Here is a 72,089-nt window from a genome sequence, read left to right as displayed (position 1 = left end):
AGCCGTCTCCTTTAGCTGCTCGGCATCATACACCTCGGTGGCACACTGGTACAGCAGGTTGAAGAACTCTTAGTCGGCGTTAGGGTGGATCAAATCCCAAGCCAGCTTCAGGCAGGCCTCAGTATCCCTCTCGTTCTCCGCCACCAGCCGGTTTTTCTCCTTAGAGATTTATTCTTGATGTGCGTTCCTCATTTGAACGATGTCAAGCTTGAGCCGACTGTTTTCGCCCCTGAGTTAGGTGTTCTCCTAGTCCGCCCCTTCCAAAGCCTTCAGATTAAATAGAGCATTTTTAAGTGCTAACTCTAAGTTGGTGGCTTTGGTGTTGGCCTCATCTACTACAGTCATCAAGGTCTTGATCAGCTCCTCTTGTTTCAACTCTGCAGCTTTAATCTAAATTTCACTCGTGGTATTTTGGTATTGAGCATAGTTGAGAGCATTATGGCCCTTTGTTTAGCATCATTTACCTCCTCCTATTTTCTCCTAAACGGAGTCTTCAGCCCGTCAACCCTTAACATCGCCTATAGAATACAGACGGTAAAAAGGGGGGTTAGTAGATAAGCCTAAAGATTAAAAATATGCTTCGAGTTAAGCCTAGTTACCTCAGCCAGCAGGGCTATGATTTGGTCAAAATTAACCGACTGCACTCTTGGCACCAGGTCTTTCTCAGACCTAGTAATTATCCTCAACATCCGTTTAGAGAATTTCTAAACATCAGGCCGGCTGGAGGAGACATCTGCACCATAAGAAGGATGTGGTGAGAAAGCTGCATAGGCGGCACCCATATTGCGCCGGCTGCTGAAGAGTTCTCCTAATGAGCTTGCTTGGGTTTTGACTCGCATAAAGTCAAGCGGCCATGGGAGTTCAAAGCAATCTTCCTTAACTTGGTCCCTGGGTTGCGAGGTCCCACCCTTTCCAACCGTTGTAGTGTAGTTTGCAGTATTAGGTGGCATGCCACCCTTCGACGCTGTAGAGGCGTCCAACATTTTTCTTGCCCGTTCTGAGCTTTCGCTCAGAGCCTTCAGTACAGCCGAGCTCTTGCCTTCGATTGTAGGCCTTGGTTGGTCGGGTGTAGTAGCCAAGATAGACTGGGAAGGATTCTTCCTTTCTACCTTGGCCAGGGACTTTCCTAGTTCACCCCCAGGCGGGGGCCGTTTGAACATTTTGGAAAGATAGCGAGGGTTAGTCTTGCTCCAACTCTCCAGATGAGGTAAAAGGGTTACAATCGGCACAACATAAAAAAGAAAGATAAGCTAGCCTTCAAATGGCAGGCGCACTTACCCCATCATCTTTGGCATTCACTGCTTTCTTCTTCTTCTCCAGTTGCTCCTTTCTGAGAAAAGCAGCCGACTTAGCCGGTGTTTTGTCCGGATTCACCATTTTCAAAGCGTCCTCTGCAAAAGAAAATCGGATGGTAAAAAAAAAATAAGACAAGTATTTAGATGTTTGCAATACACGACTACATACATTTTTAAAACATAGTGCTCAAGCCGTAAGCGGAAAGAAACACCTCATCTTTCAGGAAGTCCAGATGGGGTACACAGTTCTTGGGTACTATTATTTGGGTTCCAACGTCTAAGGGTTCAATGGTGGGTTTGAAGAACTCCGACTCCATTATTTGTTCCCTAGCTTTGGGTGGAATGTGAGGGAAGGCGCACTTCTTTCTTAGCAATGTCGGATCCTTATTGTACCGGCGTAAGACCCAGTTCATTGCCAAAGTAGGGGAAGAGATGAGATAAAACCTATCTTTCCGATTGGTCGAATTAGACGGCTTATCCAGAGTCATCATGTACTCCGGATGGGTGGGTAAAGTATACCACGCTCCCCAGCCGCATGAAGCCCAGCTCATGTAATGCATATGAGCGAAGGCCTCGAAGCTTGGCTCAATGTTCTAGATCACGTAGGTGGCTATGTAACTCAAGATATTTATCCATGAGTTAGGGGTAAGCTGCCAGACGCCTAGCTCATACCCCTTTAAGATCCTTCTTATTCCTTTGTGAAGGGAGAAGCGGAGTCCTGCTTTGATTGCCGACTCATAGAAGCCGAAATAATTTTCGGCATACAAATGTCATCCTCCTAAACCACAGTTGCCTCTACAGGCGGGACTCTTATTTCCCAATTCTATTCAATGGGATATTTATCCTAAAATCCCTTCAAACTTGTTTTTACGGCAGCTACATCCCTGGTGGTCATATGTGTTTCGGTGGGGTTGGTCGTAGACGGCGACTTAGCCGGCTGCTCAAATTCGTAGCCGGCCTCCGCCTGACCAGACCCAGAATCTTCGACCCCTGATCTTTGGGAGGCCTTGTCATCGTCCCCTTAATCAGGATCACTATGACTGGAGGCAGAAACGGACCCTTCACTATCTGACTCCCTTAATATCCCAACACTGGGAATGGATAGGGTACCCCTAGGCGAAGAACCTGCCTACTCATCTGATTCCCCATATTCCCCGTCTAGGGTAACTTCATCAGCCGGCACTTCCAAAGTGCGCCTTCTCCTTCTTGGCTTTGTAGCCGTCTGTTTAACTCTTGTCATTGTGTCCTGCGCAGACAAAGAGACAGTGGGATTTGGGGATAAGAAAAGCTGGTCCATGCACCCAAAGACGGCACCCCCAGTCCTTTACTCAGCTATACTAGGAGAGCGGTTGACTATTGTCCTAGGCTGTGCCGTGTGTGTTGATGGTGAATCCATTTTATTTGAAAAACTATATATAAACGGAAAAAGCTTGAAAGAGCTAAGAAGGGGAGAGACGGTTACTTTTGTGGGACTCTGAAAAAATTGTATTAAGTGATGACTGGCTATGTCCACGCGAATTACAGACGGAAAGTTTCTAGAAATCTGCTACATGCGTTAATAGAGCGTCTCTCTCTAGAAAATTCTCTATTTTTCTCTCTCTAGAGTTTTTAGAAGTTAAAGACAAGAGAGAAGAAGGGGGGGAAGTTGCTATTTATAGAAGGTTAAAACAGGGGCACCCCCGTAATTTCCCTCAAAGTAAAACGGTAATAACCGTTAGCTAATCAGCAAGTGACATCTGTCACAGGTGCCACGTGGCTTGCCACGTCACCCTTGTGAGGGGCAAATGTTTAGGGTAAAAATACCCTAGACACGTGGCCAAATCAGAGAGGGACATGTGTCACTCTAATATGGGTCCAACGTGGACCATTCCTCGGCCGACACGTGTCAGCCTAAGATGACAAATGGAATAGCGACCTTCAGAGCCCAATTCCCAAGAACGCCGCAAAACGGCGCAGCCTATTAGGTCATCCCAACCTAATGGAGGGCACATTTTCCAACGACCCTATAAATAGGGAGATTTCCCTTATGTTGGGGACACCTTCAAATATTACAACCACCCTACATTCTCTCACATCAGAGAAAACACCTGATCTCAAAATCCGAGAAGATCTCACCTTTACCTTTTCCACAACTTTTCATCTTCTACGATCAATACTAACTTGATCGTCGAAGGCGGAGCTCCTACCAACCGGAGTCTCCTTGTTTTGCAGGTACAGACCGCGCCGGACTAGTCTTGGTGACGTAACTCTCCCGAGGGACCAAAAAACACCCAAAAAAACCGTGCCTTAGGTTCATGAATGAGTCCTACTTTCATCTTACGTGCTTTCTCCATACATATCATTCCCCTCGTACTCCATATTCTTTCCCCATCTATGCATGTTGAATCGAGTTTGAGTCAAATAATTAACAATAAGTATCCATGACTGAAAGGAATGGTGTCCTTCGAACAAGTGTATTATTCTGATAGCGGGTTCAGAATTATTAGAAAGCTAATATATTCAGTAAAGTCAAGTGATCGGAATGCCTGGGTGGAGGCCGCTTCCGATCAGTAATATTAATTATATTAATATTACAGCTTAATCTTGACTGAACCCTTCGGGTCACACCCAAGCAAATATATGCGAACCAACTCGACGAATTAATTCAGAAGAAATTAATTCGTCGCCTGAGTGTTAAATATTTGGACGTCGGTAATTCGAGCTTAGAGCGTCGAAATCGATCGTCGGAAGTCGAGTCTAAAATGATAAAAGACGAGACGCACAAAATAATAATAAATCGACCATATTCCCGAAAATACCCCTAGCATCGGTGTGCCCCGAGCATCCGAATGCTAGGGGCAAGACGAGCTAGCACACCGTACAGCAGCACCAAACCGCAGCAGCAACCGCACAGCAGCAGCTGGTACGGGCTAGGCTCGGGTCAGGTGCGGGTTGGGCTCGGGCTGGCTGCGGGCCAGGTGCGGGCTGGTGCGGGCCGGGCTCGGGCTTGGCTTGTGGCTTGGCTCGGGTCATAGGGCCATGAATAAGGGGAAGCTTGGAATATGGGAGTAAGTGGGAGAGGACATGTGGCACAAGGAGAGTATTGAGTGGGGAGCAAGTATGGTCCCCTACTCTTCATGTGGTCCTCACCAACCCATCTCACATGGTAATGCCACTTGTAGATTTATTATTAGTTTGCAATTTTAATTTAATTTAGCTTTAAATTAATTTGTGGAATTTCATGATCCCACATTGATGGGATAGAAATTCCCACTCATACTTTCCTCTATAAATACCAACTTTGGGATTTAGAGTAAAGTGCTTGAGTGGGAGTTAAAAAGAGCATTCCATAATTTTTGGGAAAACTCTTAAACTCACATAACACTCGGGTTTGGGTCGGACCTTGCTAACCCCAAGGTAGTAGACCTTAAAGTTGTGTTCGCCCATTTGTGGGTGGATACCGTCGGAGGCGCGGCGCTTGACGTGCTAGTAGCTTTCAAGTAAGAGCCCCAGGTTTTGGGCGAAGCTCGCTTCGAGGGTAAGATTCGTTATCTTTTCTTTGTGAATATTTATGCTTTGTGATTTTAATTATTGCGAGTGGTTCCTCGGGAGGGGTTGTTTCCGCGGTGAGTCGGACTCACCAAACCCCAACAGCGGTATCGGAGCCCCGCTCGTTTATTTTTGTAATCATGTTTTTCAAGGTTTATTTTTGGCTTGATTTTCTGGTTTATGTTGCTAATTAGATTAGTAGGTCGGTTTTATTTATTTAATCCCGTTTTTAATGTCGAATTTGGCCTAGAACCCAGATTTTCGCCCCAAGACTAGTGAATTTTGGGTGGAAAACGTGTTCTGGAAATGGTTTTACCCCGCTAGGACTGTGATTTTAGCCAAATTCTGACCAGAAATGCCTTTTTCGAGGGGTTTTTCGTTTTTGACGAAAATTTTTAAGTCTTTTCTAACCTTAAAATTAATGGCATGAATTGTTGATTATATGGTTGATTATTTGCATAATTTTCTGCACTTTTATGTCCCCTTAAAGAACACTTACTTGGTAGTATTTGATGCTTAAAGGTTGATTTATTTTCACATAATTGCGAACTAATTGCCTTTTAGTTTGAAAAATTTATTTTTGAGGCTTCCTAAGTGTTAAAGATTCAATCTTTATTTATCATAAGTGATTGAAACTTTGAAAACCACTAAATTCCATGTTATTTTGAGTTGAACTTTGTTGTTTTAATCATTTTGAGTTGATTAGAAACATAAAGTTTCGATTTTTTGTGATAGAAATTTTGTTATCTTCATGTTGGAAGATATAATTTTCAAGGATTCACAAATTTTAGATGTTGGAATTTTCATTTGAACATTAAAGTTCATATTTTTCCAACTTCCCTTTACTTTGTCAAATTCTCAAGTTTAATTTAAATTGATTAAATTGAAAGTGAGAAATTGCCTCAATTTTATTTTGCACCAAGCTAAACCAATTTAATTAAAGATGGTTCTTGGAATTATTTTGGTTATTGCACTATGAAAATTTTATTAAGTTAGACTTGTTTAAAATTTTATTTTGCTCACTAAATTAGTTCTAAAATTAATTTAGAATTAATTATTTTTGTCTCGCGGAAAAAGGGATCAAATCCCAAGGTAGTGGCACGCAAAACGAGGCAATGCACCACCATGGCGAGCCGGGCTGCACAGCAGCCCGCATGTGGCTGCCACGGTGGTTGCGCCGCCTCGATGGTGGGCCACACGCGCGGCAGCAGCCACGCACAGCAGCAGCTCACGCGCGGCTGTGCTGTGGCAGCGGCTTGCGGCCGTGTGCCGTGGGCCGTATGTTCGTGGTCTTGGCGTGTGCGTATGCTTGATGCGGTGAGGTGACTAGCCGTAGTAGGCTTGATGTTAATTATTTTGCCTTTTATTTATTTTAATTAATTTTGTTCATTTTAATTAAAATTTTGGGAGGCTAGGCCTCGGGTTTTGAGCGACATTGGCAAAATTTCATTTTGACAAGTTTGGGTGCTACCGACTTAATTAATTGGATTAATTAAGGAAATGCGGAATTTAGTGGGAGCTTCAATTATTAATGACATTATTTATATAATCGGTTAAACAACTTTGACTAGTTTTAATTAGGCGTGTTAATCGGATTAACCACCTAGATTAGTTACTAGTGCGCGCGTTGTTTGAATGCATTTTACTTGTTGTTAATTTTGTAAATTGCATGGGCCATTCACAAATAGTGAATGGATGAATGGAATATATATTTTCTCTCTCTCTCACAGGTTTTATGAAATGGCAACTAGTGGGACCCGACTAGGATTGAAAATACGGACTACGTGCCGTTATGTATTTTTGTAAATCTAAATACGGTCTACGCACCGTTAAGTATTTTTGTACTTTAATATTTAGATTATTCCTAGTTGTAGACACTAGTTTTTGCATAGTTTGGTTAAGTCTTGAAGACGGCGTATCTTGGAAGACAAAGCCTTGAAATGCAAATGAAGACCTTTTGAAGATATGAAGATTTCAAGGGGTCATGCTAGTTGCCAATATGCATCTATTATTTCGCTTTATATTTTATGGTTATATACATGTGTGAGAAATATTCGTTAGATGCATGTTTAGGTTTTCTTGATGTTGCGATGATTAGTTAAGTTCACTTAAATCAACCAACATAGAAAACCTAGGTCCCTAATAATATTGAGTAAAACTTGCCTTTCCAAAACAACACTTACTAACCGGACGATGGTGATGGTAGGCTACTCCAAAGCGAGGTGCCATCACTCCTCTAAGGGGCATAAGGCACCCCGGGTGTGCACGTTGGTTTTGGTTTAACTCATCGGTATGAGTGAGGAGTCCTCACATACCGTGGCAAAAGAGACACATCGTCAAAGATGCATTAGATGCGACGATTGTCTAACCAAGAGTGGCTTAGAGCCATTAGCAAGGCAATGCTTACCGAGAAAATTGAGTGTTTAAGACAAGCCAAAGCATGCTTAACCACTCTTTGTTTCTTCGGATCTTGGAATCGCCTTATTTTCGCCAAATAGGGACAATGTTTATGCGTAAATAAGACGTTTAATAAGATTGAAGTTTTCATGAATGCTATTAAATTTCAAACTTATTATGTTCTTGATAAATGGTTATACTTTGCACTTATATTCATAGTACTCTAAATCAAATAATATTGTTTCCATGATTGGTAAAGGAAATCCTTGAGAATAGTTCTCAAAGACAGGAAAAGCATTTCTAAAATACAATTCTCATAAATGACTTTTATAACTAAGTCCGAAAGGACGGTTGGACATCATGTAATCAAAATACTAGGTAGTTTTGATAAAACATGAGGTATTGAGTTGAAAACTCAAGATTGTCAATGTTTGACAACCAACGTATCTTTTCGCATCATACATAATTGAGTAGGACTCATTGATGTAGTAATTCGAGTAAGAATTAATGGAAAAGATGGAACTTTGTTTTACGGCACACTAGGTGCTTGATTATGCCTAACAAAGTATAAGAGTCAAGGTACTTAAAGAAATGATTCTTAAAGTAAGATTATGAGATATTGTATGATAAGAAATATAGGAAAGAAGGAACGAAGAAAAGGAATTAGATTTCATTTCAACTCACGAGTTCATGTCATTGTAGTTTACTTAGCAATTCGTTATCTTCACAAGTATAGGATACTGCTTGAGTGTTCCACTATGATAGTGACCTCAAACTATTGAAGTTAAGCTAAGTTATCGACTTACAAGCTTAGAATGAAGCAAGAAGAGCTACATCAGTTGTAAGGTCGTATGTTTTGTTTAAAGACCTTTTAAGCCAAAGGCTGGAACAAGTAATGGTTATTATGTTCCATAATCAGCAATTGATCCGTTTACACACGGAAAGACTCACATTCAAAATAATGAGCAATAGTTGCGATATTTATTTGAATGGCATGGCTATCCAAGCGTTGAGTCAAGAATGCTTGATTATAAACAAACATTTCCCTAACATGATAAACTCACTAAGCTCAAGTTATGGGCTTGATTTGCGTTCCAAACATCTTTAGAAATGTCACATCGACAAGAACGTACTCAAGGCTCTATTAGATAGGCTCTTGATAGTTGCTCGAATTGGAATCGTTCTAAGATAAGAAAGTCTTACTTGTTGAAACAGACAAAGCAGAGAGCTATTGTTCTCGGTATAGACAATTGACTCCGAAGGCTAAAGAGGATTCAATTACTTCAACGTTTCACAAAGAATTTGAATGGATATGGCTATATTCATCAAATGTGAACAAACTTGACTTGAGTAGCTCAAGAGTTCAGTGAAGTACAGAATCGACTTGGCAAGATATCAAAACGTCTAGATTAGATCGAGCGATGTTTGCTTGAGCCAAGCGTGACTATCTCAAAGTTATGAATGGAAAATTTCATAAATAACTCCACAAAGAACATGGTGTGTCTTCACGGAGACCTCGGTGTCATTTGAAAATGACTCGAACGATGATGGTTCACAACCCTTCCTATAAAGTTCTTAAAGATTTGCACAAATGACTAATGTTACACTAAACAAAATGTCGAAGCTAAGAAAGGACGCCATATTTAGTTATGGATAGAAATAACTTCTAAAAGTCTTTTCAAGTATATGTCTAAGGCTCTTAGTCTCAGTGGGAGTTCACTAGCTCAGTGGGAGCTAGGTGACTCAGTGGGAGCTGAATGGCTCAATAAAGACTAAGATAGCTCAAGTAGGAGCTAACTGTTTGTTTCACAACGAACTTTTACCCAAAGACAATATATATGTCTCTTTGTAAGCATTCAAGTGAGACTACGGGTATTACCTCCACATCCTAATTGAGGACAAAAAAATTTTGTTGCTCCGAGTAGTGTCTTTCTGGAAAGTAACACGTTTCCAAAACGACAAGTGGGAGGAAAATGAACTCGATGACCATCGAGCTTAGCAACAAACTAGAACTGAGAATCTCGGAAGACCTTAAAGGACTTCGTGATAATGCTTGATCAAGAATACTCAAAAGGACTTTATAAGTGCCTTAAAAGAGAATTCATTACTCACAAAACATTAAAGATGTTGGAGTAAGATCAACATAATAAAAGGGCTTTGAAAGCGCCTTAAAACTCAGTGTTTGATGCAATTACCCCGTATAGGTATAGAATTCACCAAAGGCTTGGATTGAATCCTATAAATTTTCTATTAAGTTAGAAACAAACCTAAGACTTACAAGCATACTATTTACTATTAGATAGTAAAGGAATAATGTCTTGTAAGATAGCTACGACAAATCCAAATTCCGAATAATGGTTAAAAGCCATGAAAATCCGAAACAGACTCCATGTTTGAAAATCATGTTTGAAACTTGATTAATCTGCATGAAAGGTGAAAGACCCATCGATTGCAAATAAGTTTTCAAGGAGAAAACTAACAAATGTGGAAATGTATATGCATACATAGCTAGATTGGTTGTAAAGGATATAATTAATTTCAAGGAGTTGATTTTAATAAAATCCCATTCACCAATCGGAATGCTCAAGTCTTTTCGTGATTGATCTAGCAAAATTGCGCATATGAAATATGGAAAAATAGATACCAAAACCGCCTTCCCAAAATGGAATTTTGGAATTGACTATGGAATAGTCTAAGGGTTTTGAAAATCTAAATAATGCTAGATTTGAAAGCAAGCACATGGAATCCGTCATGGGATTAAAGAAAGCATTGCATGAAGAAATTGGAACGTGTTTTCTCATAAAGTTAATAAGAGGATTGACTTATGGAGAAACATAGAAATTCTGATAAACAAGAAGTTTAGTGGGAGCAAAAGTAATGGTCCAACAAGATGTTTACGAACTCTATTGTGAAACAACTATCAAATGCTAAATGCTTAGATTTGAAAGTATTTTCGACAATGGACCGAGCTAAAGACGATACTTAGTACATGTTGGGAATTAAGTTCTATGGTATAGACTTAATTAAAATGTTTAAATGAGTAAAGGAAATTACCATGTTAAACATGAAGGACTTTGAAAGGCTTTCGACCCATATGTATGAAGCTAAGTAAATGTTTGAACTAAGTATAAGCTAGGCTAAGTACTAAATCAAACAAGAAAGACTCTAGTAAGAGACTTTCAGTCATATCATATAGCGAACAATTTGGCAAGACTCAGTGTAACTGTATGAGCTAAATGTCACATGGATGGAATAAAATTGAAAATAATTCTAGAATTAAATCCATCATGTAAAGCTATGATATGGAATCGTCAAATGACTTACATGCTTAGAGCATGTGAAGTACGTATATAATACCAATCGACATTAATCTAAGTATTAGATCATTAGATTATAGTCAAGAAAATCCAAAGAACTTAGATAAGTAGTTGGATGAGTTCTTGACGCATGGAAACAAATATAGATTGAGTTTTGATGTTGCAAGCACAAACCTTAACAAGGATTAGTTCCTTAGCAAGGAAGCCATTTATAAGCACGAGGCAAGAAGTATCGTGGCTTGAGAATGGTAACATGGATGTGCATCCATGTATAATGTGCGGGAATTTAAGGAAAATTTCCATGATCACAAGTGATTAGGGTATCCCAAATCGTTGTGAGTCGCTTGGAGTAAAACCCAAGCAAGGCATCATCGGGGAGTCTACTAAAATATATGTTGAGAATATTGTTGCCTTAAAGGCAATAATAAGATAGATGTTAAATAGAAAGGTTCGTTGTTGAACATTAATGATTGTAGGTTGTCAAGTAGAAGGTCTCAAATCATGAAAATGAGTGGGAGCCATTGCTTGGACAATAAATCCTGAATCACATGTAATCCATTAACACTCTCAAAATTTTATCATCTTATTATGGAAATGGTGGATAATGAAGATGCTAAGGTTTGCAAAGTAATTATAACTAAACTTATGCAATAAGTGAACGACAACATTTATAATTGCATGAAAGAAATCAAGCATATCAAATATGAGTGTGATTTCTATGAATGTTTTATGAAGAGTACTACTCTTAAAACATTTGGGAAAAACCATTTATCATAAGATGAAACATTGTGAAGTTTCATAGTGGAATAAAATATTTCTAAATATTCCACAAAACTATTTAGTTGTGGTTTAGAATTAAATAATGAGTCCATTCGATTTTAATAAATATTCAAAATAGGGTATCAAGTCAATGGCTTGGATAAAGAAACAACTATTAAGTGAACGTTGAATATTTTAATCGAAAATTATCCCTAATCAAGGTCGTATTTTGTGGACGAATAATGACCATCAGAGATTAGTGTGTAGTATGATTTGTAGCACCGTTTCTTGTGCTATGAGGATACAAATCATTTGCACAAGTATTGGTTTAGAACCATACTGGATAGACCTATGAGGATACTTTAAGAGATTTAAAAATCGTCATAAGTATTTTCTCATTATTACTATCGGAACTCTTTTCCTTTGACCATGAGTAGTGGGAGATCTCTTGTTTGAGTACTGGTCCGCTTTGGTATCCGCCAAACGTCTGCCGTAATTGGGGATTATAAAGACGGATATCGGGCGGGTGAGTCCTCTTAGTAAGAGAAGCTACATTACAAGACTGGAAATGTTCCCCTACTAACAATAGGGAACATGTCTTGTTGTTTACAAGGCCACTCGAAGAGCGAGACTGTGAAAAATGCATGGCCGTGCTCAGATGGATTTTAGAAATCATCTGCTTATTGACAGTCAAACTCGGATTTCGAGAAACACTTCTGGACGTAACAGAGATGACTAGTAATCTTACTCTGTAGTTCATGAAGAGCATAGGATAAGGGCTATACACTAAATGCACACTTGTCCGGAAGGACAAGTGGGAGATTGAAAGGAATGGTGTCCTTCGAACAAGTGTATTATTCTGATAGCGGGTTCAGAATTATTAGAAAGCTAATATATTCAGTAAGGTCAAGTGATCGGAATGCCTGGGTGGAGGCCGCTTCCGATCAGTAATATTAATATAATTAATATTACAGCTTAATCTTGACTGAACCCTTCGGGTCACACCCAAGCAAATATATGCGAACCAACTCGACGAATTAATTCGGAAGAAATTAATTCGTCGTCTGAGTGTTAAATATTTAGACGTCGGTAATTTGAGCTTAGAGCGTCGAAACCGATCGTCGGAAGTCGAGTCTAAAATGATAAAAGACGAGACGCGCAAAATAATAATAAATCGACCATATTCCCGAAAATACCCCTAGCATCGGTGTGCCCCGAGCATCCGAATGCTAGGGGCAAGACGAGCTAGCACACCGTGCTAGCAGCCTCGGCCAGCCGCGGCTAGGAACAGCAGCAGCCGCACCGTGCCACGGCAGCAGCCGCAGCCGCACCAAACCGCAGCAGCAACTGCACAGCAGCAGCTAGTACGGGCTGGGCTCGGGTCAGGTGCGGGCTGGGCTCGGGCTGGCTGTGGGCCAGGTGCGGGCCGGGCTCGGGCTTGGCTCGTGGCTTGGCTCGGGTCATAGGGCCATGAATAAGGGGAAGCTTGGAATATGGGAGTAAGTGGGAGAGGACATGTGGCACAAGGAGAGTATTGAGTGGGGAGCAAGTATGGTCCCCTACTCTTCATGTGGTCCTCACCAACCCATCTCACATGGTAATGCCACTTGTAGATTTATTATTAGTTTGCAATTTTAATTTAATTTAGCTTTAAATTAATTTGTGGAATTTCATGATCCCACATTGATGGGATAGAAATTCCCACTCATACTTTCCTCTATAAATACCAACTTTGGGATTTAGAGTAAAGTGCTTGAGTGGGAGTTAAAAAGAGCATTCCATAATTTTTGGGAAAACTCTTAAACTCACATAACACTCGGGTTTGGGTCGGACCTTGCTAACCCCAAGGTAGTAGACCTTAAAGTTGTGTTCGCCCATTTGTGGGTGGATACCGTCGGAGGCGCGGCGCTTGACGTGCTAGTAGCTTTCAAGTAAGAGCCCTGGGTTTTGGGCGAAGCTCGCTTCGAGGGTAAGATTCGTTATCTTTTCTTTGTGAATATTTATGCTTTGTGATTTTAATTATTGCGAGTGGTTCCTCGGGAGGGGTTGTTTCCGCGGTGAGTCGGACTCACCAAACCCCAACAATGACTTCCCTTTCCACAACACTTGGTCAAGGAGAGAAGGCCATCTAATCAAGGACAACACTTTTGTTCAAGTATCACTCTTTGATAAACCGATTCGACAAAGAAAAAGGTTTGTAATAATGGCCAGTGAAGAAGAAGTTTTCTTAGGTGATACCAAGGAAAATTCGTTAAGTCTGAAAGAGGACGTTCATAAACTTCGAAATGTTGTTCCCATGCTTATGAGTGCGGTAGAAGGACTAGCGAGTTGGATGATGGTTATTGAACAAAACTCTCATTGTCAGTGTCGAAAGAATGAAAAGAACGAGTATCCTCCTTTTTCTTCTTCCAATCAAGGATTTAAGGAAAAACTCAATACTCCTAAGCCACGGGCAAAACAGACCATTGATGAATGCACACCAATAGGAATGACTTATAATGAAGCTTTCGACTACCTCTAGGGCTAAGGTTTCATTCACCCCATTGGTCCAATCCCAGATCCAATACCTGAGAAACGGTCTCCAAATTTGGATCCAAGCTCCTATTGCAAATATCATAGAGGCCATGGTCACACCATTAAAAGTGCTTAGCTATTAAAGATCGTATTCAAGACCTCATTGATTCAAATCGCTTTCATGTTCCTCCGAGCAACAAGAAGGCCAAGATTAATTACTAGTGGAAAAAATCTTATTTGTAACAAGCTATTCGTAACGGACATATGATTTTCCGTTACAATTAAGTCATTCATAACGGGCAAATTCAATGTCCGTTACAAAAAAGTTATGAAATGGGCAGGAAAAGGGTTATTCGTAACGGACAAATTGGTGCTCGTTACGAAAAAGTTGTTATTCGTAACGGACATATTGGTGCCCGTTACGAATAAGTTGTTATTTGTAACAGGCATTATTCTGCCGTTACGATTAAGTAACTAATCGTAACCAACAAATATTGCCCGTTACAAATAGAAAAGTCAACAGAATTTTGACCTTGTTATTTGTAACTAACATAGGGTGTCCGTTACGAATAAAGTAAGCCCTAAATTTTCACTTTCCCCTTTCTCACTCCCTCTGTCAAAAAAATTCCTCTTTCTCTCTCCAATATTGAAGCAGCTCCCGCGCGTTTTGCTCCTCTCATTCTCACTCTTCTCCTCCATTGAAGCGCACTTTGATTTCTCCATTATTGAAGCGCACTCCGAGTTCTCCATTATTGAAGCGCACTCCGAGTTCTCCATTGAAGCGCACTCCGAGTTCTCCATTATTGAAGCGCACTCCGAATTCTCCATTGAAGCGCACTCTGCGTTCTCCATTGAAGCGCAGTCCGAGTTCTCCATTGAAGCGCACTCCGAGTTCTCCATTGAATGAAGCGCACTCCGAATTCTCCATTAACAAAGCGCACTCCGAGTTCTCCATTGAAGCGCTGTATGAGTTCTCCATTGAAGCGCTGTCTGAGTTCTCCATTGAAGCGCTCATAGTTCTCCATTAAAGCGTACTCTTTCTCTGTCCTGCCCCAATTTCGTAACCCTTGTTTCAGTTTGCTTAATTGCAATTACTGAATTATAGGTTTTATTTTTTTTTCCCCCAAATTAATTGATTGATTTTACTATTTTCCATTTGTTTTGGGTTTTATTATGTTTTAGTTTAAAAGCCTTTGAATTTTGAGCTAAGTATGAATTATGTTTTTGTCTGACTTGTTTTTGGAGAAAGTTACCTGCTATCTGAGAATATATGCTGTAATGCTACATTTTCTATGATAAATTCAGTTTATATGAAAAATTATAGAGTGGAAATTGCAACCAAGTCAAGGATGAGGCTGCCTACTATATTGATTCAACAATTATTGAGGTGCACAAGTGAAAAGGAAGTTTTGAAAAAAAATAAATAATAATAAAAGATATTTCCTTCAATGGTGTGCTTTTTAGATCATATTTCTCTGTAACTGTAATGAGGATGTGTGGATTATTAGATATATAAAAAATATTGGGGAATAATGCCAGCCTTTGTAGTGCTTATGAGTATGTGTGTGTTTTTACAGGAAGGAACTTATGTGTTTGAACTAATTGTTACTTGAATCAATATGTTGCATCTTTAGGATTTCGGAATTGAATTGACATTGCTTAGACATATCGTGATGGAAACACTTTTATTGCATTATGTGACTGCAAGACCTTGTTTTGTACAATCATAGAGTTGGCAAAAAATCGCTTTATTGAGCTAGGTGCTGAGCTATGGCATTGTTGTCACCAATTTTTCCCTCGTGTTTTATCCTCAAATTAAAATGGTGTTAAGTTGCTGAAATATCTGTGTTTGCTTCTTGCCGACTAACTGTTATGTCTTATATAGCACTTTGTGCATTCCTGCCCTTTCCTACTGAGATAGTACAGCTTCCATAAGATAGCACAGGGCGTGCCAACTTTCCATGATAGCCTGTACACATTATCTTGTTTGTATCAGAACGCCCAATTAGCAAAATAGTTTGCCTTTTTCTGTTGAGATAGTGGTGATAGGAAATTTTGTGCCCTGTTGTAACATTTTATGATTGCTACATTCTGCTGTTTCTTGTGTAATCACTCTCAGGATGTGCAAGAAGCATGAAATTGGTTTAGGACCTCCATTTTCTATCATGATGAAATTAGTGTTCTCTTTGGTTATTGATTGTGTTTATGTTTGTTGATGTTCAGGTTTCATCATATCTGGTTACCGTAATTCCCAGCAATAATAAGCATCGCCAATTGATTATGACATAAGTTTTCATTCGTGGTATAAATTTGACATTTCTACAACACAAGGGCTCTTTTCAATCACTATAAGAGGAACAAAAGTTTAAAAGTTCATATTTCAAATAACTTTTGAATGTTATCAAAATAAAAACCTTTACAAAATTGTTATCTGACCCTAAGTTTAAAAGTCTTACTACAGTGATATTCCTGGCCATTTGTTTGGAAATGGAAACTTACTTCTATTTAATTTGATATTTTGATTTTGGTGGGAAATGGGAGTGACTTGAATCTGATGTTTCAGGACCAGCTCGGTCCTTAGCTCCCTCAACTCCATTAAAGAAGCTCCGTCCTCATTTCAAGATGGTGTTTTGATTCGGCTTAAATCTGACAATTTGGTATGAGTAATTAATTGTTTTGTAGCTTGTTTTTTTTGTTTAATTAGTACATTGCATTGAGAGTTTCTTTCTTATGATTTTTGTTTAATTTTCTTCCAATTTTATGCCAATTCAAATGTGTTAATATTTATTATGCTTTATATAAGGTTGTCAATTGTTATTGATTTCAATTCATAAAAACCAAAATATAAGGTAATTAAGGATGTTTAGTGTTATATTGTATTAATTTGAAACAATACATGAAAGATAAGAAAGGTAGAACTCCCTTAGGCAATTTTCAAGCCTTTTTGGCTCTATACGCTCCTAAAAGTGAGTAATTGGTCAATTCTCATTGATTTCAATTCATAGAAACCAAAATATAAGGTAATTAAGGATGTTATGTGTTATATTGTGTTAATTTGAACAAATACTTGAAAGATGGGAAAGGTAGAAGTCCCTTAGACAATTTTGAAGCGTTTTTGGCTCTATAAGCTCCCAAGAGTGAGATAATGGTCAATTTTCATTGATTTCAATTCATAAAAACCAAAATATAAGGTAATTAAGGATGTTTAGTATTATATTGTGTTAATTTGAACCAATACATGAAAGATGGGAAAGGTAGAAATCCCTTAGGCAATTTTGAAGCCTTTTTGGCTCTATACGCTCCTAGAAGTGAGTAAATGGTTACTTTTCATTGATTTCAATTCACAGAAACCGAAATATAAGGTAATTAAGGATGTTTAGTATTATATTGTGTTAATTTGAACAAATACTTGAAAGATGGGAAAGGTAGAAGTCCCTTAGACAATTTTGAAGCGTTTTTGGCTCTATAAGCTCCCAAGAGTGAGATAATGGTCTATTTTCATTGATTTCAATTCATAAAAACCAAAATATAAGTTAATTAAGGATGTTTAGTATTATATTGTGTTAATTTGAACCAATACATGAAAGATGGGAAAAGTAGAAGTCTCTTAGGCAATTTTGAAGCCTTTTTGGCTCTATACGCTCCTAGAAGTGAGTAAATGGTTACTTTTCATTGATTTCAATTCATAGAAACCGAAATATAAGGTAATTAAGGATGTTTTGTATTATATTGTGTTAATTTGAACAAATACTTGAAAGATGGGAAAGGTAAAAGGCCCTTAGGCAATTTTGAAGTGTTTTGGGCTCTATACGCTCCCAAGAGTGAGATAGTGGTCAATTATCATTGATTTCAATTCATAGAAACCAAAAAATAATATAATTAAGGATGTTATGTGTTACATTGTGTTAATTTGAACCAATATTTGAAAGATGGGAAAGATAGAAGTCCTTTAGCACAATTTTGAAGCCTTTTTGGCTCTATACGCTCCCAAAAGTGAGTAAATGTTAACTTTTTATTGATTTCAACTCATAGAAATCAAAATATAAGTCAATTAAGGATGTTATGTGTTTTGTTTCTATATTATGAGTTTCATTTCTATAATTTGGTTCATCACATTTATTCTAATGATTGTTTTTATTATGGATTGTTTTTATTTTGTAACCACTTTCATATGGTTTTTTTTTCAATAGGATTTTAGTCCAAGGACCGCCCCGTATGATGTTGGCGAGTTGAATTTGGTTCGAGAACAATGGGCGCAATACTTTAGAAGTAAATATTTATTGAATGCTTAACTATTAGCTTAGGTAGAACAACGTAATATTTTTAGTGTTGTTGTATATGTTGGATAAATTTATACAAGTTTTTATTTGTAATGTGTTACTACTTCAGTTTTTATATTACGTCGTATTAATTTTTACGAAAGATTGATCGGTATAATTGCTTTTTACAGGAACAGGTATATTATAACAGGTTTTAATTAATATATATTAATTATATATAAATACATGCTGTCGAAATTAAATAAAATGAAAATTTAATTTAATAATTATTTGTAACGGGCAGCAAAATTGTCAGTTACAAATAACCAGTTATTCGTAACGGGCACTTTTGTTGCCCTTTACAAATAAGTGTTAAATTATATACAATAAAACTCTATTCGTAACGGACATTTAAAATGTCAGTTACGAATAAGGGTTATTCGTAACGGACATCTAAAATGTCAGTTACGAATAATGGGTTATTCGTAACGGACATCTGAAATGTCAGTTACGAATAATGGGTTATTCGTAACGGACATCTGAAATGTCAGTTACGAATAATGGGTTATTCGTAACGGACATTTCAGATGCCCGTTACGAATAACCCATTATTCGTAACGGACAGTGCCCGTTACGAATAACAATGGCCATCTGTAACGGCCGCATACGTAACGGACGCTGCCCGTTACGGATGGCCCTTTTTTGCCCGGTACGGATGAGGATTTTTCCACTAGTGAATAACAATGGCGGCAATGGAAAGAGCTGAAAGAGAGATGACTCTTCTTCCGCTTCTTCCCATCAAAACGACATTTACAGCGACGAAATTTGGGCTCTTGAAAAAGGTATTTTAAAGACCAAAGAAATGGAAAGAAAGTTCACCCCAATTGAAATAAGCTACAATATCATCTTTGATCGACTCTATGCTAAAAGGCTCATCAGTTCTATTGAACCTATGAAAGGTCCTCCTCCTGAAAAGAGAACACCCGAGTGGACTCCCAACTCCTATTGCAGGTACCATCGAGGAAATAGTCATACTACAAATGAATGTCATAAGTTTAAAAACCTCATCCATGATCTCATCGATGCAAACAAGATTCCATGCTCTCCAACTAGCAAGCAGACCGAGTGGTGATAAGCATGAGGCATGCTTCAATGACAAGATTTAATGTTTCTTTTTCTTATTTTTTGTTTCCCCTTCCCCAATAAGTGTAGCATAGGCACCCTTCATTTTCATTAGATTTATTAAAGTTTGATTTTATCCTTTTTATAAAGTGAGCATTTCTTTTCTTACATATGTGTAGGAGTTTATAGGTACGATTGTGGAAAAACATGAATCATATTCATATAGCACCTAATCCCAAGATCATGCATAACACATAAATAATTAGAATTAATACCTTTGTAGCGTGATTCTACGTGTGATCGAACAAGAACAAGGGAGACAAAGAACCTCAAACGTGATTCCTCTAATTAGTCCACGGGCATAGATTAAGACCTCCACTAATGCTAGTTAGTTGCAATTGAACCCTTCAATTAACCTTCTATGGAGAAGAACGAGCAACGAACCAACCACGAACCACCACACACGCCACTAGGGGTGGCCGGCCGTGAGTCCAAGGGAAGGAGAGAGAGAGTCGTGGGTTAGAGAGAGAGTGAGAGGGTCTTGGGATTTGGATTTGGTTGCCTTGATTCACAATCAACTGTTAATTGTATTTCAATTGTTATGTCGTACAACCCTAGGCATGGATCTTATTTATAGATCTCATCTCTAAATAAGAGTCGATGACAAAGCCCAAAACCTAACTCCAATCTAACTATGCTAGCCCAATCCAATACATGATTAGTTACTTGCTCATGAGGCCCATAAATGGGCCTCTAACTTGCTTAACCCAATACCCTTTTGTGTGACCTCATAGGATCCATTCTAGCGGGCTTTGGACTATTTGACTAGCCCAAAGATCATTGATCATAGTCTAGCAACAGATAATGACAACCCAAAATAACGAACTTATTATCTCCATAATAGTGATCCTTGATATATCTAGTAATTGCACTTATCGAAAACATAACTCCTTCAATCTCCCACTTGTCTGAGATAAGTGCGCAATATTCAAATTCCTTAAGTCAATGTGTGTCGATTTGATGATATGATTGCATCTCATGTCGTGATCAAATTAATCTACAAATCTTTTCTTGAAAACTGAGTTAGAATTACAAAATAAATGATTACTATGTAATCCATTTGAGCACGGCCATGCATTTTCTGAATTCTCCCTCTTCAAGGGGCCAAGACACATTCCTAATTAAATAGGTAGACTCGATCCAATCTTGTGGCAACCAAGGCTCCCACTCAAATCATGAAGTAACCAGGAAACACCCTTATAATCTCCAGTTACGGGAAGACGTTTGAGTGTACACAGTTACATCAATCAATGAATGGAATCAATGTTCCACTCATGTCAAAGGAATCCACTAATATATCTAGAAGCTCTATACTTGAGCTTCAAGGTAGGCCTATAGTTCGATCATGCATCATTCATGCATATCTATGTGATTGACCGAGCTTCACTACGCTCCTATAGCCCATGAAACTGCGCTATCCAATCAATCTTACATGCTAGTCCATTTATTGAAATCATTTATGTCCAATTTAATGATTTCGAACTAGGAACTTGAATAATGTATGGATTTTATTCACCTGTGGGGTTTCATTCACCAGGTCATCAACCTGATGAGCCCATCAATCCATAATTATTTTGGACATTTTATTTAATATCATAAAACCATAATTAAATAAGAGAAATGATGAATTTATAATTAAACAGAATTCTGCCAATGAATGTATTACATATGTAATAAGTTTTTCTCAAAAAAAATTATAACTTAAATTACATCATTAGCCTCAAGCCAGTTGCATTAGCATGTTTCTCATGCTTAGGCAATGGAAGGGGTTTAGTAAGTGGATCAGCGATATTCTCATCCGTATGAACTTTGCACATCTTGACATCTCCTCTGCCAACGATTTCTCGAATGAGATGATACTTCCTCTCAACATGTTTGGATTTGAAGTGTGACCTAGGCTCCTTTGATTGAGCAATGGTGCCATTGTTGTCACAATACAACTCAATCCCTTTTTGAGCACTTGGTACAATGTCCATCTCAATAAGGAATTTCTTAATCCAAACTGCTTCCTTAGCTGCTTCAACCGCAGCTAAATACTCTGATTCTGTTGTAGAGTCTGCGACAGTTCTTTGCTTCGAACTCTTCCAGCTCACTGCTCCTCCATTCAGACAGAAGATCTATCCAGACTGGTTTTTAAAATCATCTCTGTCTGTTTGGAAACTCGCATCCGTATAACCTTTGACAACCAACTCATCTTCGCCGCCATATACTAGAAACATTCCTTTAGTCCTTCTCAAGTACTTAAGGATGTTCTTGGCAGCTGTCCAGTGTGCATCACCTGGATTTGCCTGAAATCTGCTACACATGATTAAAGCATATGAAATATCCGGCCTTGAAGCATAAGGTATAATAGTTATACGTCTCATCTCGTCTGGCATAACCTGACATTGAGATTTACTGAGCGTAATGCCATGGGACATGGGGATAAATCCTCTCTTGGAGTTTGCCATCTCGAATCTATCAAGAATCTTATCAATATAAGTCTCTTGACTCAGTCCAATCATCCTTCGAGACCTGTCCCGATGGATCTTGATTCCCTAGATGTACTCGGCGTCACCCAAGTCTTTCATAGAGAAACAACTCTTCAACCACTCCTTGACTGACTCAAGCATTGGTATGTCGTTCCCCATGAGTAGTATGTCATCTACATACAAGACTAAGAAAACTATGCTGCTTTCATTGGACTTCTTGTATACACAAGGTTCCTCTTCGCTTTTAAGAAAACCAAACTTTTTGATTGATTCATCAAAACGAAGGTTCTAACTCCTTGATGCTTGCTTCAATCCATAAATGGATTTCTGAAGTTTGCATACCTTTCCAGGATTTTCTGGATCTTCAAAACCCTCAGGTTGTGTCATATACACTTCCTCCATCAAGAACCCATTCAAGAAGGCAGTTTTGACATCCATCTGCCAAATTTCGTAATCAAAAAATGCAGCAATCGCTAAAATAATCCGAATGAACTTAAGCATTGCTACTGGGGAAAAGGTTTCATCATAGTCAATACCATGAATCTGTTTGTACCCTTTCGCAACCAGTCTTGCTTTATAGATGTAGGCATTTCCATCCCTGTCTGTTTTAATCTTGTAAACCCACTTGAAACCAATAGGTTTTACCCTATTAGGCAAGTCCACCAGGGTCTACACAGCATTTTAAGACATCGATTCCATTTTGGATTTCATGGCCTCAAGCCATTCATTTGAGTTGGGGCTCGCCAAAGCTTGCTTGTAGGTTGTAGGTTCCTCATTCTCCAATAAGAAGATTTCAGAATCCTCAGTTAATAGAACTTCAACAAACTGCTTGTTTCTGATTCTGGCAGACCTACGTGGGGTAGGAGCAACAATAGAAATGTTCTCTTCAACTCTTTGAAGATTTTCGCAAGAATTAGATTCAAGTGGGACGATAGGAGTCTCGCTAGTCGAATTAGCTTTCTCCGACGCATGATTATGCGCCCTTGCCTCTGATGTGGTGTTATCCACATCCATTTGTTGCTTGTCTCGAATTTCTTTGAGAAATACTTTACTCCCACTTGGCTTTCTAGAGAGGAATTCCTTTTCTAGAAAGACACCATCGCGAGCAACAAACACTTTGTTATCTTCGCGATTGTAGAAGTAATACCCTTTTATTTCTTTGGGATAACCCACAAAGAAACATTTGTCTAATTTAGGGCCGAGTTTGTCGCTTTGTAAACGTTTTACATAGACCTCACAACCCCAAACCTTGAGATAAGACAACTTTGGAACTTTTCCAATCCATAACTCATATGGTGTCTTCTCAACTGCTTTGGACGGGCTTCTGTTTAGTATGTTAGCAACTGCTTCTAATGCATATCCCCAGAATGATATGTGAAGATCAGTAAATCTCATCATGGACTGAACCATATCTAGTAAGGTCCTATTCCTCCTTTCTGACACACCATTTAACTGTGGTGTTCCCGGAGGGGTTAACTGTGAAAGTATTCCACAATTGATCAGATGTTCATCAAATTCTTGGGTTAAATATTCACCACCACGATCAGATCGTAATGCCTTAATTGTTCTCCCAAGTTGGTTTTGTACCTCATTCTGGAATTCCTTGAACTTTTCAAAGGATTCCAACTTGTGTTTTATTAAATAGATATAACCATACTTACTCAAATCATCAGTGAAGGTAATGAAGTAGTTATAACCACCTCTAGCTTTTGAACTCATTGGTCCACACACATCTGTATGTATGAGGCCCAAAAGGTCACTAGCTCTTTCACCTTTTCCAGTAAAAGGCGATTTGGTCATTTTACCTAACAGGCATGACTCGCAATTCTCAAATGATTCATAATCAAATGAAGTTAGGAGTCCATCCTTATGTAATTTCTGGATGCGCGATTGGTTTATATGACCTAACCTACAATGCCATAAATAGGTTTGGTTTGATTTATCTGTTTTACGCTTTTTCTGATCAATGTTGTAAACATGAGTTGTATAATCTAAGACATACAAACCATTAATCAATTTGGCGTTAGCATATAACATATTTCCTTTAGAAATAAAACAACACTTGTCTCTTATTTCAAAAGAAAAACCTTCAGTATCTAAAACAGGAACTGAAATAATGTTCTTGGTAATTGTTGGGACATAATAACAGTTATTAAGCACCAAAATAAGACTAGACGGAAGTCTCAAATGATAGTTTCCAATAGCAAGTGCAGCAACTTTTTCTCCATTTCCTACTCGAAGTGTGACTTCCCTTTTTGCTAACTTCTTACTCCCTTTTAGGCTCTGCATGTTATTAACAATGTGAGCACCACAACCGGTATCGAATACCCAAGTTGAAGAAGAAGTAAGATTAATTTCTACAACAAAAACGTTAGATAACTCTTTACCTTCCATTCTCACTGGTGTATAATTGGGACACCCAAGTATGTGGCAAGACCACCTACCACAATAGAAGCACTGGCTTCCCTCCTTCTTCAAGTACTCCTCTGAGTGGTTGATCAAAAGGTTGACTAGTGTCACTGTCGAGCATTCATCATCATGAATAAGCTTGACTAGATCAAATCCATCATGGAGCGAGAACAGGATAGTATCATGTGCAGAGTCATCATCGAACGGCCTCCCTAGGACATCCATCAGATTAAATAATCCAATCATTTCATTGACATGGGTCCTAACTGACTGACCAGGCATGAGTTTCTTAGCCATAATCTTACAATGGATATGGTAAGTCTCAAACCTTACACTGTCAGTCCAGGAGTAGTAAATCTGAGGTATCGAATTAACGACATCTCTTACATTATAGTCGTTGAAGCCTCCACTTCCTAACCTTCCAATGCCACCTCGGCAGATGGCACGAAGATATTCATGCAGATTGGTCAACTCATAGTGCCTGAACCTTTCTTTCCAACAAGTTGGAATAGATTCTAAAATGAGATTCCTGATTTTCTCTGCATCCGAAACATCTTTCGCATGCCTTTCAGGAGTAAAACCAACAGTATATCTGCTCTCAATAGGTATATATAACCGAGCTTCGAGCTTTTGTCTTTTGAGAACATTTCTCAGCTCGTTCTCCCATTCCCTGAAGTTTCTGAGATTTAACCTTAAATTCAGGGAACAAAGCACATCACAAGAAGGCATGGTAAATAATGAAGACAATTGAAACACACCGTTAGCATCAACTTGAGCATGCGCCTCGTCATCATGAGCAAAAGAGGAAATATAGTTGAAATCATTTGTTCTAGGTTCACTAATGGGATCATGTGACAAATCATGAGAATTCATGCTAATGTTAGAAGAATCAACACATTGCACATCAACATTAGAATCATGATTACCCCTATTATAGACATCCTTAGCAAACCAAACATAGAAATCCCAAGCATCATCAATTGACAATGCTCTAAATTCACCACTATGCATGCTTTCAACTTCATCCCTAGTTTTCTCATTCAAACCAAAATAACAAATCTCACAAGCCTCCCAAAGACTATAACAATTATAGTTCAAAAACCCTATAAGTCTATGGAAGTAGACATTAAAAGACTCACCATCATATTAAGGAAAAGAAAAACATGCCATTTTTTTTTATACAAAACAAACAAAAATCAAATAAAACAAATGTATATACAAAGACCTAGACTCAAGCAATCAAAAACACTCAAACATAGACACCGTTCCCCAGCAACGGCACAATTTTGACAAGGGGAAAACTGGGTCATTGACTAATCTTCCCTAAGCCAAACTAAATTTATAATCACTTAACAAACCTAAATACAAGTGTAGAGGTAAGTCAAGGCTCGACCCTTTAGCAACGGTTATGTTTAAGGGCTCTCAATTATGCCCTAAGCTAGGTCGAAGTCAAGGTAAGAGGTAACACTAACAACTAACAAAACAAACAACCAAACAAATAAAACACTAGGAATGGTGATCAACAAGTAATCATGACAATTGCAACAACTTGGGAAGATCACGCCAATCAAAGGTTGTGAAGACTAATGATAAGAGCTATCAATTGGAATCAAAGAGCTATCTCCTAATTGTTAAGCTAGGGTTCACTATGAATAATGAACTAAAAGAATCACAATCCAAACCAATCGATAATTGCAATTCCTAAATCAATTGGTCGTCTCATTAGCAATTACAATGCAAACTAACATAATTCTCAAGGCTTAATCGAATTACACACATGCAAACCTTCATTAATCACTTTAATCTCAACAATCAATCAACACAATTCCCAAATTAATCACAATCAATTAATCATACAAGTTTCACCCAATTCCTAGCCAAACAACTACTCAAGAATCAACATCTATCAACACACAACCAAAGAAATCAAGAATCAACAAAATATCAAGAACAATTACACTAATCAAGAATTAATCATCAAAATTAAACCAAACAAACATGAAATTAAATAAAGCAATAAAGAGAAGAGAGAGTGAGAAATCCTTATTGATTGATAATGGAGATCTTCAATACAAATGTCATCTTGAATATTCAATCTCTCAAATAACCATTGAAATCCCTCACTTTCTCCCTCTAAAACTACTCCTAAACTAACCCTAGATCTAGAGAGAGAAGCTCTCAACCTAAGCTAAGAAAATATGAGATCTAAAATTGGATTCTAATTGTCCTAAAATTGTTCTCTAGGTTGTTATTCATGAACTGGGGAAGCAAGGGTTGTGCGTGAGTGAGTGTTGGAGGTTGTTGCGGTGCGGCTCGTCTGCGCTCTCGAGCATCAAGCTCGTGTGATGCTCACGAGCAAGGCAGCCCCTAAATGTGCAAATTGACTTGTTCATCACCAAAAACGATGAGAGCACAATCACGAGAGCGCGGCCACTTGAACTTTGATTATTCACCTACAAAACACAAATAAAACTAAGAGAGAAAACAAAATAAAATAAACTGAAACTAAAACTACAAATTAAGAACTAAAAATATGAAAAACTCGTAAAAAACTAATCGAAAATCAAAATGAGTTATTAAAAAGGAAAATCAAAGAAAACTAAGAAAATTAAATGAAAATAGAAAAAGAAAATATAGAAAAAGGACCATAATCTTTTTCTTTTGAGCGCCATAAATGACGCTCATTAGGGACATGATTTGGTGCCTACAAAAACCCTCAGGGTTTGATCAACCGTTCATGCCTAGGACCGCCGACAGAGCTTCAAGCCTTCAAGTATAGTATCGACGTGTAGGATTACTTGGAGGAGGAATTGTGAAAGATTATTATCAATTAGAAATATAAAAGACTAAGATAATAGAGAAAATTAGAATATAAATGTCGGAAAATGGCATTCAACTCTACCCATAACCCTTGACATACTACGGAATATATAGAGTAAAAGTTGAAAATAAGATATGAATTGCTAAAAAAATTAGCACGTGTGAAATAGGTTGGTGCGTCACGAAGGAAACTGTCGCGACGCGACGCACCCCAACGTGATGCGACATGTAGTAGCTTGCATGCACATACCTAGGATTCTTAGGGAATATGCGATTTTATGCTTTACACGTTATTGTGATGATTTTATCTATTTGAGCGGCTAGTTTACGCGTTTTTAGAGTACTAAAACTTCCTATTAAGCTTGGATTGGTTTGCAGATTAATTAGTCTATGGATTTGGCTAAGGAAAGGATTAAATAAAAATGATTGGGCTTAAAATGGAAGGAAAGGCGGGCTTGGAAAATGAAATGAACTGGACTTATTAAAATCAATACCCAACTCCAACCAAAAGACGATTAAAGGTTTTATACATCATCGGGTCATGGGTAGGAAGACATTTTTAGGTGTCTACGGTAACCTTCGTTTTAGCTTCTTAAACTATGTGCACTCCCTACCGTTGCGATTATTGCAAAACGGAGGGAATAGCATTCAAGACTTGTTGTGCGATTATTGCCTCGCGGGCCGTGTCGTGCCGGGCAGCGGGCCAACCCGTTTTTTTTTTTTTTTTTTTTTAAAAAAAAAAAAAATACATATCTATATAAAAAAAAATCGATATATATATTTTTTTTAACAACTTAATTTTATATAAATATTGTTATTAATTTATGTTTATGTTAATATATTTTTTTTGAACAACTTTAATTTAATTAGGTTTATATAAATAATTTAATTAAAGTTGTTCAAAAAAAATATATTAACATTAACATTAACATAAATTAATAACATTATTTATATAAACTTAAGTTGTTCAAAAAATAAACTTAAACATAAATTATTTATATAAACTTAATTAAATAAGTTTATATAAATAAACTTATTTATGTATCAATTAAATAAGTTTATATATAAGTTTATATAAATAAACTTAATTAAATAAGTTTATATAAATGTCGGGTTGGTGGGCCGTGCCAGCGTGCCGATCCATGGGCTGACGACGTGCCGCCCGCCGTGCCCTTGCCAGATTTCAATTTTTTTGTCACGGCACGCCCACGACCCACAAGTGGACCGTCGTGCCGGATTCATGCCGGGTCTATGCCGCCCACGTGCCGGCATGGCCCATGCCCACCTTTACCTGTAACCAAGTAATGTTGTCTTGGTGACTTGGTCTTATAACATAACTTTAAGAAGTACGTTCCAATATGGATACCACTTTGAATTTACATATACAACAATTTGATTCTCATCCATTAACTTCACATATGTATATATATCAACAAAAAAATCCCAACAAAATATAGTTCCATCTAATACTACACCTAATTTTCCTATAATCTAACCTAATATCACCTCCTACAATTAACAACTCTACAAATATAGCTAGAATTAAAAAACTACATCAGCATTATAATAACTAAACAAGAACTTCACCAATCCCTTTCTCAGAGGAGGATAACAAAGATATTTATCACATGGCATTTTGATAAATATATCTAATTTATCCAATCATCCAATACTTTTAATGAAAAAGTTGTTAATTTATTAAGGAAAATGTCATGTGATAAACAAAAATTGTTTATCTCATAAATAAACTTGTATTTCCTATTTCTCAAAAACCCCCACCCCTTTCCCAAAAATTAAAACAAAAAACGAAACAAAAAAAAAATAATAATAATACCTTTTTATGTTTTTGAAGACTAATAACCTAATAACATAATAGTATTAATTATAGTAATAATAATTATAAGTATATTCATCATGTTAATAAGTTTGATTATGCAATCAAAAAAATTTAAATGTTTTCAGAAGCATCTTCTTTCTTTTTTCGATAAAATAGTACATATGCAGCATTAGTCTTCACCTCATCTTCACCAATAGCCGATATATGGTTATCGTCAAAGCTATACCACCTGTTCTCATCTAAGAGCTGTAAAAGAAAAATATTGAATCAATACACCTCCAAGTCAACAGAGCATATAACAGGCAGCAAGATGATTCTGATTCACACAAAATAAAAGGCAGAGTTCCATCAACAACAGAATAAGCAACTCGGATACAAAAATGAAGTGAGTTTCTTTTGCATGGTTCATATAATCATAAAGGGTATTACACTATTACAGAGAGGGAAAAGAAGTTGATAAAAATGTTCGACACTTCGACCTTTAATTTTCCTTTCCCTTTCTTTAATTACACATTGAATTCCTTTAGAAACATATAAGCAATGGGTTACAAAAAGCATCAAACAAGCAACAAGAGTTACTATGAAAAGCGATCTATTACACATTGAATTCCTTTTGATTTTATTCCCTTCCTTACCTTTTCCTTTGATATAAAAGTTAAATCAGTAAAAACAGAGACATAACGGGTTACAAAAAGCATCAAACAAGCAACAAGAGTAGTTATGAATAGCACTCTGAATATAGCAAGCATAAGTAGAATCTACAAAACCAGAAAGCACCACCAGCCTAATTTATGAAATGCAAACGAACACAGCAGCAAAGTACTCGGAGCTTTGTACAGAAATCTTCGTTTTACAAGATTTAAAAAAATAAAAGAAGGAACCATAAGCAATGCCTTTTGTCCAAAAAGATGGGATTAGCTGCTTGAACAAAGAATATACATGTGGGCATCCTCTACCTTTAGTTTTGCTATAATTCTATAAACACTACTCCTCGAGCAACTAGGAGTTGAATTGTTAGGCAAAACAATAGATCATTTATTGAAAGAAAGGTTATAATGTTGTTAGATTGACATCACAGCTAAACATGGTAGCATCATCGTCCAAATTAATCTAACCTTAGCATTCACCAAACATTATATACTCATCTTGGGCCGGGGGAATATGAGCTCTAATAAGTGAAATAAGAGGATTTATAGGAGTTATAAGGCACCATCTAAACATGACCATAATCTTAAAGTTTCAAGTGTAGCATATATACGCCTCATTTGCCTCTCATTGATGACCACCATGGTGACTGACTTTAGAAACTCGGTCAAGGCAGTTTATAGACTAGGCAGCAAGCTTAGAAAATTGACAGGATTTATTGGGCAGTGGAACATGAGAAATAGGTGTGTACATGGTGACTCATAGCTCTAATGTGGAAGCGTTGAATATGGATCTCTAAATCAATTTTAATCAGTAGTTATGCTCAGTAAAATACAGGTGAAAAGAACAGGACCTAAGTTAGGATCTTGTGTATAGCAAAGTACATTTGAACAGATGTGCATTAAAGTCTTAGTTTTGAAGGGCCCAAGGCACAAAAGTCCTTGGAGCTTAGGCGAAAAGCAAAGGGGAAGGTGCTTCCCCTTTTATAGGTGAGACACTTTATTATATTAATCTCTACCCCATATTAAGTAGTCCAAAAAAGGAATTCGGGGAAAAGGTAAAAGGGCCATTTGATTAATAATTAGGGTTCTTCAAAAGGAATTGGGGGATATGGGGTTTCTCTCTCCTTTAAAATTAGTGTAAACCTAACAATTGCAATTTCATGTGGTGCTTTATTTTAAAAATCAATAAATAAATAAATAAATAAAAAATAGCTAGCACACTGACCATTGACGCCATACAGCATAAGGCAAGACATTAGGTGCAATGGCACCAGAAACAACCTAGAAAAAGAGCACATAGGCACGTGCCTTTTGTAGGTCTTTGCGCATCACAGAGCTAAGGAGCCAGGTCTCACGCCTCACCATGCCTTGTGCCTAGGCGCGCTTTTAAAACTAAGATTATAATGTGGCGAAAAGAAATTGTCTCACAAGGCTGAGTGTGTGTCAACTACCAAGTTGGAAAGCAAGTTCCTCAGTTTCCTAGAGTGACTGATCTTCGATGTTTAGCTTAATCATTCAGAATTGGAAAGTAAGTTTGGGAAGGAGAATGTACTAGGGAGTTATATTAGAAATAATGGCTCAAGAATGGTGTATTTGTTACTCTATTTGTTTAAATATGAAGTTTACCCTCTCTTACCCTTGAAAGAGAAATGCATGTCCATATATTATGTAAAAAGAAATGGTACCCACCAGCTTAAAATGGGAACGTAATCCTGTAATTAGGAAAACCACTACATAAAATTCATTGGTCAAATTAATGCTTACACAGGTTGCTAAGGATATTTATAAAAACCAACCAGCATAATATTGTAGAAAGAGCTGAGATTCACCTTGATGTGTGCAGTATAGTGCCCACTACCCATGCTCCCATAGTGGTTGATTAAAGCGTACAGTTCATAAAGCTGAGGATCAGAGTTGTTCTTGTTGGCTATGTACTTCGTAATGTCAAGATCATATATAGGGAAGTTGACAAATGTATCCAACTTGTGCTTGATTGACCTATTATATGAGAACCGTTTTAAATGGATAACTAGAACCTTTGGAAGCCTCCACAAATCCAGCTTCTTGCTTGCCTGTCGCCGCTCTTTACACTGAGGACATTTCCTGCATTGATAACAAAAGACTTTGTATATTACTCCGTTCTTGTAGAATGTTGTTCATTCCCTGCCAACTGAACTGTCTGAAAGTACAAAAATATTTCCCCCTAAAAAAGATAGTAAGCAGCTACAGACTTATCAGGTATTCCCAGGATACTGGAAGAGTGGAAGATACCAATTATTTTCTTCAAACTTGAATATTGTTATAGTGATACAAAAAAGGGGAAAAAAAAAGTGCAATCTTCATTCTAATGAATTAATATGGGTTTTAATGTTTACAAGCAAATTTAACATTGTAACATTATCATGGTGGTAAATTCTGAACAAAATTTGATCAGTCTTAATGACTCAGTTTTGTTAAAATAGGCAATCTCTTATGCCCAGTTTTCATCAGCTTTATGGATGGGGCAACAGAATGTAGGTCTAAGGCCCCAATCTGATCAAACACAGTTCCTGAACCGACCTAAAGCTCTCAAACAAGCACTGTGAAAATTAACTGAGCCTACTAATGTATGATGGAGTTTATTTATGGCCACAGCAAGACAATAGCTTTAGAAACAAAACATCACTTTCTAAGATGTGTAGCTCAATTGTTAAGCCATATTATAATACAACACTAAACTATTAACCAGCAGATTAATAACCTCAGAAAATCATGGATTAACTATGATTTTATAAACAAATAAGCATAGTCTCTGTACTAATATTACGTATATCTAGGTCTCCCTAGACCCAATCATAAGATGAGATACCTCAATTATTCCGGTCATGTTCCACAGAGAAAACAAAAAAGGACCAGGAGACCTCCAAGAAAATGATTATGAGTCCACCACTGTATACCCATATAATAACTCAAAAAATTAACTAGGAAAATTTTCCAAAGAACTAGTACGTGGAAGTACTGTTCCTTTGCAGATAAAGAACTAACTGAAAATTGCTATCAGCCCTTACCAGCCACAGATTTCACAAGATAACCAAGCATAGAATGTGATGTCTCTTTTCCGAAGCATATCCTTAGTAACAATCAAACTCTAAGCTTATCCTTGAATATGCTTAGACGACATCGTAGGTGGCGTGACACATGGTGCTACTTAAAGATACCAAATGTCCAAATGTGTCTCATGAGCTACCATGTAGACTCTGCTATAAATATTAGTTGATATGATAACGTTAATTCTCTAAATTCAATGCACAACGCATCTAAATTTCCAAATGTACCCTTACATCTAATTATTTCATATAATCCACGTCTCATCATTAATATTTTCAAATATATTTGTTTCAGTCCTTAATTTTGTGCACATCCTATAACGGCACTTTTTCAGAAGCAAAAGTTACACTCGGGGACATGAACTTTGGCCCAACTACAATTATTACACCATATTGACAGTATAATTAAAGGACCTCAAAAACTGAATCAATCTTGGCAAACCATTATTTAATAAAATAAATAAATAACCCTAAAAAGAATCTTGTCCCATTGCTACAGCCTTCGTGACTTCTAACAGCCATAGTTAGTCTAACTTCTATTAACTTCCCCATACTGATACCCTCATGTTTTCAACTATGATTCCAAACTCTAGAGACCATAATACACTAGTTTTCTAATGATGCCAAGTTCATGGTGTTTTCAGCAAGAATTTCAAGTTAATGTCAAAGATTGTAGTTCGATTATTGAATAATATCACAAGTTAAATTATAGAGGATCTAAGTCTTTAGCAAGCGCACAAGCAAAAGGGGTACAATGTACAGACAACTACTTATTCAGTTTATACCTTTTCTAGGTCTTGAAATAACAAGAATATTGAACAGGATATATCTATAATAGGCCGATTTGATTTATTGTATAGAAGATTTAAAAGAGAGGGGGTGGGGGGGAGGAGGGGACTAACCACATATCAGGTTCAGAGACCAAAGGCTCTTCACGGAGAAAAGCTTCCAAGCAGCTATACAAGGATAAAGGTTCAGTGCGAGCTTTCTTTGCTGGAAGTCCATTCTTGCAGACTTCAGGCAAACTTTCCAAGTAAGATGTATCATATTCCTCCAGAAGTTCTTTTGACCAATTAATAAACACTAGCAGAGATTTTGATGATGAAGAGATTTTGATAGGTTTCTCTTCTCCTACAGATAGATCAATGCATACATTATTTTCATCTACCAAGTGAAGGGGCAATTTCCCTGTTCCGTGAGTTGCATCATTGATTCTTTCTGTCCACGATGACGATTCAGAAGGTGGTTCAACTGCTGATGAAATGCCATTTTCTGACATATCATATTTTTCTCTATGCTTTAATAACGGAGATAGCATAGTCCGAACCATTGATTGAACATCACCCCTTGTAGTTACATCATCACATGAGATAGGTGAAACAAGTGGGGTTCCATAAGGCTTCCATCCCTTCACACCCTGAGCATTAACTGTCTCCCTGGAAATTTTTAACACGTAAACAAATTAATCAAAAGCAAACATATGTCAAGTTTGGATCATAGCTGACTGCACTTGACATATATATGAAATATATAAACTGACCAATAATGAAACAGCAGTAGTGGTCTATGGGCCACTTGTAAGCCCTTATCTAACCTTCAGTGTGGACAAAGTACACTGTCTAGGAAGACGTCATATCCACCAAGGAAATTAATGCAATGTTGAATAAAGGAGCTGGAAAGTACTTTATCCGTACCACACAAAGGAACTATAATTTGTCAATTAGACTGGATTATATCTAACATTTGAACTGAATGAAACATGTAATACACGGGCTTCAATATTTTGAAAAAAACCAGTCCTAATCAACTCAGAGTCTCAGACACTTATTGCGTAACCTATCCAAAGAAAACTAAATCACATAGTCTTAAGCCATAAGTGGGAATTTCAACTAACTAATAAACACCTTATCACCCAAACAAAGAAAGCAAGAAGAGTGTTACAAAGCAGCTCTAAAATATGCCTCCTAGGCAAATTGTTCTTAATCACTTTGCCAAGAACGCCATAACATGTGTCAACCAATGGAACCTAATCAGTGCTTTTAGGATTGGAAAAAAAAAAAAAATGTTATAAAAGGGAGTAAATTTTAGCAGATAAAGGACTATAACTCCCTTTGCACCAATTTTATAAAACCCAAAATGTCACATTTCTTTGTTCTGTATTTAGCAATAGCATGAAAATTTCCCTCCAAGCTGAAATTTTCAGGAAATAAAAAACCTCAATGCATCCAGACTTGAAAAAATCAGGCCAAGCTGGGTGCGATACACATATGCATAATTCTTTCAAGTTAGGGTTTATTGTCTTACAGTATGAGAGGAAGGTTCGACTGTTCAAAGATCCCAAATTTCCACTTAAATTCAGATGAAACCATAAATTTAGTTTTATTAAGTTCATCTATGCAGCAAGTAAGAAATTATTACCACTAATAACTAACAATTTAGCAGACAAACCAAATAATACATCGTTACATACTTGTCTTCAAGACGGTGAATAAGCTGAAGAAATATTATTCCCTTTGCAGGCTGAGGGATCCTGTATGCAGCAAGGTGATCCTCATCTTTAATGCTGGACAATGATGTCAAGGGATCTTCAAAGAATCGATGGATCAAGTGATTCTGTATCTGCAGATGTACTTAAGGGATAACTTATCACAGATGAGCTTTAATAAAGTATCAAAATCAATGGTAATAAAAAACAAATTCTAACCTCTGCGAGTAGAAGCTTCTCATGAGGCTTTAAAGAACAAACGGCACTTAATGCTTGGATCAAATCCCTACATCGTCCTTGCTTTGGAATAGTCACAGTGCACACATTAGGCAGTAGACTTCCATCACTGCTAAAGATAGTTACAGTCAAAGGGCGTGTAGCAGTAGACTGGAGAGGCAACGAAAGATACATGAAAGGATCAAATGTCACCGAAACTTTTGCGCACACAGGACAGACCAGAGTCGACTTGTATTGGCCCTGCAAAGTAAAGTGTAAGAAGTTGCAACAAGGCTACTCAAAACATCTAGTTCAACTTCAATATCTAAGTATTAAAGCTACTCATACAATCTAGTTCAACATTCATATCTGAGGATAAAGCTACTCAAACATGGAGATCATAACAAGTATAGCAACAAAAGTCTAAGACTGTTTAACAGCTTCTATGTTATGCAAAAACTGTGAATGAACTAATGGCCTTCAAAATTCCTTTATTTTTTTAAGGTACAATGAAGGACCCTACTGAACCAGCACTTCTCATAGGTTAAGCCAGCTAGCTCCGCGGGTCAACACTCGAGAGTAGAGGGGGGAGGTAAGTGAATCCACCTACCCCCAAGCAATTGTAGTTGGCGGGGCTCGAAGTTGTGACCTCAAAGTCAAAAGGAGAATTCCCCACCAACTCCACCAAGCTTAGCTTGGTTTCAAAATTCCATTGTTGGATTTAAAAAAAATAGTGCACAAGCCAGCAACCAACAAATATAAAAGAAATAGGATTAAAAGCTTGGTGGCTGAGATCCAATCTCCCAACTACAAGGTTTAACAAGAAAGTAATCTCTTAACTGAATCTCACATACAGCCCATAATTTTCCTTTGCTCGCTCAATTTGTGGTGCAGATATTCTGAACATTATTTCTTTAAATTGCTTATGACATTAATCTAGTTTTCAAACTCAAAGTGCAATCTTGTAAGGACAAATAGAGAAATATAAGTTACAGATATGGTCAATTGCCTTCATCACAACTGGCATCAAATTACATGATTGGTTAAAAGTTCAAAAGTTCTAGCTTCATTGTCAAAGAAATTCAGGTCCACTTCGCGGAAAGAATAAATAAAATATGTTGTTTGCAACAATCAAGTGGACTAATTTTTGTAGATTAAAGAATCGGCACAAGGCTAGCAAGATTAATTGTTAAAAGCTGCGTACCGTGTTTCTTCAAGCTGACTGAATATGAAGTAGTACTATTTTCATTTAGTGAACCTCCAAAAATGGAGATTCATTACTACATTCAATGTTATTCTTCCAGTTTCACTAATTTACCTATAAATCTATTGTCAACAGACCCAGGGGTGTTGTAAGCAGTCTTTGGTGAAGCAAGGACCCCAAGCAAGAACAAGAAGTTTGTTGGGGGTAAGAAAAGTAGAGAGAAGAATGAAGATTAGAGATTATTCACTTAAAGAACTTGGCATTAACAGATATACACTTAAAATTGGTTTGCAGCCTAAAAATTGTTACAACTCCGTGGCAGGAAGCTGGGGGAAGCAACATTGGAGAAGCTTTGAAGAGTCCAAGATTGGAAAAAATGCCAAATACAGCCATTTATAGTACTCAACTTGCCAACTGCAGCTATATAATCTACTCACTTTGTCAATTGCAGCCTTATAGAAAAAAAACATTGCAAATTGTAACCTAAAAAGTATTAACAACTTGTTATTTGACAACCATTCCCATTTTCTGGCCAAAATTACCTGAAAATGACGTCACATGTTTTCTTTTTCCCCTCCCTCAGCCTCCACGACAGCTTTCCAACTTCTTAACTTTCTTTTTCCCACCTCTGTGTCTCCTCTCTCAAGCACCACTGCTTCTCTGCCTCAATACTATATATGACTGCATTGATGTACTTCTCACAACAACTTATAAAGTCTAATCGCACGATGTTAACTATTTGATCCAACTTCTCACAATTTGTTCGGAGGAGATTGCATTTTCCATCAGGTTGCATCTCCACAACATTCAACATTTCAACAATTTTTCTTTTTTTAAAAAAAAAAAATAGGTTGTAAACTAAACAAATTTATCTGCATTTTCCCAAAGTTCTTGTCTTCCATTACTTAGCTGCAAGGAGGTTTCGACGAACTAACAAAACCCGAGAATGACGATGAATTGTGACGTCATTCTCATGCAACTTTAGCTAGAAAAAGAGAATGGTATACACTGTAATTAACAAGTTCGTTACACTTTTTAGGCTGCAATTTGCTAATTTTTATAAAGGCCGCAATTGGCAAATTGAGTAGATTAAAGGGTTGCATTTGGCAAATTTTCCTCCAAGATTGAACATATTTTGAAATATGATAAATGCAAATATCTTGAAATATAATTGCACATTAAATATTATCATCCTTGCAGATGACTGTCAAACATTCAACGAAGAGATAGATGTATTTTCAAATATATCAAACTATTAATTGGATACGTTGGGTTTCACTATACTTTTCGTTATTTAATATTCTCTACAATTTAATCCTTGAAAAAAAAAAATTGCCCTTAGGAGTTTCGAAAATACTATCAAAGCTGCTATGGCAATAAAATACTTTAATAGAGAACACCATTTGGTGGAATTGGTTCCATTCTGAAAATTTAGAATTGGTTATAATCCTTGAAAGAAATTGACATTCATGGCATATCCATTTTTACATTTTGGCCACCATGTATGGATTCTGAAAGAGGCTAATGTCAATAAACAATTGGAAGAAAAGTCCATGATTTTTATGGTGGAGTTTACCTGGCATACATCAACAATAATGGAATCATTACGAGCTTTATGGTTTGCCCAGTATTCATCAGCAACTTCTTCATCAGGTCTTCCATTTGCATCCTTAGAAAGTATGTAAGGTTTATCTTTAACACGATTCAAGTCTTCATGTAACCCATCCAATAGAAAAGCCAAGAGTTCCTGGTATTCTCCACTAATAAGTATATAAACTATAAAAAGAAAGACAAAGTAGAGACAATGTAGCTACCTGTGAATCATGCTGGTTATATCCACTGAACTGAGGGGCAAAGCGAGCCAGCTTTGTTTTAAAAGGCCGAGGAGCAATTGGTGTTCGTCCAGCAGCCCAAATTTTTCTATGTAATTCACCAAATGAAAGAGCCAGCTCTCCCTGAAAAGTGAAACTTCCTATGAATAAACAATCCAAATAAGGAACAGCAAATTTTTTGCATGTGACATGCAAAGCAACCTGGCAGCTGGCACCACTCTAATATTCAAGATTTCCTAGATCATAAAGGTCAATAGAGATATAATATCATCCTAAAGCAAAAACAGAGGACAAAGCTATAGGACCAGAAAGTAAAAATGAATTGAAACAAAAATTATTGCAAGACTTTTAGAACTTAAAATTGATGTCCATAAGGGTTATAGGCCAAGAACTCAACATCCATGATAGTGGAATCTTAGAACTTAACAGATCCACACATCCACCACATATACTACATAGCATAACATACAAAAAAGTTATAAATCAGTGATTATAAAAATGATGAATAAAATGTGGAATTTAAACATTAATTCATTGTTATCAGGTAGTCCCATGCCCTTGTAAATCCATAAAACAAATCATTATCACCTGTGATGTTTATCAAATCATCTAACTCTAACAAAAACTCTCATTCATCTTGGTTCTTCTTCTATTCATACCATGGAATAATTTACACGATTTTGATCACCAATTCACCATAGTGAGAACAATCGCAGCACCGCAAGAAAGGAATGATGTGTTCGCATTACGATCTTACGAATATGATATTTTTATAAAAAAAAAAAAAAAAAAAAAAAAAAAAAAAAAGGTTTCATATTAAATAGTACCCAAGTAAAATAATTTAAGATATTTTTATTGTAGTGCCCAGCTGTTTGAAAATATTTAAAATTAAAACAGTTCCTGAATGCCAACCACTGTTAATAAAACAACAATCCCGCCACCCGCCAGTCCCAAAAATACCACATAACGACCTTTGCAATTTGATAGGGATGAAAAAAAAAACCACGTGACACTTTCTACTCTCTCAAATCTCAACCTCCAGCACTTTTTTTTTTTTCTTGTTGTATTAGATCTCTCTCCTCTGTGATTTAAGTGCTCTTGTTCTTTCCCCCAAATGTTAATGGTGATCTCGTACTCTTGCGTTTATCACTTTATCTCAGGTGAATCAGAATTGATAGGAGACTTAGGAGTGACCGGCCAAGATATCAGGGTTAAAAAAAAAAGACCCCACTGAATACCAGAAAATTCTGTTTCCCAAGTCTCAAAATCTGTTACAACAATGATGCATTGCGGCAATACGGCCACATTTTAATTCCATGAACAAACAAATTGAAGAAAAAAAGGTACCAAACTATCAGCCAATTCTCCATATCACCTGTGCGTCAACCATGTATAGAAAAGGATTTAAACTTATAACAACATGTGGGACCAAAACTTTTTACAATCAAATAGCAGTCATTGTGACTTTTATAGGATACATAAAGGAGCAACTTGTTAATGATCTTCCTCATTTTGTTTCCATTAAGCTCCTTGTCTTCTAGCAAGTTGATCAATAGTAAGACATATTTCATCAAAGAGTTAAAGGATTTTAGTTGACAAAAGACCAACAGGAGAAAGAAAATTAAAACTAATTAAAAGAGTAAAGGAAGACCAATAAAAAAGACAAAAAATACATTAAGCTGAAGCAGTATGATGGCAGTTACAGCTGTCAATTCGGGTAAACGGGTCGGGTTTGAGTCGAGTTAGTGTGAGTCGGGTTAATGTCATAACATATGCGGGTCGGGTTCGGGTTTAGGTCGGGTTACATTCGGGTCGGGTGAAAAATAGGTCGGGTTAAATTCGGGTCTTTACGGGTAGTTAGGGTCGTTCTCGACTTCGAGTCGGGTTCGGTTCAAGTCAATTATTTACGGGTTATAATCAGGTCGGATCATTCTCAGGTTCAAGTCGGGTTGTTTGTGGTTATCTCTCGCTATTATCCTTTAATTACCACCATCTCCATTCTCTCCATTCGCCATATACAATTTAAAGATGTTCATTCCATGTATGGATTTATTTGGGTGTCGTGTTGTTTAGAATGCAAATAATAATATAGTATCCTTTTATTTAACTCATATTAATATACTATTATTTATGGTGTTAAAGGAATCAAAAAATCATGACCGGAGAAATGTTTGAATTTGACTATGCAGCTAAAAGAGGTATAGTTCATTCTAATTAATTATAAATTAGTAAATTACGCATTTTTTATTGATCTTACTCCTAATCTTTTCCTGTTTGTTTGATGTAGCAGGTGACTTTGAGCTTGAGCAAGCATCAATTACATGATGCATGAATGTTGGAAATGCTACACCAACACCTGAACCCCATCAATTAATATCTCCAATTCAAGGAAAGCGATCTCCAGCAGAATTTCGAGGTTAATGGTGAACATGCTGCATGCAAGTTTTGCAAAAGATTAATCCAGAAACTTGCTGGTACGACTGGTACGTCTAATCTAAAGAGACACCTTGAAAAGTGCCAAGAATATAAAGACTCAAATAAATCTAATGAGTCTCCTGCATCTCCATTTAACCAAAAAAAATACTGTAAGTTATTTGCTAGAGCTATATTGAAGCATGGTTATTCTTTAAGTATTGTTGAACATGAGGGGTTTAGGGAATTGCATACATATTTGAATTCCAAGGTTAGAACTATTTCTAGAAACACAATATTGAAATGGTGCATGACAGAGCATGATGTGTTAAAGCAATATGTTCGTAATACGCTTATGGCCTTATCAAGTAAAGTTTCCTTGACTTGTGATGTATGGACAACTTGTACTACTCGTGGTTATTTGTCTCTTACGGCCCATTTTGTGGATAATGACTGGAAATTACAGTCTAAGGTGCTGAACTTTAGCCTTTAGGCATTTTCCACCTCCCCATACTAGTCATGAAATTTATAATCTGGTTTTTAGTTTGATCAAAGATTAGGGCATCGAAAGAAACGTTTGTAGTATGACTATTGACAATGCAAGTAATATGGATTCTATGGTTGGGAAACTCCAAATTGAATTGGATGCAATGGCTAAATTACCTCTTGACGGCAAATATTTTCATGTTAGATGCTCTGCCCATATCTTAAACTTAATTGTCAAAGAAGGTTTGAAAGTCATTGATGAATCTGTTGCGAAAGTTCGGGAGAATGTGAAGTATGTTGATTCTTCTAAAGCTAGACTTAATAAGTTTGAGCGGTGTGTTACTAGTTGTAATTTAGCTACAGGTATAAAGCTATGGATGGATGTTCCTACTAGATGGAATTCTACTTTCTTAATGCTTCGTCGAGCTCTTGATCTTTTACCGGCTGTGAAAATGTTCAATAGGATAGAGAGCCATCACTTGGCGCTTACTGCTCATGAATGGGAAACAGTAGAAAAAATGTGTAATTTTCTTGAACCCTTTTATGACATTTCTAATTTGTTTTCTGGTTCTAAATATCCCACTTCCAATCTTTATATTGCCAACATTTGTAGAATTGAGTCACTATTAGTGGCTGCTTTTAAAGGGGATGATCCAAAACTCAAAGAAATGGCAGATCTTATGCGTTCCAAGTTTGATAAATATTGGTCTGACTCTGTGCTACCATCTTTTGCTGCAATTCTTGATCCTCGGTTTAAGTTGAAATTTTTGAGACATCTTTTCAAGGATTTGTATGAAGCTCACATGGTTGAAACAAAAGTTCAGGAGGTGTATTATGAATTTGTTCAATTGTTTAACCATTACAAGGAGCCTCTTCTTACTTTTTCTTCCCAAGATAGTTCAAATTCAGATGCATATCGTCCACGCAAGACTAGTAGAGTTTATGCGGTAAGATAACAACAAGTATTATCATTATTCAATATGTTAATCACTTTTCTAGGTTATTCTGTTTTGATCTTTTTTATTTGTGATTTCAGAAATTTGTTGCTGATGTTGCTAGTGGTGACATGGGTAAATCTGAATTAGAAATTATACTTAGAATTGCCTTTACAACCTTGTAATGCTGATGAGGAATTCGATATTTTGGGTTATTGGAAGGAGCAATCAAAAACTTTCCTAAGTCTTGGTCGTATAGCTAAAGATATTCTTGCTATTCCTATTACTACGGTTGCTTCTGAATCTTCTTTTAGCATGGGTGGCAGAGTTTAAACTGATGAAGGTGTTCACTCTGGCACAAACATGTCGAAGCTTTGATAACAACTCGAAATTGGCTGTATGGTTATGCTGAGTTGGAGAAAGATAGCGTTGGGTGGAGAAGGAGAAGGACGTGGATGATATTTCTGCATAGCCAGATTTGTAAGTTGTATTTGATTTTTTAAAAATGAATGTAATGTTTTTGAATCTTTATAACACTATTATGTCTCTCTCTTATCTGTTTGTTTGCTTATCTTTTTGCAGGTGGATGTCACTCACCCTCATTGGCTCACTGGTTTAAAACCTCAAATTAAGGATTAAGGCCTGCTGCCTGCCTGAGCGTTACTGTCATTTCAACATTCTAGTTTAAACTCTTTAGTTTATATTCTTGTTTAATTGTAACCACCTTGTTTTGGTGATGATGTATTGCTATCATTTGGTGGTCTAAAATAATTGGAATTGCTATCATTTGAGCCTTTTTTGCTTCACTCTTTCTATAATAAAGTTTCTGATTGAGCTTATTTGAGGATATTAAAGAGTTACCTTCTGCTCATTTTCTTCTACTTTGATGCTTACCTTCTGCTCATTTTCTTTTACTTTGATGCTTACCTTCTGCACATTTTCAGGATAGTTTGTTCTCGTGCTTTAGTCCTCCGTCGTATCAGACTACCAGTATCAGAAAGGACATCATGAGTTGTTGCTTTTACTGCTATTTTTCTGTTTTTTTTCCAATAATTTCAGTGTTTGGTGAACTTCATTTAGTTATTATTACTTTCAGTTATCATATATTAAAATAAAGCTTGATATTCAGTTCATAATGAGAGTTTGGTTCCCACGTTGTTTAGTTATGGTTGCTATACATTGTACATACAAATATAAACGAAAGTCAATTACATATAACGTGGACTTTTTTTTTATGTTATTTAAATATTTTTTGGTTAAGTTATGGTCCTCAACTATGTATTAATTATTTTATAGTTTACCAAGCAAGAATATATAATATAGGATAAGAATAAGATTTAGTGGTTGGTTGAATTATGAACTGAATATCAAGCATTTTTTTAGTTATTTCATATGGCACAATGCCTATCTTGAATTTTAATTTAATAGAAAACCATATGTCACATTACTCAATTGTTTCGTCCCTAACATGTTGTGAAACTAACCTCTTAAAATTCTATTGAAAGAATAGAGTTAGGATTCAATTTCTGTTCCAATACCAACATGAGATAACGACCCATACATATTGATTCTAATAACAAGTCGGGTTGAATTTAGGTCGGGTCAATAACAAGTAGGGTTGATTTAGGTCGGGTTTGTAACAGGTCGGGTTGAAATTCGAGTCGGGTTTGTAGCAGGTCGGGTTAAATTCGGGTCTGGTTAGGAACAAATTGGGTTGAATCCGGGTCGGGTTAGGAACAGGTCGGGTTGAATTCGGGTTTTAACGGGTTAAAACGGGTTTGGGTCAATTTCGGTTCAGGTCGGGTTCGGTTCAGGTCAATAATTTACAGGTTACATTCGGGTCGAGTCGTCTCTAGGTCGGTTAATGTTCGGGTTCGGGTCTCAAATATTCGGGTCAACTCGGGTCTAGGGTTGGTTTCAAGTCGGGTTAGGTCGGGTTCGGGTCACCATTTTTTTCGGGTTCAGACGGGTCGGTTAATAGGTCGGGTTAGGGTCGGTATTTCGGGTCAGGTCATTTGACAGCTCTAATGGCAGTCCTTTCAAAATTAATCACTTAAGTATTGATAGCCAACCAAAACAATCCTTACAGGCATGCAATATGAATAGAAATGCATTGTAGAGAAATAATCATGAATTTATATCAAATAGATACTTACAACCATGCCCATTGGATTCTGCCAGTTAATTTCTCCGCGATAATCTTCCCTGAAATATCTAGCAAATTCTGGTGTATGAACAAGACATTGTATAGCGCTATTCATATAACAAGTATTTCCAAGATTAAGTAGCCCAGTGAGCCCTGCGGTAGCACTTCTTGTGGTAACACCACTTGACTCTTGCACATTGTTCGATTCCCGATGCGGGGAAACCTGATTCTGAACTTGTGAGAGATCCATATTGCCGATTTTAGATACACCTTTTGTCGCAGACAAACCTCCGGCAATTGATAAGCCTGACTTTGAGGGCTCTAAAAGAAAAGAATTTGATTGTTTCCCCATAGGATCATTGTTCTTTACATAATTTGTCATATTCACCTCCACAAGAATCTGTAACAAATTAGGAGATTGTTAATAATTAGAAAAAGAGAAAAAATGCTGATGAAGAAGAAGAAATTGAAGATATATATAACGAAAATAAAGCAAAATTGCATTTTGTATTTAGGTGCCCCCAATAGGGAATAAACCCACGACATCCGAGAGTGATTATGTACTCTATCAATGTCACAATCACAAGATAATTACCTCAAATGTCAGATTGCTTTTCAAATACTATATATGTCTATAAACCTCAGGAGCCAAAGTTAGCAAGATCGACATCAGAATATTTACCAAAATAAAATATATACACATACAGTATAATTTGAAAGGCATTGAACTGCCAAAGAAATAAAGAGCGAGTCGTTGACTTAAATTGTGGTACACATGTCATTATCAATATATTAGTCAAATTTGGGCCCTGTTATATGACATGTTCAGTTTAAGATTTGACCATTTTCTTGTGTTTATCAAATCAGAATATGGTTAGTTTAAGATAGGCAGCTCAGGTAAAATCAGCTTTGAACACTTCTGCCCATCTAAACTTCATAATAAATGAGCATCAAAAAAAATAATTACTAGCAAGTATTGAGTATCACTATGCAGAATATACAAGGCTACTTTGTAAGGGTTACTAGGTAATTTTATTAAGTAGAAGCTAAAGGATACTCACTTCCTGATCCATCTGTATGTTAGCATCATCAAGTGTTCTGTCCAGATCCATCGGTAATGCATGTTTCTTCTGCCCATAAAAGTCATAAATGCGAATCTGAGGCAGTAAAGGGCTCATCAGTTTTGAAAATATAATCAACCATACAATCCATATTTTCTTTAAGTGGCATAATTTGTAAGCCAATAGAGAAGTAAAATAATTAGAAATTTTAGAAGACAGAAAATAAAATAATTACTTGCTCAGGTTCAAGGTCAAAAATCTCACAAACTCGTCTGTAAAGCTCCCTAATGGTTTCCTGCAAATGTTATGAACAGAAAAACATTAAACGTATTGCGCAGACCCTTCCTCAATTTGTTTTGCTTGAACTCAGAAGACATTAGGGCTCACCAAAATGATTCTATAGTGAGAAAACACAATTAAACATACTTATAGTAGAGCAACCACCTTTTTGCTTATTCTTATGGCAGATCGATCGCCTTTTGGTGTTAGAAGTAGCTCAAGGTGCAAAGGATACACTTCTACAGCTAATTCCATTTGACTAAGACCAGAATTGATAACATTTCTCGCCAATGCTGGTCCCCCTCCATACCTACAAACAATAAAGCAATTTAAATTACGCATATGATCCTCAATTTTAATATCACTGACACAATCAAATACTTCTTAGGTTGCAAACTGCCACATGAAACACTTGAGAAATACCTAAACCGCTATGGCATCAGGCTGCCAGTGCGAGCAACAGAAATCACCAATTAGTCAATGGCAACAATCAGCCATAGCATATTAGCATTTGACAGAAACTTAGTCAGCAATGACATTAACTAAGGAGCACAAGTTAACAAATCTCAAAAAAATTAGATTTGACCAATGTATAAAAAAGCTCAAGGCGTGTTAGAGTGAGAAAAACTCTGCTGCACCTTAAGCACAGTAAAGTGTGCCTCTTTGATTAACATATGAAAAATTTGGCTGTAGTGCGCTTAGATGCACCTAATGCGCTGCCGAAGAGCCTCGCCTAAATAAAGAGTAGAAATGCGCTCTACCCTAATCACCTAGCTCCTCAACACCTAGGCACTCATTTTATACACTGGATTTGAGCATGGACTAGTAACAACTGACAAGGTCATTGAGCTCAAGCAAAAGCTTAATGCTACAAAGAAAACCACATCGCCGATGCCCAATAGCACATCCTAACTGGCATGTTACTGCCTTCACATTAAACAAACTTACTATTCTTTCCCATATTGAATACATACACGACTTGAAACATGTTTTACTTTAAGCATCTATTGATTACATCATTTCCTTATTTGGTATGCTTTATTCACATTTTATTTGTGTTCACACACAAAATACCCTAAAGACCCTTAGTTGCATGTGATAACAACCATAATTCTCTCTCTCTCTCTCATTTGTTTGTTTTACATGAGCAAATATGACAGTCTCCATCTTTCACTATAATACTTACTCCATTTCAAACGGTTTGCTTTGCGCACTATTCAAATAACCTACTTTGACATTGTTTTGTGATTTAGTGTTCAAGGAAGAAAAAAAAAAATGGTCATTTAGGGTCTTTGATTGATTCGTCTCAACGTCTATTTTTCTAAAATCAAAACTTTACACCTTTTGCTTATACGTAATTAAGAATATTTACTTTTAAAAATGTGTGTTGGCAAACATGCTGAAATGAAATGTTTCAATAAATATGAAACAAAGGAAGTCACATATTTAATCCACATATTACCTCTTCAATCCCTTATTCCCACTTTCACAAAAAGATTCATACTTACCAAATGAGCCATTAATATCCCAACCTGAGTACACCGACTCAAAATGTGCAAGTGATATAAGAAATAAAATAGGCAAAAGTGAAGTGACAAGGACAAGTTAGAACAAACCAAAAATCAAGAAAAACAGAAACAACAACTATCAAAGATTTCAACTAACATAAAAATTAAAAAATAAAATAAAAATAAAAGATAAGAGGAAAAAAAAAAAACACAACAAGGACCAAACAGAGTCCATGCACATAATGCCATTAACTTTCTAAATTGCTAATAAGAGCAACTCATAAAGAAGAATACAACATAATCCTAAGTACCCTCTCGATAGAGACCATCCCAAATCGAAGGACTAATTTATTTAGTGAAACTGAATAACAAAGTGGAATAAAAAAAAAGGATAGATCTAATTGCTCCATGAAGTAGTGATATGTCACTTAACTTAGGATGTTTGATCAAAAGAGTCTCAAACGCCTAGCTCCTTATTGTAGGTACTGCCAGGAACCATTATGTTCAACACATGGTTATTGCAACAATACCTCAGCTATTGCTTATTGAGCTATTGGTACATACACACCACACGACTCATTAATGGTCCACTAGAGAAATAAATGGAGGAAATGATTTGAGACTATATGTATTATTGCAAGGAAAGCCGCATGCCAATGTCCATGGTAACAAATTACTAATCCAATATTCTTCTTCATCTGTATATTTCATTACCTTTTAAAGAGGCGGTATTGAGTAGTAATGGAAACCTAGGAAGAAAAAACATGTAATATGGTATAAAGATGCATTAGCATGCACACTGACATAGGACTATAGAAACCAAACTACACATACAATCATTACCATTATCGCCTACCAAATGGGCCACTCAATAGCTAGACTACAGAAGTACATGACAAAACAGTTTTAGCGAAAAAGAGCAATTTATCAATAGCTGAATCATATTCTATTGCATGACATATTCTCATTTAATGCCTAAATAGTGTCAATCAATCAATCAAAGCCTCAATCCCATAAGTGGAATTGGCTACATGAAATATAAGCAAGTTAATAGCAAGAACATTATTGCAACGACAGATCAGATATTAGGACAAGAGTGGCTGTTAGGTTGTTATTGTGGATCAGCCACTTACCAAGAAAAAAGCTGATTCCAGACTTCCTCCGGCAACAAGACATAATCACGTCCTTCCACCAAAGTGTCATGAAGTTCTGCTGCACTGCAATCACTTGTGGTAGATTCATATATCAGAACTTTATTATCAATATTGGATGGTCTCTTTGATACACAAGCATCTGCAGAGTCTAAACTGTGCGGAGAAAGTCCATCATTCAATTGATCTTGATTAACATAGTCAAGCCAGTTTTGCCACCATCTGTGATAAACATGTCAAAGACATAGAGGTTAGGTCCTTACAACAAAATCCAACAGAAGTATTCTTATTTCCATGTAAATAGAGAAAATAATTTACAAAAAAACTAAAAAAAAAAGTTTAAAAAAAAAAAAAAAAAAAAAAGAAAGAAGGAAAAAAAAAAAAAGCATCTGATGGCTTGTTTGGAGTTTTGGACACAGTAGGTATTACTACTTGAAGTGGGAAAGAAGCTGGGTGATGTGGAAGCATAGGTATAAAAAATAAGCATTACTTCAATTTTTTTATTTTCTTTGGCGTACAAATCTCAACCTGTCTGATGGGTTAGTGCTAAGCCATTTTGGTTCCACTCTACTTTGCTTGCAATGTCGCGATTGGCTAAAATGAGTTGCTTAACGTAAAGACTGAACTAGAGCCATTTAAGTAGTTTTTGTTTGCGCCCATAAAATTGAGATCAACAAACCCTATGCGTACTTGACGCCCGAGTAAATTGCACTAATCCGGTCTAATATATATGTTAGCTTTTGGGAAGAAAAAAAAATGTGTGAGAGTTTGTTTTGGAAGAGAGAATGTCTTCTTGGGAAGCCCACCCTCTTGCTAAGGTTAAAATTAGGAATGAATTACACATCCAATTTTGGAAGGTTTTCACCTAGAAAAACAGCTGTTATGTAATCATTATCCGATTCTAATTGGTTCACTACTCTACATAATGCTCCGGTGACAGAAATTTATTGCGTAATGAATGAACTTTACATTAAAAGGCCTATTATGTGAACAAAACATTACTTAAAACACTGAACTTTTTTTTTTTTTTGTTTTTTACAAAGTACAAGATACAAGAATATAAGGCGCAATCAATTTGTAGACCCAATGTAGCACTAATTTAGATACATTTCTTCATATGAAATAGGTTATTTGCTTCAAGAGCTGAAAAGGATAAGCAAGTTCAATTTGCTATTAGTATCGTGAATTACCAAACAAAAGGAAAATATTAGAAAACCTACACCATAAAAGCATATATAGCAAGCAGCTAGAAGAAAGACCTCCAAAAATAAATAAGCACTCTTTTATAGCGTCAAAAGCACGTCAACTCAAAAACTGAACCAAAGGAAAATCCGTCAGAGCCTCCTTCCCTAAAGTATATAATTGGTAGTCAGTATACCTAAAACCATTGTGTAAGAATAATATTTCAAAGGCCCTTTGAACAGTCAAATAAACGGAGGGAAAGATGAAAGTTGAGATGTATTAATGTATGTTCACAGGTAAAAAGAACAACACATAAGTGTCGTTATCTCATATTGACAAGACAAATAGACCTCTGACCCCATACACACTACAAGTGCCGCAACCTCTTCATCTTCTTCCTACTCTTCCCAAACCCCTGATATTTAATTTGCAACCAATCCACAACCTCTACATGAAAAACCCAAGTTTCCTCCTGCAAAGCAAAAAGCTTCTTGTAGAGACATCTTGCCATATCACACTCTCAACAAGGAGATATCGTCAAATAACCAAACCCGGAATCTTGATATTTTTGTCTTATCAATAATTAAAGAGGAAGGCGTCAAACAAATCAGCCACAAGAAACTTTTTCTCAATTCTACCGGGCGAACACCAAAAGTTACCTCACTTTAGGTATACGCACCAAAATCTATTTTATACGTAATCTTTATTGTCTTCACAACAAAGTCAATCACTCATGAAACTCTCAAGCCATTTGAAACAAGTATCTTGAGCAGTAACAAAAGTAATTAACGAGGACTACTGGACAGCAAGAAGAAGCAATGTGCTTCAACTGCCTACGCACAATTACACAAAAACAGAACACTTGAGTACATAAGAAACCCCTCGTGAGCTAAAAAGGTAGTCAGATAGACACTACAAACAATGTTCCTCTTAAGTTTATAATTATTTTTTTTTAAAGTCTCACTTCACATCCATTTGATACTCATTTACCTAAGTACTGCCCAATTGGCCTTTTTATGGGTTCTGAAACAAATTGCTAGCTCAAGTAGGTCATCATTTGTCATCTACACCTTATTATATGTGACGAACAATCCTTCAGAAGGGTCCCCTGATTCTTTGATCCAAAAAATATCAACAAGAAACAATGAAGAAACATCTATTCTCATAAGTGACAACAGTATGTAATTTCATTAAATAGATTTTAAGATAATTCTTTACCAACAGATATTCTAAAGCACCTTCGGTTCCTATCCGACATCCACTTTATTTCGGCTTTCCACAACAGTATGTAATTCCATTAATTAGATTTTAAGATAATTCTTTACTAACAGATATTTAAAACACCTTTGGTTCCTCTCCAACATCCACTTTATTTCGGCTTTCCACAACAATATGTAATTCCATTGATTAAATTTTTAAGATAATTCTATACAAACAGATATATCAACCAAAAAAGCTTTAGTCTAAATATCTTCGGTTCCTCTTCAACACCCCCATTATATCGGCTTCAAGTTTATATAAACACTTGATTTTTGCCACCAAAATTGCAAAAATCATTCCAATTTCAAAACAGCTGCAAACATAAGATTCCACTATATTATAGCCTTAAATAAATAAATTAGCTGTTTACAAAAATTAAAAATAAAAGTATACAATAAACCCTTTTTACGGCTAAAATACCATTTTAATTTTGATAAAAATAAAATTGAACAATTGAAGAAGGTATAAAGTTACGGAAGAACAACCGTTGAGTGATGATATAGAAAGTATCGCCCTCTTTGCTTTGGGCTTCGGCGGCCAATGAAATGTCACGTATTTTCAACCTCTCTTCCTCCGGCGTTGGCCAGGCCCGTCCCTGAGTAAGGGAAGGAGGTCTCGGCTCAACAAATGGAGTCATGGACTTTCCCTGAGATTAAACCAAATTTAACGGGTTGATTAATCACTGGATTGTGAAATTGATTGTCGAAAATTATAGAAAACACAAATAAAAATTAAAAACATCTTACCTCAGAATGTTCAGTGGAGGAGAGAAAGGTAGGAAGCTGATTCAATGGAGGATTCAGAGTGCACTTCAATGGAGGACTCAGAGTGCGCTTCAATGGAGGAGAGAGAAATAGAGGGGGGGGGGGGGGGAGAGAGAGAAGGAGGGTGCAGTCTGTGGAGTGACTCAGTGAGCCAGCGAAAACGTGAAATAAATGTGACGGAGAAATAGAAATGTCACCGAGGTTGGCTCAGCCTCCGGCACCGGGCTTTTTTTTTTTTTTTTTTTTTTTGGTGTGTTATACCAGTTCATCCTTTGGGTTAATTTGGATTCGAAAATCAGTTTTGAGTGGTTACATCTTCTCAATTATGGGCAATTTAATTCTAATAATCTCAAATAAGGTTTATTTTTAATAATCCTAACTGATTTGGGTATTTCTACTCCGTCACTTGGCACAATGTGAGCTTGCCACGTGTCACCTGAGAAAATGGACCTCTCAGGGAATGACACGTGTCAAGCAGATATCCCTTCAGGAATTGGCGGTCTTCAAAGCCCAATTCCCGAGATAGTTGCATAACGGCGCAGCCCAAATCCCTAGGTCATCAAACCCTAGGGTAGGGCACACTTTTCTAAGTTCCTATAAATAGGGAGATTCCCCCATTTATTGGGGCACGTCTTAATCATTAAATCATTTATTGCTCTCGAAAACAGAGAACACCTGATCTCGGAATCCGAGACGATATTTACTTTCCGTACGTTTTACTCCGAATCTGTACTAACTTAACCTTCGGAGGTGGACCTCCGAACATCTAGAGCTTCGTTGTTTTGCAGGTACTGGCGGCTTCGTTGGACCCAATCTTCGAGTTGTAACTCTCCTAAGGGACACAAAAACACCCGAAACATTTAGCGCCATCTGTTGGGAGAGTACCTCAAAGATGGTTTCACAAGACCCTGTACCGCTTCCAGAGACCAATTGGCCTTCAGTTGATGTAGAGGTCCATTCGGACCATGACTCCGGTGACGACTGTGAAGTAGAAACCTATGTGGCCACTAATGGGCCACTAATCTCTAAATGCATCCGTCATAAAGAGAGACAGGAGCGGAACATTGACCAGGTGGGTACAAGCAAGCCCCCTAGACAGTCGTCTGATCAGATGCAGGTGGCAGGATCAACCCCAATCACCCGAGACGAGCTCATGAAATTCATGGCAAGTTTCAAGGGTGAAATCAAGGAATTGATCACCAATAGGACGGCTACTCCTAGGAAGGAACAATAAAAAAAACCAGCTCAGGCTGAGAAAGCAAAGTCAGTCAAGGACACACAACCTACCCCTCATCCTGCTACGAAGGAGAAGGCTCGGCCCCACATTGATCTCTCCAAACTCCATTTCCCAAAAGCGGCAAAGAGAAAGGTCATCCGGCATGTGCAGCCGGACGACAGCGAAAAGACCTTTTTCTGATGCTCGACATTATATTGAGCAAAAGAAGAACCAGCAGATTTCTGAGTCGGCATCCACGTCGACTTATCCAGATAGCTTCAAGAATACCTTAGTGAGGAATTCACAATCTGTACATAGGACTCCGTCAGGCGGCCCCTCCGTCCATATGGGTCCTCATGTGATTAACTAGGCACAGTATGTTGCTCAGCCATTATACAGGCCGCCTGCTTTGCCCTACATCCAACCTGCCTTCTTCAGAGGACAGGCGGCATACAATTACCAACCTATGGACTGGAAGCTTCGGCTGCAAAATCTTGGATAACACCCCTCCGCGTTCTCTAGGGAGATAGCCGAAGCCGAACAGCCGGCGAAGGTTAAGAATGTGTTGGTAGGAACCTATGATAGTACCTCCAACCCAGAAGATCACCTTCTGGCATACACCCACCTTATGTATCTATAGGGGTTGGATGATGCCGCTTAGTGTCGCTGCTTCCTAGCTACCATGAAGGGCATAACCCAACAGTGGTTCGGCAACCTACCGGCTGGATGCATAAACAGCTTCAAGACGCTTACGTTCTTGTTTGCTTCCAACTTCTCCATGAACATCCCTACAAAGAAAACAAGTCTCGACCTGAGCAATGTGCAGCAGGGAGATAGAGAAGGATTGTGCTCCTACGTCAGGCGGTTCAATCTGGTAAGAATCCAGATTCAAGGGTTGTCTGACGAAGTTGCCTATACAGACTTCTTCAAGGGTCTGAAGGATGGGTCGACTTTCAAGTTCGACCTCATCCGCAAGAAAATCTTTACCCTCCAAGGAGCCCTGATGGAGGCAGAAGCCTACATACAAGCGACCGAACTCTACTCCTCAAATAAGTAGTCGGACTCTAAAAGGTCTGACAAGCAGAAGGAGAGTTGGCCTGCTCAGCCGGCTCAGAAGCCTGAAAAGAGCAAGAGAAAGAAAGAGATCTGGGCGGTTAATAACTCTGATCAGCCGGCCTAGAAGAAGAAAAAAGATTTTAAACCATACGGCCCAAGGTACGAGTTTAACAAGGACAGCTACTCCATCCTCATGGAGATAAAGGATCGGCTGACCTTAGAGAAGCTGATCCAATGAAAGGTTCCGCCGAGAATCGAAAAAAAAACAAACGCTGCCACTACCATGAGGACGTCGCCATGACACCAATCACTGTTACAGCCTCAAGCGGACGCTTGACCGTCTGGCTGACAAAGGAGTGCTGAAGTCCTATGTGAAGTCCAAAGCGACTTCCAAAGTGAATTCAGGGCAGTCCTCCAAAAAGACTCTCTAGCCTACTGGTAGTTCGGACACCGATGAGGAGCCAGTCTACACTATAGCAGGCGAATTCGCTGGAGGTGGCCCGACCATGCGGGGCACTAAGGACCATCTGAGAAAGATGGTCAATTCTATTGAAGAGGGATAGGCGTCTGGCACCACCGCTTTCCCATAAGTTGTCATCACTGAGAAGGACCGGGGCAAAGTCCGCCGGCCGCATGATGACCCCGTGGTCATCGAGTGCAAAGTGGCCAACCAACTGGTTGGCCGCATTCTGATTGACACAGGTACCTCCTCTGACATCATCAGCTACAAGTGCCTTTCCAAGCTTAAATACAAGCTGGATAGCATGCATGATGTCTCCTATCCCCTTTTTGGGTTTGGGGGAGGAGTGGTGCACCCAGTCAGATGGGTAGATCTCCTTGTCTGGTTGGGAGAAAAGGGCAAAGGGCGGCACATGATCATCCGGTTTTTGGTGGTTGAAGAGCTGACCGCCTATAACCTCATTCTTGGCCGACCCACACTAAATGAGTGCAAGGCCGTCATCATCCCATCCCTCATGCTGCTCAAGTATAAGAGGGATGATGGCTTTGTTGGCTCCTTGAGTGGAGATCAGAAGACGGTCAGAGAGTGTTATCTCTTAGACGTCAACCCCGCGGCCGCAACAGCCAGACAGGGGAAGGAGACAATAGACCTTGATGATATCAAGGAGGATCACCCGGCCCCACTAGCCGCAAAGAAAAGAAAGACTGATCAGCTGGTGGTGGTCAAGAAAGAAAAGCAATAGTAATCACTGACCGGGGAACGGTCAGACTACCTCTGTCCCCAGCCGGCTGGTGAGCACATTGATATTCCTCTGGACGATAGCCGTCTAGAGCGAATTGTTAAGGTGGGGACGGTTGCTTTTATGAAGATGGGTGCGGACTTGCACCATCTACTGAAAGAATTCGAAGACATTTTTGCCTTTGAAATGGAAAAGATGCCAGGAATCAGCCCGGATCTTTCTATCCACAAACTCGCCGTGGATCCAAAAAAGAAGCCCATCCGGCAAAAGAAAAGAAATCACTGCGAGGAGAGAAGTTAGGTGCCAGCTATCGAAGTAAAAAAGCTGTTAGACGCTGGGTTCATTCGGCCATGTAACTTCCCTGACTGGGTTGCGTATGTTGTGCTTGTGAAGATGACGAATGGTACCCGGCGCATGTGTGCTGATTACACTGACTTGAACAGAGCATGTCCGAAGGATAGTTATCCACTTCCAAAGATCGACAGTCTGGTGATATGTCCAATTTATATAGTGTTTTACCCCCGTCCCACGGTCATAATTAGTGGTGTTTTTGGCTCTTTAGAGCCACTTTTATTACTAATTTGTGTTTTCTAGTGTTTGCGTAGTTTTAGTTGTATTTTACAGGAAATTGCACTTTTGGAGCATTTTCCCGGATTTTTATGGATCAACTACGGAGACTAGAAGGACACGGCCACTCTTGAAGCCCAGGATTGGTAAGAGCCGATGATTAAGGGCTCAGTATGAGACACCGGGGCTATTGGATCGATTAATCAAGACCCGATGAGGAAACTTAGATTGGGCCGAGGAATTTAGCCCAATCGAAATCCAAGCCTCGAAGAAGAAAGCCGGGCCCGATCGGGCAAGCATACGCCCGATCGGGCGGCTGCGCGCATAAAGACCCTCAAGGGAGATACGCGCCCGATCGGGTGAGCGTAAGCTCGATCGGGCGCGGCATACCAGCAGCGGGCAAGGCAAAAAAGGCGGGCCCGATCGGGCGGCCCTTCGCCCGATCGGGCGCGTGTTTTTCTCAGAGCTGATTAGATTAGTTTTTAATTTTTGTTTTGAGGGATGTTTTAAGTACGAATTAGGTACGTAATTTTGGAAGATTTTTCTTCTTTAGATTTTCTCTCTCTACTTAGGATATTTCTCTCTCTTAAATTCTCTCTCAACTTTTGTTCTTAATTACTTTCATTAATCCAGATTTCTTTTGGTAACAATTTCTTCTCTTTTAATTTCAGCAAGTTTATTTACTTCTTTGATTATGCTTTGCTTTATTAATTTGATTAGTTTGGTTATGATGATGCTTTAGTAGTTTTATTTCTAGGGTTTATGGGGATCTAATAAATAATATGAAGGGGTAAATTATGATTGCTGATTGTTAATGCTTAATTAATTCTTATTGATTGACTTAATGCTATGCAATTAGATTAGGCCTGATTTAATTGTATGAGTTTGGCAATATTGATTCGAGATTCGAGAGATGAGAATTAATGTTTAGGCTTAGTTTCAATAGGCAGACTGATTTATAAATGGTTAAGTCGAGATTCGACAGATGAGATTTAATACCGGTAAATTAACTCTGTGATTATAATACGTAGCGAAAGCCCTTTATAATCTGATTGATCAATGCTTGATGATTGCTTATTATGATTTGCCCTAGAATATTGTTTATTAGTGAACCTATGCCCTAGGTCTTTTAATATTTGATTTTTCCCCTACTTTATTTCTTTCGACCTTACTCTTCGTAGTATAGAATTTATTCCCAAAAATATTGGTTACTTAGATAATTTTGATTATAATAATTAATTAGGAGTAGAAAGACTTGTTTCTCTGTGGAGTTCGACCCTACTTCCCTATCTACTTTAGTTAGAGGACTTAGGTATTTACTTTTGATTAGGGGATACGACTTTACCCTGTCAAAATTTGGCGCCGTTGCCTGGGAAACGGTTTTATTTTTATTTTCTGATTATTTTTTGTAGTCTAGATTATCCCCTTCTGCCTCAGAGAACGTTAGTTCTTTGAGGCAATTCTCATATTTGTCTTTTAGTTCCTTGTTTATGCCCAGGTGTTCCAGATCAGGTTACATCCCATTTGATCATGAGATCGAGCGCTCTTTTCATAGGCAAAGGAAAATCTATAGACAAATTCTGGCGGGTTCCGAGGAGGACAACAGTCGAAGAGATCCTCCCTCTGATTCTAGTGACACAGATATTCCTTCAGACTCCGACTTAGAGATGACGGCCCAGAAGAAACTCAGTGACTACTCGCAGCCGAAGCTCACAGATTTCCCGCACCTTACTCCCACTCCGGCACTAAATGGAGTTCAGTTCGAAATCAAGCCCCAATTTATCACTATGATAGAGAGGAAGCAATTCAGTGGAGCTAAGGGTGAAGATCCTAATCTTCACATTGCAGACTTCTGCTAATATTGTAACACCATTAGACAAGCCGGGGTCACGCAAGACCAAATCAGGGAGATTCTTTTTCCCTTTTCTTTATGTGGCAAAGCTAAATTATGGTTTAATGGTTTGAATAGAACTGCACTTGGTATTACTGACTGGGAAACTCTTGCTTTGAATTTTTATAATAAATACTATCCTGCAGAGAGAACAACGGTACTAAGGAGTGTTATTTAGAACTTCGCTCAACAGGCCGACGAAACGCTATATGAGGCTTGGGAGAGGTTCAAGGATCTACAGAGAGAGTGCCCCCACCACAATCTAGCGCAATGGCAATTGATCCAAGCATTCTACAATGGACTTGGAAATTCTTCTAGATCAGTGCTAGATTCTGCAGCCAGTGGGAGGTTCATAAATTTAAATGTGGACGATGCAGGACAGGTTATCGAAGACATGGCAATACACAATTCCCAATACGGGAATCCGAGAGGGTTTGAAAATAAAGGAAAACATAATGTCGATTCCGTATCCTTTTTGCAAGCTCAATTAACATCTATTTGTCAAAAATTAGATAATCTTACTGTTGCTCCTAACTTTGTAGCTAACGTTTCTGCTGTTGCTAACAATGAAGCTTTTTGTGAAAATTGTGGAATTGTAGGGCATTGGGAGCAAGATTGTAGGAGCTCTATGGAACAAGTTAATGCCTTTCAAACCTATAGGCAGAATAACCCATATTCCAATTCCTACAATGCCGGTTATAAGAACCATCCATATCTTTCATACCAGAGCACCAATGTACAAAATCCTCCACCTCCACCTCCACAACAACCACAACAGCAAACCCCACCACAACAAAAATATTATCATCCTAATTCCGGCCAGAAAAGCCAAGCATCACCCTCATCATCTTCCGACCCTACCATGACAGAAATTAGAGCAATGCTTGCCAATATGCAAAAGCATATGGAGAGTAGGGATGCGCAAATTAATTCCATCCTAGCCCATAATAAAATCATGGACAATCAAATTGCACAACTTTCATCTACCCTACAATCCCGTCAGTAGGGAGCTCTGCCGGCACAGCCGACCAGGCCTACGGATCAAGCCTACGCAATTACTCTAAGGAGTGGTTCAAACTATGAAGGGCCTCCTATGCCCAGAATTAACGAACCTGTTTTACTAAATAATGCTAATCCTGATTCCGTTAAACCAGACAATGCAGCTGATAGCCTTGTAGAGCTAAAGCATAGTACTAATATATCTCATTCTACATTGCATGGTACAACTCCAGGGAAAGTAGCAGCTCCAGATAAGAGCAGTAATACTCCAAAGCCGGTTATCAAACTTCCATTCCCCAATCGTCACTTAAAAACAAATTTAGATAAGCAGTTTGGTAAGTTTCTGGAGATGGTTAAAGATTTGCAGGTAACAATCCCTTTCACAGAACTAATTATGCAAATTCCTGCATATGCAAAATTCATGAAGGAAATATTGACTAGGAAGAGATCTATTAGTGAGGTAGAGACAGTCGCTTTTACTGCAGAATGTAGTGCCGTACTACAAAATAAATCTCCACCTAAACTGAAAGATCCGGGTAGTTTTTCTATCCCTTGTCATATTGACAATCTAATGATTGATAATGCATTATGTGATTTGGGTGCTAGCGTTAGTGTCATGCCATTGTCGGTGTGTTCCAAGCTAAATATGGGTAAATTAAAAGCTACTAATATTATTCTACAAATGGCCGACCGTTCCTTTAAATACCCTTTAGGTGTTTTAGAGGATGTTCCTGTTAGAGTAGGTAAATTTTATATATCTGTTGATTTTGTTGTTCTTGATATGGCTGAGGATATGCAAACCCCAATTATTTTGGGCAGACCACTCCTTAACACTGCAGGAGCAATTATAGACCTGAAATGGGGCAAATTGACACTATCAGTAGGGGATGATAAAATTACTTTCAATTTGAATAATACCCCTAAAAGCCCCATGACAGAGGAGAAGTGTTTCAGTGTTAATGTGGTTCATAATTGTTCTAATAAGCCCCAAGCTCTTGTAAAAGATCCCTTGGAGGCGGTATCTTGTGTTGCATCTTCTATAGATGAAATAGACAAATGGCAAAAGGAAGTTGATGCAATAGAAAGAGCCCTCTACATTGTCGGTTTTGGCTTTGAAGATGAGAAGGTAAAAATACACAAGCAAGTTGTGGAAACTGAACCTATAGTAAGTGTTCCACAGATCGAGTTGCAATTGATCAATCCAGTGATAATTTGAAGCAACCATCGGTCAAGAAGAGGTCTCTTGTGAGTAGTAGTCATGAACCCCCAGTTTACGACAAGGAGGATCCACCAGATAAGGTGAATTGGCGACCCACGACGCATGTCAGGAAGCCGCGTCGTGGTCTAAATACCGCTCGACCGGGTGAGAAACCACCCGATTAAGCGGTAGGCAAAGGGTCCTAACTTTTAGTCTTATGGTAAGAGGGTCGAGCGGGACCTAGATAAACCAGGGCTTTGCGGGAGGCAACCCGTATTTCTTGCTTTCTAGGCTAATTTTTTTATTTTTACTTTTTCTTAGAGAGGTGAGGAGAGTGAATTTTACCTTTCATGAGTGTTTTTGTACAGGTTTTAGATCGCAAAGTACAGAGGTTTAAAAAAAAAAAAAAAATAGGTGAAGAAAGAGAAGCTCCAGGCCTGGGTACGGGCCTGATTGGGCGAGCTTCGCCCGATCGGGCGCGCACCTAAGGTTAAAAATGCAGAAAACTTCGCCCGATCGGGCAAAGATGCCCGATCGGGCCCGCAATATTGATTTTATCGGAGCTTAATTTCGCCCGATCGGGCGAGGAGTCCCGATCGGGCGCGCAAGTCAGGGAAGAAATCGAGGGAAATTTCACCCGATCGGGCGGAATTTTGGAGAAATCGAGTGCCACAAAAAGAAATATCGGGCGAATCTCGCCTGATCGGGCGAGAAAAGGGCGATTTCCAGGTTCGAGTTCGCGCCCGATCGGGCGGAGGTCGCCCGATCGGGCGCGCCTGTTTAATCCGGGGTTTTACACCCCTTTCTCCCTTTCTTTTTTCTTTTTCTTCCTTCCTTCTTCTTTCTCCTTCACACTTTCTCTCTCTAAAACCTCCATTTTCAAACCTTCAACTACACCTTCAACCCAATATCTCCTCAAATTCACCCATCCAAACCTCAAATTTCTTACATATTCTTAATCCTCACACCTTCCTCTACATTTTCCACCTATTTTCTCCCACTTTCTCTCATACTTCCTTCAAACCCTTTGAGAGAGAAAGCTCCAAATACCCAATTTTCCACATACAATGGCTTCAAAGCGTTCAAGGACACAAAGGGGTGAAAGTTCGAGGGCACCACAACCAACGGTCAACCCGGACCTTCAAATACCGGGATGGGAGGAGGTTGTCATCACCTCGGCGGAGCAACGGGCTAGGATGCTAAACCTCATTGATCGACAGGTAATCTCAACCCGTTTTGTTCATCATCCCGCACTAGCTAAATTAGGTCTAGATAAATATGTGGAAAAATTGTTCAAAGGTATAGGCATGAGTGGTTTCTTTCAAATGTGCCATGATACGTTTGACTATTTAACATTAGAATTTATTTCAAGTTTTAATGTTATTAAAATAAATGCATTAATCACTCATGTACAATTCCGATTATTAAACAACGATGTGAGACTAACTCTTAAAGAATTTGGAAAGTTGTTTGATTTAAAATCGGATAAACCAATTGAACCCTCTCAAGACCACACTACCGTGGTCTACAAGAGGCTAACCGGGGAGGATTTGGTTAACCTCCAACATGCCAAAGGAACGTGGATTCAACATCCCGTCCCAAAATTTTGGCAAAAATTTGCCGGCCTCACTATTTTTGGGAGGCATGAACCGGCAAATGTGAGGAGAGATGAATTGGAACTATTGGCATCCTATGTAATTCCTAACGCTGAAAAATTGAACATACCCCATAGGATAGCCAATCACTTCCAAAGGGCGGCCAATGCGGCCGAAGCAAGTAGGTCTAAGGCGCCTATTTATTTTGGGGGTTAGTGACCCACATTGCCAAAAAACACCTAGGTTGGAACCACGATGGGCATAGGAAAGTTGTAGGCTCAAACCTTATGGACCTAGCCTATTTAGGGAGTCTAAACTGGGTGCAACCCGTGGGGGGTGACACTTGGTGGATAGTCCACCGACAATCGAGTAGGAGGGATCAAGCCTTCACCTTACCCTACCCCGCTTTGACCAAATTTGAGAAGGGGAAGCTTTTTTATACTTTTGAGTTTAACGGTCAAGGTGAGGTTCAACCACCTCACCCTTCACCACAACCCCACCAATCCCCCCATCACCATTCACCACACCACCCACCACCTCCACCCTTCACCTATGGTGTACCCACTTCCTCGGTCGACTATAACGTCGACCCTAATGCCCCTTATGAATTTTCGGCTTTTAGGAGCCAATTGGACCGTATCTAGATTCTAGGTTAAGCACCTTGGATGGTCGGGTAGGACACATAGAGAGGAACCTCGGGAGGGGTCTATACCCCATGTACGATGATTATGCACGCCGAGGGGCTATTACCCCCAAGGCATTAGTTCCCGATTGGTTCCAATACCCCCAAGGAGGGTATTTTCACCCCGGTGCGTATGGTACTTATGTGGACTACTCTTCAGTGCATGGATATGGGGGTGACGCTCCTTTTGGGGGTATGGGGGGGAATGTGAACCCTAACTACTTTGCAGGTGGTTCGGGTTATGGTGGTGCTGGACCGAGCCAGGATAGTGCCGGCTCAAGCTATAGAGGAGGATATGAGAGGATGGATGACGATGTGGAGTAGCTTCTCCTAGCTACCCTCCCAAGTCAATGAGGGCATTGCTTGATTTGGCTTGGGGGAGATTTCTTGTATATATGGTAACTTTCTTTAATTTCTCTCTTCTCTACTTATTGCTTTCCTAGTGTAGTTTTTATTGCTTTCCCTTATGAAAAAAAAAAATTTGAAAAATAAAAAAATCCAAAAATACGTTCCAATGAATTGTAATTCATGCTTCCCTATGTCCCATACTTAGAAAATATTGTTTTGATTCTTGGTATATGATAATGAGCTTCGTGAATTTGTTGATCATAATTTGAAGTTTAATTGTTTGGATTCCTAAACATGCGTCAATTTTGCCAACTATTTGTGAATATAGTGCTTGACTAGTTGATTTGGTTAGGAATGTGTGATAGTTCCATAGTTCCTGGTATGTCAATGAATTTGAGTATTGGTTTGCAACTATTAGTAATGTATATATGGCTCAAGATTATGCACATTGAGGAAGACGAAGGCATTTGTTCTCTTAGGAAGCCTTCAGACGATATTAGATACATTTGTTCCCTTCTTGTTACCCATGTTGTTGCTTGTGCCCTTTTATTGTTTATTTAGCCACATTACAAGCCTACATGAGCCCCATTGGTTACTAGTCCCAAGCTTGGCTTGGGGGAGCTATTAGTTGGAGAGGTGAGGGAGTTGTGATGTGCACATTATTTGCACAATGTGGGAATAAAAGAAGAGTGATTGTTCTTTGATTTTATGATTGGAAAAATATTGATATGTTGTGTTACAAAGTTGAAATTTCCAATATGAGTTAAAAAGAAAAAAAAAAGAGCAAAAGGAAAAATTTTAATGTTCAAATGTTCTATTTGAAGGTTGTTCAAGAAGAAAAAAAAAAGGAAAAAAATTCAAGTTTGAAAAGAAAGAAAAAAAAAAGAAGAGTCCAAAGTTTGTATTTCACTTAAGTTCTACATTATCATATTTTTATGAGTGAAATTGTAAGTGTTGGGATTGTTTATATTGTTTGGAGTTGTATTTGGTGGATTCTTGTTGGAGTTAGTTATGTTGTTGGAGATGTATGATTATCATTTATTTTGATCATGGGTTTATTAGGATTTGGCTCCCTTAATGCATAGCTTTTCTCTCACATATTCCCAAATTTATCCTACCCTTTACCCTAGCCTTACATTATAAGCTTTAAAGACCTTCCGACCTTTGTGCATAGAGTTGTGTGAATGTGAAAGTGTTGTTTATCAATGCAAGTTATGATTTGACATATTTCGAGTCGACTAGTAGGTTGAGTGTTCATTGTTTTAAACACACGAGAGTGTGATATGGGTGGGCATTGTTCACAAACAAATGGGTTGGTTGGAGAGCGATCGAGTACATCTTTTACTCGCCACATAAATGAGAGTTGAGTGTGTGAGCGCTAGTCTTGAATTCTATATGCTCTTGTGGTTTGCTCTATTTGACAATTGTTGGGGATGAATGATAATTAGATGTATGAGATTGATTGACATTGAAGCATGTTCATTAGATTTATCTTAAATCGTTTGTGCTTGATTTTGTTTATTGGGATGAGGCATGTTTTATATGTTCATTGATGAGCTCTTTGCTTAGGGACAAGCAAAGGTTTGGCTTGGGGGAGTTTGATATGTCCAATTTATATAGTATTTTACCCCCGTCCCACGGTCATAATTAGTGGTGTTTTTGGCTCTTTAGAGCCACTTTTATTACTAATTTGTGTTTTCTAGTGTTTGCGTAGTTTTAGTTGTATTTTACAGGAAATTGCACTTTTGGAGCATTTTCCCGGATTTTTATGGATCAACTACGGAGGCTAGAAGGACACAGCCACTCTTGAAGCCCAGGATTGGTAAGAGCCAATGATTAAGGGCTCGGTATGAGACATCGGGGCTATTGGATCGATTAATCAAGAGCCGATGAGGAAACTTAGATTGGGTCGAGGAATTTAGCCCAATCGAAATCCAAGCCTCGAAAAAGAAAGCCGGGCCCGATCGGGCAAGCATACGCCCGATCGGGCGGCTGCGCGCATAAAGACCCTCAAGGGAGAGACGCGCCCGATCGGGTGAGCGTAAGCTCGATCGGGCGCGGCATACCAGCAGCGGACAAGGCAAAAAAGGCGGGCCCGATCGGGCGGCCCTTCGCCCGATCGGGCGCGTGTTTTTCTCAGAGCTGATTAGATTAGTTTTTAATTTTTGTTTTGAGGGATGTTTTAAGTACGAATTAGGTACGTAATTTTGGAAGATTTTTCTTCTTTAGATTTTCTCTCTCTACTTAGGATATTTCTCTCTCTTAAATTCTCTCTCAACTTTTGTTCTTAATTACTTTCATTAATCCAGATTTCTTTTGGTAACAATTTCTTCTCTTTTAATTTCAGCAAGTTTATTTACTTCTTTGATTATGCTTTGCTTTATTAATTTGATTAGTTTGGTTATGATGATGCTTTAGTAGTTTTATTTCTAGGGTTTATGGGGATCTAATAAATAATATGAAGGGGTAAATTATGATTGCTGATTGTTAATGCTTAATTAATTTCTTATTGATTGACTTAATGCTATGCAATTAGATTAGGCCTGATTTAATTGTATGAGTTTGGCAATATTGATTCGAGATTCGAGAGATGAGAATTAATGTTTAGGCTTAGTTTCAATAGGCAGACTGATTTATAAATGGTTAAGTCGAGATTCGACAGATGAGATTTAATACCGGTAAATTAACTCTGTGATTATAATACGTAGCGAAAGCCCTTTATAATCTGATTGATCAATGCTTGATGATTGCTTATTATGATTTACCCTAGAATATTGTTTATTAGTGAACCTATGCCCTAGGTATTTTAATATTTGATTTTTCCCCTAATTAGTTCTTTCGACCTTACTCTTCGTAGTATAGAATTTATTCCCAAAAATATTGGTTACTTAGATAATTTAGATTATAATAATTAATTAGGAGTAGAAAGACTTGTTTCCCTGTGGAGTTCGACCCTACTTCCCTATCTACTTTAGTTAGAGGACTTAGGTATTTACTTTTGATTAGGGGATACGACTTTACCTGTCATCTGGTCGACTCTACAGCCGGACATGCCCTGATGAGCTTTATGGATGCCTACTCAACTTTCACCAGATTCCCTTGAGGAAAAAGGATCAAGAAAAGACGGCATTCGTCACTGATCAGGGGCTATTCTGTTACACTGTGATGCCGTTTGGCTTGAAGAATGCGCCTGCTACCTTCCAACGAATGATCAATACAGTATTCATTAATCAGATTAGGAGGAATTTAGAGGCGTACATCGATGACATGATAGTCAAATCCAAGCAACAAACGGATCACCTTGCTGACCTCTGAGAAACATTCGCCACACTTAGGTGACACAAGGTCATGCTCAATCCCAAGAAGTGTGTCTTTGGTGTTGAGTTTGGAAAGTTTCTCAGATTCCTGATTGACTAGAGGGGGATAGAGGCCAACTCTGAAAAAATACAGGCGGTCATCGACATGTAGTCACCCCGCACTGTCAAAGAAGTACATAAATTAATAGGTTGTCTAGCGGCCCTGGGGAGATTCCTCAGCCGGTCAGGTGACAAATGCCTCTACTTCTTCCAGGCAATCAGGAAGAAGGCTATGTTTGAATGGGGGGATGATGCTGAGGCGGCCTTCCAAAAATTAAAGCAACATTTGCACTCTTTACCAAGGCTGGTCAGCCCTATGCCCAAAGAGACGCTCTAAATGTATCTGGTTGTCTCACATCATGCCCTTAGTGTCGTTCTCCTTGCTGAAAGAGATGGCACCCATATCCCGGTCTATTTCATTAGCCACGTTCTTAGAAACGTAGAGCTTAGGTACCCCATGGTTGAAAAATTTGGCCTTACTCTTTATATGGCCGTCAAGAAGTTGAAACCTTACTTCTTGGCAGATCTGGTAGTGGTCTATACTGACCAACCGATCGAGCGGCCAATGACGACCCTGAAATCATCAGGCCGAATGCTCAAATGGGCTATTGAATTACAAAGTCTGGAAATCACTTACGAACCAAGGAAGGCAATAAAGGGGCAGGCATTCGCCGACTTTATTGTCGAAATGACAAGGCCGGCTGCGCCGGATTACACTAATCAAGTTTGGAAAGTGTATGTGGATGGGAGCTCCACTATGAACGGCTGTGGTGCATGTGTTATATATCAGTCTCCTGAGGGAGACAAGTACGAGCATGCACTACGGTTCAAGTTTCAGGCCTCAAATTGTGAGGCAGAATATGAAGCCCTGCTAGCCGGCATCCGCATGTGCAAGGCGGCAGGGGCAACTAAGATTGACGCCTGCTCTGACTCTCAGTTGGTCGTTAGCCAATACCATGGTAATTATGAAACTACCCATCCGGCTATGATCAAATACTTGCAGGCGGTCAAAGCTGAGGCCAAGACACTTGAAAAATTCAATCTAAGTCAAGTGCCTCGGTCCGAAAACAACTAGGCGGGTGCTCTGTCTAAGCTGGCATCATCCGCCTCATGTGATACACCTCGGTCAGTCTTCTGGGAAGTAATGGGAAAACGAAGCATTAAATAAAATCCTATTGGAGTACTTGACCGAACTTCTACCTGGATGGATAACATCCGGGCGTATCTGCTAGACGGCACGCTGCCGGATTCAACTCCAGAAGCAGCCGCACTGAAAAAGCGTGCGGCCAATTTTGAAGTTCACAAAAGAGAGCTTTTTAAGAAAGGGTTCCTACAACCCCTCTTGAAATGCATCACCCCCCAAAAAGGGGCAGGAAATTCTAGAGGATCTACATGCGGGATTTTGTGTCTCACATATAGGCGGCAGGTCTCTAGCAGAAAGGGCCAGGCGGCAGGGCAACTTCTGGCCCACCCTTGAGAAAGACTCCATGACATTGGTGAAAAAATGTGATAAATGCCAAAAATTCGACAAGCTTATACACCGTCCGACCATAGACCTGACGGCTATCCAAAGCCCATTTGTATTCGCCAAGTGGGGCACGGACATCCTGGGGCCATATACTCCTGCATCAGGCGGACGGCGGCATATATTTGTTGTCGTGGACTATTTCACCAAGTGGGTGTAGAGGCAGAGGTGGTAAAAAACATCAAGACTAAGGACGTCATCTCCTTCATCTGGAAGAATATCATCACCTGGTTCAAGGTGCCTATGTCTATGGTTTTTGACAACGGTCCTTAGTTTAAGATGCCTCATCTCAAGACTTGGTTGGGAGATCAAGGGATCTCACATTGCTTTGCATCAGTCGGCTGACCCCAAGCAAACGGCCAGGTTGAAGCCTTCAACAAGTTAATCTCAGACGGCATAAAAAAGAAGATTGAAAGAGCTGGCGGCCTATAGGCAGATGAACTACCACATGTCTTATGGACTATCAGAACAACAGGAAAAAGGGCAACTGTAGAGACCCCATTCCTCATGGTCTACGGTGTAAAGGCCGTCTTGCCCATCGAACACTATGAGCCGACTCTTCAAATCATGTTGTATGACGAAGAGGCAAATTGGGAGGCTATGCGGCTAGCATTGGACTCGCTTCTAGAGCGCAGGGGCAATGCCGCCTTACGCCATGAGATCTGCCGTCTGAGAATGACTAGAGCTTACAACAAGAGAGTGCACAAGCGGCACCTCAAGGTTGGGGACTTTGTGTTACGGAAAATGGAGGTAGTCGGTAGGGCGAATGAGCAAGGAAAGCTAACCCCAAATTAGGAAGGCCCCAAATTGCATTATAGGGTACCGCCTGCACAATGTGCAGACGACCTAAACTCAACCATTTTACCACATTCGTGAGAACCGCCTGCACAATGTGCAGACAGCCCAAACTCACATAGCATTTTGAAAAGTGCATCAATAAGGACTGCCTGCACCATAAGCAGTCGGCCTGAATACTTATGCTTAAAGGCATCGTCTGCACAATGTGCAGACGGCCTGAATCTACTTACCATTTGTAAGCTAAGTGTCAAAAACTTAGCGACTCCCTATTCTTCTTAGAGAGGTCGAAGGCCGGATATATTTTATAAAGCCATCTGCTCCAACATGAGTACGGCCATCTGCTCCAACATAAGTACGACAACTGGCGACGTCCATTCGCGCGAATTCGTCGAAGAGAGCATCTCCCATTCGGGTGGTACATTGCTCTATAAATCAACAACAAACGGCCCTACCGACGATCTGGATTAAGATAACGCTCACAGCTGTTTGACTTAATCTAATTTGAAACCTAAAAAGTCTAAGGTTCCCAACTGATTTAAAACAGGCAGGAAGCGGCAAACGTTTCATTTTAGAGGCTTAAATTATTATGCAGCACCGCCCGTTGCTGCCTTAAGGCAAGGCAGGCGGCCAGATTTTCATATCTCGATTATAAGTTTAAGTCCAAAGACTTAATAATTCATTGAGGCCTATGGCCGGATATCTCAAGCGCATACCTGTCTGCTCATGATGGCCGGCTGTTCGCTTGGTTTGGGGCAATCACCATAGTGATTGATTGACTTAGAAACCGATCATACTCTTTTAAGTATCAACAATTTCTAAGTCAATCAACCCACCTTTTGAAAACAAGCGAACATCCGGCCAGGGGCAAAGACATCCGATAGCACAAACAATAGCATAGTATATAGCAAGTTATAAAAAATTGAAAGCTTTAAAATTTTAAGGCAAGGCATCAATATGATCAAAACCGGTCAGATTGACCGGAAGCTTCATTAAAATAAAACAGCAGTCCTTGCGGACAATTGAAAGAGTTAACCGGTAAAACCGGGAGAAATTGTTGATTCACCCGACCCCCTGGTCGATAAAGATACACAAATACTCGGCGCAGAGACGAAATGAAAACACTTGGGCATTCGGTCGCAGAAAGATTCCTAAAAATCTTAAAAGGATCAGGAGAGGTTTTCAGTATTAACAGCCACATCATCCTTAGCTTGTTGCCCCCTTGCGGCTATCCATCGTCGTTTTCATCCTCCTCTTGATCATCATCATCCCCCGAGGACGACTCGTCCGAGGAGTCGGATGCATCAGTACCTTTGGCCGCCTCCTCCTCCGCCCGCTTCATGAGCCGGGCGTTAAACTCATCATTGGCTATGTCAAACTTAGCCTTCCAAGTTTGGTAGTGAGAGTCCGGCTGCAACGATTCCCAAGCCATCTGCATGATGGAGTCATAGTCCTCCATCATTTGTTTGACTAGGTCCTTTTTTTTTCCTCAGCCAGGGACTTGTATTTAGATTTAAGCTGGGTCTCTTAGTTCTGCAGCTAGCCCTTGAGTTTATCAACCTGCCTCTGCAGGCCGTACGCCTTCTTGTCTGCCTCCTCGAGGGGCTCCAGCTTGGCCTTGAGGGCCTTGACCTCATTTTTAAGCTCGGTAATCCACCCCTCGCTGCATCTAAGTCCTGCTTGACCTGCAGATTTGCAGTCGCCTGGGAATACATCATATCAAGTGTTAGTATTTCATTTTGGGCAATCTCAAACTGAGTAGTGTCTAATGAGGAGGCGGCCTGAGATTTAGCAGCCGTTACCTCTTTAGACTAATCATTAATTGGCTTTATAAACCCATTTACACGCAGCATAGCCTGCATTCGGCTAACATTGAGAATGGTCAGTATCAAAAGGGCATATGCATCACTCAAGATGAAATATCACAAATAAAATATCATAAGTATCTTACCTCACAGAGAAGCGCCAAGATGGCGTCGAGGTTAATGGTGTCGACTCCTTAAGATCAAGCGCCCTCAGCATTTGCTTAGCCATCTGAAGGACAGTCGACCTCTGGGGGGTCTCTGCACAATCAAACATTGTAAATAAAGTTGGCCGAAAGGTCTAGTGCCTTTTGAGGTATTAGGCGCCTATTTAATTTACTCAACAACCTAAGGTAAAAGGTTAGTGATTATACCTTCCGCCTCCTCCTCCCTGGCGGTCTTGTTTTTGCCTTCTGCTGGGCCGACAGTAGTGTTGAGTGGCTTGCCACTCCTCAATACCCCATGGGCATCCGGCTTCAGGGGTGTCTGTAGGGAATATTTCAAGCATCCCATACTTGAGCCCCACTGTGATCATACACTTAAGCATGGTGGCGTCCAAAGGGAAGGAAGCTAGAGTAAAAGAGTCGCCAATAAGTGTTAGGAACTTGTAAACCGTTCATAGGGTGAAGGTTACACCCCTTCACGATCCATGAGATCGCTAACTCCATAGTGGTCCGGAACCATGACTAGATATTCGGGGATGAAGGTACAAATCCAACCTAAAAGAGATTGAACCTGCCTTAAAAATAGGCCTCTACTTTATTCTTCTCACATTCATGTGCGCTTTCTGACTAACATACAATCAATATATTAACCCTAAACCTATTTAATCTATGTTGGTTGAATATTAATGCACAAACAAATCTATTATTGGCGATCACTTGAATTATAATCATGTTAGCCTAAACAAAATTATTAATTATCTTATTAAGCGTGATTACAAGTACAAATTCCTTTTAATCTTACAAGAGAGGGCGTGATCAAGCAACAACAATAATAATATTAAGCTACAATAATAACAACAAACATCATCATAATAATATTCTCATCAAAGCATAATAATATTAGAAAGATCCTAGGCATGATAGTTACAAGATTAATAACAAATCCTAGCATGTCACTAAACAATAAAGATCAAAACTTTATCCCTAACATTATAGAAGAAATAGGAAGCAACATAAACATGATACTAGAAAGCAATAAAAACATCCTAACATGATACTAGGAATATTATAAACATGCTTTCTATATTAAAAGAGTAGTAAATAATTAAATTACTTACTTCGATGCCTCGTATCTCTTTCTATCAAAACAATACACATGTTAGTAACTTCAAGGAAAATATCAAACAATTAAATCAAATAATTGAAATAGAGATTTGGGACCAAACCCTCAGAAATTATCAACCTTTCACGTTTAGGGCGAAGGCAACTTTGAACTTGGCTAGGTGTGTCTAGAACTCGTGAATGAGGTATGGTGTATTTTGAAAAGAGCTAGGCTTAGAAAGAGAATAGAGAGATAAGATAGATGATTGGTGATGATCAAGCATGTTGATGATTGAAAATGGGGAAATATGACCCTATTTATAAAGAAAATAGTCCGGAAACGACAAAAAAGAATCAGAATTTGAATCGGAATAAAACTGACCCCTGTCGCCAGCGATAGAGCCCAGCGCGAAACGACAAGCACCACGCAGGGAGACAGGCTCTGTCGTTTGGCGCTAGTTAAAAGATAAAACGCGCTTTTGTACGGAATCCTCTTCTTAATATAATTAAGAAATTAAACTCCGTGTTTATCAATTTTAAATCAGATTTTATCAAAATAAAACACTTGTTTTTTTTTATTTCTAATCAAATTCATTATTTTTCAAAAAGAGAATTATCAATCCTGACGCTATTAGAACTCAAAATAACCTTCTAGACTACTCTAGAAAATTAGAATCAATCCTAATAATTAATGAAATTAATTAATGGGCCCTCCACTAGATCATTGGGCCATTAAACCATTTCAGACCCAATTTATTACTTCGGCCATAACTTCCTCATTATTCATCGGAATTGGGCTTATAATATATCATTGGAAAGCTCTTTGCGGGCTCGACCTAACTACACTATTATCGGACCCCTATCATGGACCAAGCTAAATTGGACTAGCTATTTTCATAAATAGAGAAGATTTTCGAAAACGAAATATTAAAAATAACCATATCACAAGACTTTCACTTTCACTTCGTTCGATAATCAAGTGACGTGAAAGGTACTCATCACTGGGTTTGGTTTTTGGGGAGACACAATTGGGTGTCTACAGAAGCCCTCACTTTGACTAAGTCTGGAGAAATGCAAGTTTCGAAAACGAAAGTCAAAGTAGCAATAGGGACAGAGAATGATTCAGAATGTTTTGTGATCCTAAATCAATCTT

At 38.5% G+C, this 72,089-nt stretch overlaps 1 protein-coding gene, 1 long non-coding RNA gene and 1 other non-coding gene across 3 annotated transcripts; 1 reads left to right on the top strand and 2 right to left on the bottom strand.

The window, feature by feature from the left end:
* The first annotated feature begins 14,427 nt into the window (after positions 1–14,427).
* LOC145579134 (uncharacterized) lies at positions 14,428–18,227 on the top strand. The gene is made up of 4 exons (XR_014099038.1): positions 14,428–14,841; positions 16,034–16,112; positions 16,380–16,467; positions 18,001–18,227. It is a non-coding gene; the product is annotated as an uncharacterized LOC145579134 (long non-coding RNA).
* A 10,315-nt stretch (positions 18,228–28,542) lies between these two features.
* On the bottom strand, positions 28,543–51,531 carry LOC145579133 (ubiquitin carboxyl-terminal hydrolase 5-like). Its single transcript, XM_081636402.1, has 14 exons — positions 51,425–51,531; positions 51,164–51,324; positions 48,219–48,458; positions 45,743–45,887; positions 45,534–45,593; positions 45,299–45,394; positions 44,248–44,637; positions 38,241–38,381; positions 38,003–38,173; positions 35,226–35,483; positions 34,992–35,140; positions 33,424–33,957; positions 31,265–31,538; positions 28,543–29,034 (listed from the first exon to the last, which is right to left on the bottom strand). Exons 2-14 carry the CDS (start codon positions 51,313–51,315, stop codon positions 28,900–28,902), a joined length of 2,745 nt encoding a protein of 914 aa, XP_081492528.1. The 5' UTR covers positions 51,316–51,324; positions 51,425–51,531; the 3' UTR covers positions 28,543–28,899.
* Positions 51,532–57,528: 5,997 nt separating this feature from the next.
* LOC145580478 (small nucleolar RNA R71) lies at positions 57,529–57,635 on the bottom strand. The gene has a single exon (XR_014099510.1). It is a non-coding gene; the product is annotated as a small nucleolar RNA R71 (small nucleolar RNA).
* Positions 57,636–72,089: the final 14,454 nt, after the last annotated feature.

This window comes from Chenopodium album, chromosome 14 (genome assembly GCF_948465745.1).
Source record: "Chenopodium album chromosome 14, dcCheAlbu1.1, whole genome shotgun sequence".
NCBI classification, from domain to species: domain Eukaryota; kingdom Viridiplantae; phylum Streptophyta; class Magnoliopsida; order Caryophyllales; family Amaranthaceae; genus Chenopodium; species Chenopodium album.
This window is presented reverse-complemented; position numbering and strand designations above follow the sequence as displayed.

What these genes read in the sequence shown, in the direction of transcription:
- LOC145579133 (XM_081636402.1), bottom strand. Translation starts at nt 51,315, where the DNA reads ATGACTCCATTTGTTGAGCCGAGACCTCCTTCCCTTACTCAGGGACGG. An exon ending in TTGACCTTGAACCTGAGCAA is followed by an intron (nt 45,395 to 45,533) that starts GTAATTATTTTA and finishes TTACTGCCTCAG; the next exon opens with ATTCGCATTTATGACTTTTA. An exon ending in AGAAGCTTCTACTCGCAGAG is followed by an intron (nt 35,141 to 35,225) that starts GTTAGAATTTGT and finishes GTACATCTGCAG; the next exon opens with ATACAGAATCACTTGATCCA.